Source organism: Buteo buteo, chromosome 23 (assembly GCF_964188355.1).
Source record: "Buteo buteo chromosome 23, bButBut1.hap1.1, whole genome shotgun sequence".
NCBI lineage: Eukaryota > Metazoa > Chordata > Aves > Accipitriformes > Accipitridae > Buteo > Buteo buteo.
Window position 1 is genome coordinate 22,237,133 of NC_134193.1, and position 72,089 is coordinate 22,309,221.

General features: G+C 44.2%; 1 protein-coding gene and 1 long non-coding RNA gene across 2 annotated transcripts; one reads left to right on the forward strand and one right to left on the reverse strand.

Moving 5' to 3' along the window:
* Window positions 1-7,294: 7,294 nt before the first annotated feature.
* On the forward strand, window positions 7,295-27,927 carry LHX2 (LIM homeobox 2). The gene is made up of 5 exons (XM_075054686.1): window positions 7,295-7,429; window positions 10,304-10,506; window positions 11,319-11,701; window positions 20,005-20,210; window positions 27,640-27,927. Exons 1-5 carry the CDS (start codon window positions 7,310-7,312, stop codon window positions 27,925-27,927), a joined length of 1,200 nt encoding a protein of 399 aa, XP_074910787.1. The 5' UTR covers window positions 7,295-7,309.
* Window positions 24,776-41,186, reverse strand: LOC142043475 (uncharacterized). Its single transcript, XR_012654052.1, has 3 exons — window positions 40,939-41,186; window positions 37,617-37,725; window positions 24,776-26,478 (listed from the first exon to the last, which is right to left on the reverse strand). It is a non-coding gene; the product is annotated as an uncharacterized LOC142043475 (long non-coding RNA).
* Between the last annotated feature and the right edge of the window lie 30,903 nt (window positions 41,187-72,089).

Consider the following 72,089-nt stretch of genomic DNA (forward strand, 5'->3'; position numbering starts at 1 on the left):
ATATTAAACGGTCAGGTATCTTGCAAATATAAAATAAAACAGTAATAAGTATCTCATTGAAAACTGCCATTTTAATTTATGAATATCTTAAAGCACTGCTTTAAAATAAATTTAGTGAGCAAGTCTTCTGCCTTCATTAGGCAGGCACATCTCAGTATCTGGAAAACACCAGACTTCTTATTTTCAAACTTTCCATATTGTTTTTCTTATACTGAAGTATAAATAGGATTCTAAATTTAAAATATAAATACAAGGACTTCAGAAATTATTTTCTAAATTGTATTATAAAATACCCTAACCTTTGACATTCTTTTCTTTAATTGGAGCTATGTTATATTGGAGAAAAATTACCCCATGGAAGATTAATCTGTGAAAACTTGTAAATCATTATCAATAGTTTACTAGCAAATGAGGGGCTGTATGCCTCTCATGCATGCACTAAAGATAAAATAAAGTTGCAGAACATTACTGAAAAGAGCAACAAAACTGTAGCTAAAAAAGTAAAGCCCTTGAGAATGAAAATCTTCTAATTACACACAAAAAAATAAAAACAAGTATATACTCCTGAAAATAACAAATAAGAAAAAAAGGAGAAATGTTAATTGACTCAAAAAAAAAAAAAAAAAGTATCTGGTAGCTAAGAGGATAGTCCTGTAAGCTACTTAACAAAAGAATGTGAATGTATTAGGCATTTCAGCAACACTTCTGCATCTAAAAATTTCAGCTGTAGACAGATTTTCCACAGACGATTCCCCCCTACTGCTAACCTCTTAAATATACCTATAAAATACAAAATGTTCCCAATCACCTCCAATAAAGGAAGCTTCCTTACATTAAATGCATCTAATATTTGTGTTAGAAATCTGAAGTGCTTTCTGATGTGGTTAAATTCACAAAGAAATGTGGTTGTAGAACAGAAAGGAATGTATTGAGCACATCACTGAATATTTGCAGATGGATATAGAGCTGTGGAAGTTTACTTATAAAATATGGAATTAATCATATTCTTAGCCTCTGATTATTCAAAGGAGGCAATACTATCGGACTCTTTCTCTACAAACCTTATTTTTGTTATGTAGCCATGTTTACCAAATCCATGATATACCCAATCAGGGCAGCCTCCCAAACCTCCAGGATTGGTTGATATTGAACTTGTAAAATGTTTATGAGTGAGTGTTTGCCTGGTAATGTAGCCCTGGGTGCCCTGCTGTCAGCATGGAATTACTGATACTATTACACACAGAAGGGGTTTGGAGGGAAGAGAGAAGGGGAACTGGGTAGCCATAGGGAACTTTCTTATCAAAACTCTTAATGTGCATTTAGACAAAATAGTTTTCACCAAACAAAATACCTTCCCCACTTTGTTTAAAAAAAAAATCTGTCCATTTACACAAAAAGAGTGTTCCTACGAAGAATCTTATTACACTTATTTGAGCTCCAACTGTAGAGCAAAAAGATTAGACTGTAGTAAATAGATTTAAAAAATTAAGAAACAGCTACACTATTGGATGCAAAAAGAGACATTTTTGCAATCTTTGCCATATTCTGTGCATTAAATTTACTGAATTTCTAGTAATTAACACTTTGTATTTTGTAAAAATTATTCTATTTAAATTATTTACTATGGTAGATGCTCAAGTCAGGCAATCAGATCTAAACACACCACCAAAACCCGATATTCCCCAAAATAAAACTCTGAAGCTATCTTAAATATACAGCTACTGACCTTCAGAATCATATTTTCTTTACCAATTCACTGTAATAAAAATGAACATTTTGTCATCACTTTGGGAAACTGTGCCAAACACCTTAAAACACATGTCACATGCCAACTTTACTTCATTTTTCTCCTCAGGGAATAGATACATCTGGAATCATAATCACAGATAAAAACCTTGACAAAATTGCACATGAGCCCAGCCCTTCTCTGCAACACCTACCTTTTCATAACATTTAATACAATATTAATATCGGTTACTAAAAAGGCTTCCAACCTTTACATTTCTGACATAACATGTTCAAACCCATATTTCACACTTCTTGTTCTGTTTTAAGTTCAGTGGATTTAACAGGACTCTGGAGAGAAGATCATGTGGTCAAAGATTTCCCTCCCTCTTTGACACCCGTAGAGGCAGTTTTGGAATTGTTTAAATAGCTGTGGCTATATAAACTGAAATATGTAAGATCACGGCATCTTATTTCTCTCTCACATCTATAGATACATGCTTGTATTTTTATCTGAAATCTATGGCCTGTACCAGTGACAAACAATTTCACCACAACATCTGGGCAAAACATTCTGAGTATTTTCCTTTTAAACTGTCTTATTTATCTTTCCTGCATATTCCTGGTTTACCAGACAAGTACAATTAGCTAATATTATATAATAATATTATTTGGTCTTTTTTATCTATGATTGACAGTTTTTCAAATCAAAATAAAACACATTCTTAGTCGATCATCTTCTTGAAAGTGCGCTACTGTTTTAAGCTTGGTTTGCTTCTGAGACAGCTAGAGATCTTACTCAATCAGGGGTAAATGGTGAAATTATAGATCCAACAGATTCCATACTCTCCCGAAAATGCTTGGCTTAGGTGGTATTTAATAGCTAATTCCTGGACTGATAGTTTTACTGCATGCTTTTATAAAACATTCATCAGCTGGTATTGCAAAGAAATGGAATTTGAGAACTTTGCAAATTTTCATTTATTATTGTGTTTGTAATTAATACCATGCTGGAAGTACCTAAGGCAGCTCACTGTATGGCTTTGTTCATGTCAGAATGGTGATAGCAACCTCTTTTTGTTACATATTTAACAGCTTTGAAAGACATTTTTTTAAACAGCAAACGTACTAGACAGCTTTAAAGCAAAGGACATTAAATAGGTTGCCAATTATTCATTCAGCAGCTCTGTGTGCGTCAAAAAAATGCATACCACCAAATTTTCCTGAGACAAACCACTTAAATTTCCTGTGACTCATACACCATTTTTGCACTAACTGGATAAGGATAGCAATCATTTAGAAAAAGAAACATATACTGAAAAAAATTCTTTAAAAATATGTTCATTTATAGTTAGGGGACAGCATTTGTGACAAGAAATGTCCTATTTTTAAATTGAATAGTGTTTCTTAGTAAGATCGTTTCATAATTTTCTTTCACTTTAAAATGAACCGAAGTGTTTAACTCAGTATATAAGAAGTGCAAAAAGTGATACATGAATGGAGTAATAATTTCCCTGAATCGTTTCAAGTCGGTCCATAGAGCAACTGAATCTGAAGCATGCTAGTCTGTCTCCGGCAACTCAGGGAGATGAAGAGCTGAGCTGAGCTCCACTTGCTGACAAGAAGCAAACTGTCTCACATTTTAGGAGAACAACATCATTGCCTATAAAAATGAAGAAGAGACAAAATAAATAAAACCAGTTAATGTTGTAGTTAACTTGCAAATCAAGTAAATCTGTTGGTACAGTATTTTAGAAATAAACGATAACAGCATCACACCAAACACACATTTCTGAACATATAAGCGTTCTGATTTTGATTTAATGGTATATCAGCGTCAACTATTGCTTCCTTTGCTGGTACACACTTCCTGATGCCTACTGTGAAGGGTGCCCATATTTACAACTGAGTAAGATGATTAATTACACCTTGTCAATCACGGTGCATGAAGACATAACACCACAGCAGACAATGAAGAAGATGCCTGAAGCTACAATTACATTTTAATTCATAGTTTATTGTATGTTCCCATATATTGCAGTCTAATAACCATAGGGGCATCGAAAACATATGAGATATCAATCACTCTGCCCCCTGGTCTTTCATGTTTATATTATTCCACAGCCTTTACATTACCATAAGTAGTTACTTATTTTCTAAGCTTTCTTCTCTTCTCTCTTACCTTTTGCTTCCATTTATCTTTTATTCTTAGTACCTTTATCCAACAGCTATAAGTATTTGATGGAAGTTTGTAGCTCACTTAAAATCTGTAACAGACAACCTGAAACCCAGCAATTAGCAAAGACAGCTTAGACTTGTGTTCCTTTGTTGAAGGAGGCGTTGAATCTTTTGTTCTGATTTAGTCACGGTAGCTGGGTGGAAGCTGGTACCTCATTATGTGGTTGGTCTGTTTGTCTGGTAGGTAGCAGATGGTACTGGAGATGACGTTACCAAGAGAGGCAGGGTAGAGAAACTCAAGACCTGTGATTTGTTCACCTGTCACCTATAACAAAATACAGGTTAAAAGACTTTATTATTAGCTGCACCATTTTTTTAATGAAAAACCTCTCATTTCAAATGAGTCCGCGTTTGATTCTAAAGATTATTTTGCTATAGCAATTTTTCCATTGCTCATTATTCCAGAATATCCTGGATTTTATTCTGAACAATGTAAATGTCATTCATGTGTCAGTGTGTACATTAGCAGCTTTGTGTTTACATTCTGTTACTCTCCTTGTGTTTTGGTAGTAAGGGTTGGATGTCTTCTTGTGTTTGTATATCCATTAAGAAGATAATCAGAGATAGCCTGTGAACCAGAGGTCATGCCATACCTTTTTAACGTGCTATTGATATTATTGGTTCCAACCACTTAGGCAATACTAGTACATAAAATATTGTATTTTAATTCCGTTAAATATCTAAAATCTTCTTGATAATTATCAATGTCAGACAGAGCGTAAGCATCCGTGACCTTTCTTAACTGCAAAATGTATGTAATCAATTATGTGATAGGGAATTAAACTGGTATTAAAACATCTAAGGACAGTACAGTATGCAGCGGTAGGTAAGGATATATACAGCAAATTGCTTAAGTACAACGCAATGGTGTTCCACAATGATGTACGTGGAGTCCAGTGAGCGATATTCTACATCTCTGTTATTGCAGGCAAATTCCCCAGCACAGACGGTATTTGAAATGTCTTGCAAGTTAGGGGAGGAAGGGAAAGATTATTTTACAAGAGAAATACGATACAGCTCCACTAATTCTGTTGCAGAATTCTAATCTGAATTAAAACGTGAACTTCCATTGTTTCCAAGATCTGATTTTAGGACAGTCTTTGGATAGTTCTCACTGATGCCAAATGAGCTTGTGTTCCGTATGGTTTCTTGAGGGGTCTTGTGGCTATTTCATATGCATTTCTACAAGAGACACTTTGTTCTCCTCCGTGACATGCAAATGTACTTAACTACTCAGAGCAATCCCAACAGAAAGATGATGATAAGCCTAGATTATTGTAAGAACGGAAGACACAAAACCAGCAAAGTTTGACTGTAAACGGAGTAATTCTGATTTTGGCAAAGATAGCCTTAACTGCACTCCACCTGTAAGAGGCAAATCACTATGTCAGAAAACAACACCTAAGGGTAAGACGCTAAGTGATGTAATAGTTTGCAGTCACGGATTAAGCAGCGAGTCTCATGATCTTGGACGTGCATTCAGATTTACTTTCCATTGTGCTACCTTTTCTAATATAATTAGAAGCGTGGTATTTGACATCTTCAATACTAATGACTCCTTCCTTACCACCCGCCTTCTGGATAAGTATTCAGACATCACAAGCAGCTTCCCTGTGTACTCTTTGCTTTTCTGGAGACTTCCTGAAGCTTCTCCTCAAGTTCAGAGACCTTCCTGGCCTGGCTTTCTTACAGTCCCCTTGGAAGTAAGAGAAGCGAGAGGCCTCGGTCAATGGAAGGCTTCACCAGCTTGAACGGCACGAATTGCTGAATTTTAAGGGTGAATATTTTTCACCAGGAGCGTTGCTGGGTGCCTTCGATTAAGTAATACACGTTTGGGGTATCATGATCTCGGAGCGTAAACAAACTTTTGACCCCCCCTGCTCCTCTCCCGCGCTGGAGGCATCCTCCCCCGACAGCCTCCTCGTTGCTCCAAGGCGAGACACGTCGCTGGCTGGCTGTCGGCGGGCGGGCGAGCCCAAACCTTCGTCCGACCGGCTGCTCGGTGCCGGTGCCGGTCCGCCCTTCGGCGGCCGCCTCGGGCGCTCCCGAAGCCACGCAGCGCCCGGGGCCGGGGCGCAGAAGCCGGGGCCGGGGCGCGGGGTCGGGCGCTCCCGAGGCCACGCAGCGCCCGGGGCCGGGGCCGGGGCCGGGGCGCGGGGCCGGGCGGGCAGCGCGGTCGGTCGGTCGGCCGGCCGGCCGGCCGCCCCCGCGGCCCCTCCGCGCCTCCCAGCCCCCGAGCACATGCCGGCGGGCCCGGGAGCGGCGGCAGCCAATGGCGGCGGGGCAGGACATGATGTCAGAGGGGCTGTAGAAAAGGCGCGGAGCCTCGCGCGCGGCGCCCGGGCTGCAGACGCGCCGCTCGCAGGCACCGCGGCGGGCGGCGGCTCCGGCTCCGCCGCTGCGCTCCCGCCCGCCGCCGCCCCCCCCCTTCCCTCCCCTCCCCCGGCCCCGGTCCTCCCCCCCCCCCCGCGGCGCGGCCGCCTTGCCAGCAGCCGCCCCGGGCCCCGCGGGCCGCGCCGCTTTAAGGAGAGAGGGGGGCCGCCGCGTGCCCGTCCCATCTGGTGCCCATCCAAGTCTTCCTCCTTCCCCCGGCTTTTTTTTTTTTTTTTTCTTCTTTCTTTTTTCCCAATGAGCTCCGGCGGGCTGGGGGAGGAGCGGGGGAAGGAGCAAACTTTGCCCCTGAGCTGCCGCCGCTGCCAGCCCTCCGGACCGTGAGTGCGTACGGTGGGCACCCGCCCCGTCCTCCCCGCAGCACCAGCCCGCTCCCCGCCTGCCGCAGCCTCCCGCTCCCCAGCTTTCCTCCTCTCAGTTCCGCACAGAACGATGTAGGGGGCTTGTCGTTATTGCCTTTTCTATTTTTTTTTTAATATTTATTTCTCACCGAAGATGGTTTAATTTTTTTATACTTCTATTATTTATTAATCCCTCCCAACCGTAAACCTGCCCAGCCTTCCGCCAGCTGGGCCAGAGCATAAAGCCTGGGACTGCACCTGGGGCAATGAGCCCTGCACTGAAGAAGCCTCCTAGAGGGATGTGCCGGGGCCGCGCAACAGACTAGATCCAAGCCCCGAAGCTCACACCACCAGTTCTCCCCTCTCCCTCGCCCCCTCCGCCCGCCTTTTCTGCCCCCCATCCATCCCCTCGAAACCTCGGATCAGTGCCTGCGCTGCGCTCCGGAGACCTTTGCCGGGGTGAAAAGCCCGGAGCCCGAGGAGAGACGGGGCGGCCGTGCTAGATGCATGGGGGAGGGCTCCGGTTAATGCAAGTTCTGGGCTCCTGCAGGGACCCCGACAACTGTCAGCAGCAGCAGCAGCAACTCGGGGCCTCCTCCTCCGCTTCCTCAGAGATGCTTTTCCACAGCCTGTCCGGCTCGGAGATGCACGGGGTCATCGACGAGATGGATCGGAGAACCAAAAGCGAAGCACCGGCCATCAGCTCGGCTATAGACAGGGGAGAGACCGAAACGGTAGGAGGCGAAGGAATGGGAGAGTCGTTCAACCCCCTAAACATAATAAACCCCTCAAAGATACAGCTTTCCCCTTAAAATAACAGATCGGGGGGAAACGTACGCAAAATGCTAAATCAGAAGAAAATTAAGCATAAAGGCACCCCGAAAGATTAAATAAAACCGTGGGGAAAGGCATGAAACTGTTAATTATTAATAATATGCATAGTAATAGTAACGCTTGGGTGAAACGAACGGTACTGCTCTTGCGAGAAAACAGAAAGAGAGACCAGCCTTTTGGTAGCGTCCAAGAACTCCTTCCCTTCCCCCAGCCTGTCCGGCCTTCCAAAGTTTTTAGGAAGAGGCAAAGTATGCTTTTATACAGATAACATTTTGGCACAGCGAATTTTTTGTCTGCAGAATGGAAATGCAAACATCAAAGAATCCAGTTCTGTGTTATTTTTCAGGTAGGATGTCTACGCTGAGGTAGCCTTTATAGCATTTATTTAAAAAAGAAAAAAAAAAAAAAAAAAAAACCAAAAACCAAACACAACCAAATTCGAGTGCCTTTAAATTATGATTTTAAAAAATAATTTTAATATATATGAACACTGGGTTTGCGAACTTGGCAAACAGATCTAGAAGATATGTTTCAGGGAGACGGATGGGTGCGATTTTTTATAACTTTACCACTTTTTTATCTTATGTCTGCTGATGCGTAGTACTTGTATATTAATACATTTAGATAATAAAAAGATGCATCCTTCTAATCGGCGTTAAGCTAGCAAAGTGGATGAGATTTGTGAAGTATGTTAACTGATTCAACGTTTCATGTATACCACTTTTTTGTTAAGAAATGATAATTCTGAAGTGAAATGATCCCGTACTTTGGTTAAATGCTGTCTCATAAGTTGATACGGGCATATGCAAGAAAGATATCTGTTCTCGGTTTTTTAAACTTCATCAGTATGTGTTATTTCTTTTAATGTTATGTAGAAATTTGCTTAAAGGTGACAATGAGAGTATTTAATACTGAAATACTGGCTGAAAAACAGCCTTTATACTATAAGGGTGGAACGTGATTTCTAATCTAAGCGGTTTTTGTTTTCTTTAGAAAAGTTACTATTTCTCCATACAGTTAAAAAATATCAAATGATTTCTCCTGGAATAAATATTGTGGCATGATACATTTATATATCTATATATAACGTATATGCATACACACGTGTATGTAGCAAATAGTGGGATAGGATACTGGATCCTTAAATACCATTTCTGGGTCTCAGAATATTTTTGTCACCGGAAAAGCAAACCAGAAAAATCATATTTCATTTAAAGTGAATTTACAAGAAACTACTTTGGTTATAAATCGATCCCTGATCGGAGTTCAGTTAATGCCTTAAAGAAATAAGCTATCAGTGGACTTGTGTGGCTAACATACCAATGTAGTGCCATAATTTTATTTATATGCAGTTCTGATAGTGGGAATGGTGTAGTGCAAACAGTAGTGCTCATAGCAATGGGGTTTTGTGAGCTCTGCAAGTACTGGATGAAAGTAATCAGTCTAGCATACGTTGGGGAAAAAAGCTTCAATTTTTTTTCAATTCTTCCCTATTAGTTGTCTTTTCTTTTTGCTTTGCGCAAGGACTTAAGGCTCTAGAGGAGGTAAAAGTAAACAAACAACTTCTCCCCCCCCCCCCCCGCCCCCGCCCCGAATCAAAACAAGCTTCGTGTTTGTCACATCTGTAAAAAAATGTCTCGGGTTCTCTTGCACAAGAACAAATATGCGGTGTGCTTTTGTGCAAAGCGGATAATAGTAAGTTTGGAACGAAATGGACAGCAGCGCATTGCAAGGTCTGCCATAAACACTGCTCCACTCTGAGCCTCCTCTCTTGAATACTGTTTTAAGGTGCCGGCTAAAATAAATAAGCATGCTTAAACGGTTTCCGATATTTTTCTCTCTTTCTTTTTTGGTAGAGGTTGACAGAATATGTATGTATTTGTTTTTTGCGGGGTTTCGATTGGATTGCGATTTGACACTAAACTATTAAATTATATAGGGGTTACATTTAGTTTTATTGCTTCCAAGTTTATCCCGGCATAATCTAAAGTGTTCTGTTGTTTTTTCCCCCGCTTTCTTTCCTACAACGTTTCCCACTATTTCGTTTTCCTGATAAAACATTCTGCACCTCGGATTTAGTAACGCTCCTCTCCTCCACAGTTTTATTTACTGATCCCTTTAGTGCTTTGGGTCACAGCAGATTTGGATACGTGTTGTTTGGAACCAGCTTGCAGAGCGCACTGTGTCTGTAGCACTGTGACTACTAGGGGGTTTGATCGTAATTCACTCGGAATTTTATAGCTAGGAAAATACACACACAGACACGCTCCGCATACACGCACTCACAGAGCATTAAGTATGCAGACACTCTCAGTATATCCATAATAATAAATTTTAAAATTAACTATCTGCGATTTGCCCTGCTCTGTGATTATTGCGCCTGTTTATCGAACAGCATCTTTTCTTGTTCTGGGACTGGAAAATCCACACGGGGGAAAAAAAAAAATAAAAAAATTCTGGGTCTCATCCGGACGCCTTCCCTGAAACCCAGGGTGTTTTTCTTCTTGCCTCTCCCTCCTCCCCGCCTGCTCCCGGGAAGGTGGGATGCTGCGGGACCCTGGGGACCCACGTTCCCGGGCGCAGGAGGCAGGTCGGGGCGGCCGGGCTCGGAGCCCCCCCCTCCGCTCTCCTTCTCCTCCGCTCCGCGTCTGCCAAGCCCCTGTGAGGAAGAGGAGAAGCCCGGCCCCGGCCGGGCGGCGGGGGGGGGGGGAGCCCAGCAGCGCCCAAGAGTTTCTCCCTCTCGCTAACGGTCTGTAATTGTTTTCCCCCAGCAGACCATGCCTTCCATCAGCAGTGACAGGGCTGCCCTGTGCGCCGGCTGCGGGGGGAAAATCTCCGACCGTTATTACCTCCTGGCTGTGGATAAACAGTGGCACATGCGCTGCCTGAAGTGCTGCGAATGTAAACTCAACCTGGAGTCCGAGCTCACCTGCTTCAGCAAGGACGGCAGCATTTACTGCAAGGAGGATTACTACAGGTACAGCCTGCCCCCAGCCTGGGAAGGGGGGGGGGAACCTCCTCGCTGCCCCCCACGCCGTCCCGAAGAGACTGCGGAGGGGATCCGTGGGCACGCCGTCCCCGTGGGGCAGCCTGTGGGCTCCTAAAACCTCCCACCGCAGAGGGACGCTCGTAGTGGGGATGGCCCCGTGTTCACGGGAGGGGGGCACAGCCCGGGCACCGCTTCCCCCTCCCCCCCACCCCCCAGCCTCTTTCAGGGTCCGGGGGGGCTTCAAGCAGGCGTCCCCTGCCCGGCCTCCTCGGGCTGCGAAGGGGAAACGAGCTGGCCAAGGCGAGCGGAGCGCCTCTCCAGCCCTGGACGGGCAGGGCACGGAGCGGCACCCTCACCCGTGGGAAGGGCTTGCCTCACCCCCACTCTGTCCCTCGCAGGGCCCGAGGGGATGGGGCCGAGCCCCGGGCACGCTGTAAGCCCAGCCGTCAGCGGGGCTGCCCCTGGCCCGGCGGCGGTGCCTGCTGCCCGGGGCCCGGAGCCTTCCCCCCGGCCCCGGGGAAGCGTGCGGGGCTGGGGTCGGTGCGTTTTGCCGGCGGGAGGTGGGAAGCGGGACGGAACCCCCTCCGGGGGTCGGAACCCGGTGGGGCGGCTCCCGGAGAGCGAAGCCGTCCCGCAAACGTCCCGGCTTTGTGCCGCTGCCCCGGCCGAGGCGGCCGGCCCGGGCCCCGCAGCCCCTCTCCCTCTGCTGCCCTCCGGGCGGACCCGGCGAAGGGGGCGGGGGGGGGGGTGGTGGGGGGGATGCGCCTCTCACCGTCTCCTCTGGCCATTCTGTTTTGCAGGAGGTTTTCGGTGCAGAGATGCGCGAGGTGTCACCTGGGGATTTCTGCCTCCGAGATGGTCATGAGAGCCAGGGATTTGGTATATCACTTAAATTGCTTCACTTGCACCACTTGCAACAAGATGCTGACCACCGGCGATCACTTTGGCATGAAGGACAATCTGGTGTACTGCCGCCTCCATTTCGAGACTCTCATCCAGGGGGAGTACCAGGTGCATTTCAATCACTCGGATGTAGCCGCTGGGAAGGGCCCGGCATTGGGAGCGGGCTCTGCCAATACTTTGGGACTGCCTTATTACAACGGCGTAGGGACTGTCCAGAAGGGGAGACCCAGGAAAAGGAAGAGCCCAGGGCCTGGGGCAGATCTGGCAGCCTACAACGCAGGTAAGAGAACCCCACCTTCCCCCAGAACAATTCAGAGGGTTTGTTTCTGTTCGCTTCCAAAGGGGGATTGCCGTTTATTTTAGCTTAAACCGTTAATAATAGTTTAGCTGCAGCATAATTATTGAGATCAAGTGCTGTCAAACTGCAATTACAGAAGCTAATATGTTAGCATTTTTCACTTCAGCTGGAAATAAAATGTTTTGAAGCGAGGTCATCTGGTTAAGGAGGGGGAGAAGGGGGAGTGTAGCCTGAAATAAAATCTGGAAACCAGAGACTGTAAGTTAGCACTTCAGAGAGCTGTGAATTTTCTTTAGTACCTACGCTCGAAGGCTGCCGATGGGTGAATTATTCTGCCCTTGTCCTGAGCTCTTGCACCTCAGACTTTTGGAAGGGAAGAGGGAGGAAGTAAGAAAGTGGTTATTTCCCAAGGACCCGCTGCGGGGGGCGGATGGGGGGGCGCAGGGCTGGGGGGGGCGCAGACCGCGGGCGGGGGCTGCAGGCAGCAGGTGTCTGCGGGCGGCCTCCAGTCTGCTCCTACCGGGACGAGTTCGGCTGGAGTTTTGTTTGTCAGATGTGATGCGAAGAGCGGGGAAACTCACAGCATCCCCTTTCGAAATAAACCCTGGCTGCCCCCAGTCGCAGCCCCTGCCTCTTCACTGAGGTGGGCAGCGAGGGGAAAGGGCGCAAACCTGGCAGCAGCCACAAGCCTGCGGTCCCGGCAGAAACTCTGTCCCTCGGGCTCTCTGCGCCCAGCTGCTAACTTTCTGATGTGTTTCCTCGTTTAACCTCCCCACCACCGCGGCACTGTCATTTTGCAGGCAAAGGAATTCGAGCGGTCTCCTGCTTCCCCCCATCCCTGCTTCCCCCCATCCCCTCACTCTTCTTCCTCCCTGTAACTGCCCACCAGAGCAGCTGTGATCACTGGGTCTGCCAGCACCGCTCCTTGTGTGCAACTGGAAAAAGTGCACAAAAGAAAATTCTAAGATCTTGATTTTATTAGAAGAATTCAAGGCGGAGGTGGGGTTTCCTTCAGACCCGAGTTTCCCGAAGCTGTGCGCTCAGCTGTCCCGTTAGACCCTGGAGATGAAACTCGTTTGCCTCTTTCTTTGCGCTGCTTCAGCGTTGTCTGCGCTTCTCCGCTGCTTCGAGCATCTTTTCTTTTTTAATCCGCGAAGTTCAGACGTGTCCCATAGGGCGTAGGTTTACCTTTAGCAGTTATTTATTTATTTATTTATCTATCTATTTTCTCCCCGGAGAGGGCGTTAGGTGAAGGCCAAGTTGGCTGCGGTTCGGTTGGAGCTGCACCTCTGCGCGCCCCCGCTGCCCCGGGCTGGCAGCTCCCGGCTGCGGCTCTGCTCCGGGGGGGGGGGACGGAGACCGAGGGGAAGGGCCGGGCCGTGGGGTGCTCGGGCTGGACTGCTGCTCCGCCAGCACCGAGGGCTTCGGGGGCGAGGGGAGGCGGCCGCGGCGGGAGGATGAGGCTGCGGGTGTTTTGCGCCTAAAGACAGAGCAATAGCAGCGACGAAATTGAGCGGTTTGCACTGAAAATGGCAGGAGGAGAAGGCGCATCTCTAAGTGGCAAACGCACCTCGGGAGCAAAACTGCCAGCTATTATTGGTTTAACTAATTGCTGAATAATTTGGAAATAGTGCAGAAATCAGTAGCAGTCCCAGTGGTGAAGGCTGATGAAAGGTGTATGTAGTGTTCTCGCGAGTAACAGTTGAGCTTTAAAACATACATAAAAATATGCGTCTTGCCCGTTTAAAAAGTCTCCTTTTCGGAGGGATTAGATTTTAATTGTCCTTCCGCTGTCTCCCTGTGCAGGGCAGATGTTCAGATTCAAAGGACCTCTAAACCGAACCAGCGGCATCTGTCCTGGATGGGAGCACAGCCTGAGAAAGTCTTACTGCTCCCTGACTTTCTAAATAAACCGTCTTTAACTGTGTTTTCTAAAATTCGTTTTCAAAATAATTGACCTCCTATTTTTTGGTCTTTTAATTTTTGTTTAGAGACTGCAACTGAAGCTTAAGGGATCTTCCTCGAGGAATCTTTGGCTTCTTTGCTTAAACTATTTATCTACTTAACTATTTACTAAACCAATAATCGACTAATTTATACGATAAGTGCCATTGATCTTGGAAATCAGACCAGGTTGCCCGTTGATGTAAAATTTCACAAAGTAGCAAATTATTGCAAAGCCTGCGACTTTGTGCCTTTTAAAGGGAAAGCGTTTAAAAGCGTGATAATTTTTCTTTTATTTTTAATGGAACTTCTCATTTCCTTCTCAGAAATGCACTAGAAATGCACAATATTGTCCTCTGAGGGGATCTGTTGCTGGCAATTTGTGTAGAATACTTTGTGTAAATAAATCTACACCCAGAGGTGGTGGGAAAAGAGGGACCCGTAAACTTAGGCAGAGTCGAGACTGGAATTATTTTGTAAATTGCAGCAAATATTCATCTGCAACACGATTTGGACTGACTCTTTCTTTTTTTTTTTTTTTTCTCTACTTAAACAAGCCTCCGTTTGCACGGGGATGATGGGTTTTAGATGTGGATAGAGCCTGACAAGTGGAAAATAGCTTAGAAGGATGCTGGAACTTCAAAAAGATTTCTTTTTCTTTCTTTCTTCTTCCTTTTCTTTCTTTCTTTTTTTTTTTTAAGTGTGTTCCTGTGATCATAATTTCTTCTTTCACTTGTTGGAATGGAGTTTGATGGGGTTTTTTTTAGGTCAGTAAATCAATGGCTGAAAGCTTGCTGAACACAGAAGCACCTGTAAAGAATTCTGAATACTCCCTTTGTGAATTAGACCCCAAACCTCCCACAGCCTGCTATATTTTATTCATTTGTATCTAGCCTGTCTTTAATGTGAAGACACTAAAATATCCTCGAAAATGACAGATGTATTGCGCAAACCTGGGGCGCGACGAGTGTGCAAACGGCGAAGGTACTAACACATCCTTCCTTCCTTCACTAGCAGGAAGATCCAGAGCGGTTCAGTAAGAAGGTGACTGACTGTCTAGGCTAGATACACCCCCCGGGGGCTGGGGGCGGCTCTTGGCCCGGGGACGGGAGCCTGCGGAGCGGCTGGTCCCGCTCCCCGGGCCCGGCGGCCGGTCCCGCAGCACCGGGGCTCCGGCCGGTCCCTCCCCTCCCCGCACCCCCGGGGCCGACCAGAGCTGACCCTCCGAACAGGCTTCGTCAAAAGCCTGGGGTTGGGTTTTGTTGTGGTTCGTTTTTTTGGTTTTTTGTTTTGTTTTGTTTTGTTTTTTTCCCCCTGACAAAAACGGGAAAAGCCTGGAAAGTTTTGAAGAGCGAATTTCTCTTTCTCTCCTCCTTTCCCCTGGGACCAAAAGCTCAGCCCCAGCTTTCCTGCGAGTGCGGTGGCAGAGCGAGCGGACGGGAGTCGCAGCTTAAAAACGGATGTCTAGCAGCGATTTCCTAAGAAAAATCAGAGTTCCCTTCTTTCCCCCCTCCTCCTGCTTCTCTTCCCCCCCCCCCCCCCCCCCCCCGCCGCGGTCACCTTTCGGGCTCCCGCGGGCGCGGAGCATCTGGCCCCTCCCCGGGGGGCTGGGGCTGGGGTCGGGGCAGGGGCAGGCGGAGGGGCTGGGGTCGGGGCAGGGGCAGGCAGCCGGCCCTGCTCGCCCCCCCAAAGGGCGAGCGGGACCTCGGGAGCGCTTCCCACCCCTCTCTCCCCAGGGAGGCTGCCGTGGCGAAGGGCCGGGGGGGGGTCCCTGGGGAAGAGCACGGCGGGGCGACACAAACCCCCCCCCGGGGAGGGGAGCGGAGCCCGCTCCGGCCCCGCCAGCCCCTTCCCCCGGCCCGGCGGGCAGCGAGAGGAGCCCGGCTCGGCCGGGGCTGCCCGGGTTAATCGCGGCGCTCAGGGAATTACCGCGCACTCGCACCGGCTATTCAGCGCCATTCAATTGGCTTAATTGAGGGGAAAAAAAAAAAAAAAAAAAAAAATCTCCCCCTCCACCGCTGGCTCCTCCCGCAGAGCCCGGGGCCCGGCGCGGCCCTTCTCCGGACCCTTTGTTCTCCGGCCCGGGCCAATCTCTCCCCCTAGAGGCACCGCGGCCCCGGGGGGGAGGGCGGCCCGGACCCCCGGGAGGCAGCGGGACACGCAGCCCCTTTTGTCCGAGGAGGCTGAGGAAGGCCGGTTCGGGAAGGAGGGTTCCTAATCCCAGCTCTCCTCCTCTGTCGGCGCCTTGTGATGCTCAGCCCGGAATACGGCCGCTCCCTGAGAGGGGCCGCCTCCCCCTCTTCCAAAAACGCCTCTTGAAATGTCAAGGTTGAGGCAGCGCTTTCTGCGCCTGTTGCCCCGAGGGCTGGGCAGAGGGACCCTCCTTCCGATGCTGCCTTTCGGAAGCAGGGAGGGGACCTTGCCTGCTCCAAGTGCCGCAGCTTCACCCCTTTCAATCCCAGTTGTGGTGAGTTCAGGCGTCCGCCTTCTCCAAGTGTCTTCTCCTTCCACCAGGGAGAAAGACTCTGCCTCTGTTCCTGTCCCAAGTACCGTTCAGGGGGCTCTGTCGCACTTTTGTCCCCTTCAAGGATGCGGGTCCCACAAAGTCCTTTACACACTCCTGCCAAACAACAATTAAGGCTGCACCCCTGCCCAGCCTGGTTAATCACAAGTTCCCTCTCCAGGCAGCAGAAGGTTAAAACACCCCCTTGACTCTCTTATTACAGAAGGAAAGGGGAGTATGTTCCTGAGCCACTGAATATGGAGAGCTGATGCATGCACCAAATGTGTCTCTTGTTTCATCGTTCTTTCGGAATCAGGATTAGTTTGCCTTCTTTTTGGGTAATTTAACATGTCAAACACAAGCTACTAAGAACAAAAGTTCCCCCAAAGGAAATTCCTCTTTCCCATCTTTGTCATGTGCCATGTACTTAGCGACCTACTAACTACTAAGCCCGTGCTTTGCCCCAATCCCGACATGTTTGGGGGATGATCTGGCGATCTGACTGCAAAACAGTGCTCTCAAGTTTTCTTCTTCAAATAGCATTTGTTACAAAGATAACAACAGCACGTCCTGCTTTACACTCATGTTGCTGTTTTTAGAGATGGTATTATGCATTATCCTGCTGAGGATATTTTGGTCACCAATACCAAAATACAATGTTGTAATCTTAGGTTCTGGTGATGCCCTCCGTGGACATCACCATCTTGTGGCCAAGTGGACATTTGGATCGTGGTGCTAATGGAGGAGGCTGTAAGAGCTGGCCACTGGTGAGACCAGCCGAAGGACAGGAGGGCAATGGCCTGGACGTGGGGACTGGGGAAAGGCGCAAGGGCCTTAGAAATGTTCTAGGGTCAAAAAAAGAGAGTTGGCACCACTTCGGAATTTGTTTTATCACAAAATAGGAATGAAACATTAGTTAACTTAAGACTCCTCTATTCGACCAGAATTTTACCAATTGTATTTCTGAACTCCCAGCAGGAGCTCTAGATGCTGGAATGGAAACTGAATGGAAATCTTACATACGGATAGTTCAACAATTCCTTTGGGAGATACATGGGGACACCACAAAGGAACAGGGAAGAAGTGCCTGAAAAACTGAGGGTTGCGTGAGGAGCACCTACAGTGTTGGTCTTACACCATGATGCCTTTTGCAGAAACTCCTCAGCACTTAAAACCTCCACATGCTTACACCTTTGGCCCGTTCTGTATCTCTGTGTCTGCAATGTCCATAGACGTTTCAGATTCTGAGAGAGATGCATACAGTATTAGACCTAATATAGCAGGCTTTTGAAGATGGTGCCAGGCACCAAAACCAAATACAAGAGGGGAGTTGGCACTAAGCAGGAGTATTTATGTCATATCAGGTGATGCCTGGGGGTACTGAAAGCACTTGCACAAGACAATGAACAGCAGACACCCTCATGCACTTTCAAAAATCTTTACTATAACTTTCTTCATAGGAAAGAACAGTATTTTGCCAGTCACAAATGGTACATATTTACTGTCATTTTAATACTATTTTTATTTAGTAGATGAGGAGGTAAAAATATGAGAAATTCAAAGAGTAAATTGTTCATTGTCTTATCAGTGCTTGATGAAAAGCTGATACCCTCATTCCATTCTGGGATGGTTTAGAATCACTTTTACTTCCTTGGATTCTGAACGTATCTCATTCTCTATGGAACAAGTTAAAATCCAACCACTTGCAGCCCTAGGGTTTGTTTTGTTGCATATTAACATGAACAGATCTCAGTCCTTCAGACAGAGATTTTGATGCATTTCCTCCTATGTCTCTGCCTTGTTATTTCTGGGAGGGTTTGAAAGCATTTAAGATAACACACAGAGGTCTTTTCCATTACTAACATCCAAAATTCTGTGAGTACATTTTAAAACCAAGCACTGCTTGGTTTGACATTTCCATAATAGAATTTGCTATCAGCAATATAGTTTCAGTATTCTTTACATCAGGAATTGTAGCTACGAAGGAGACTGGAGCACGTGGGATGACCCCAATTTGGCAACCAGATCTCAGTTCTTCAACCAGAAAAGGTTTTGCTACTTTCCATTCAGCTCCACTAATACTGCATTTTTGCTATCTCCTTTAAAGCCTTTTAAATTCAGGTGCTTCCAGTCTTTCCACACCACAGGAAAACAAGCAGAAATGCTTCTTATTGCTAGAATTTGGCACAAGATACTTAGGTCTGGAAAGGATTTATACAAATGTACGCACATGCATGCACACACGCATACATACACACACATTTATATATACAGTACAATTTTTTTAAGCTGTTTTTTAAATTATAGGAGTACAGAAACACACAGAAATGTTTAGGGCTTCAGACACTTTCTACGTATCTATTAAACAAACATGCTTTTGGTCTTAAAGCTAAATTTTTGCAGGCCTTGCTCTATATTATGCCATTATCTTTTTAGAAGGTTTTGAAAAGCTAAAGTTTGCAAAGCAGCTACTGTACATGCTGCAAAACTGCTCTTTATAGAATCTGTATGCATTTTGACTTATGAGTACATGCATTTTATGTATATTTTTTAAAACTGTTTTTAATGTACGCCTTTCAGGATTTGTATGTTTTCAATAGGGCTGAAAACCTCTGATGGATAGCATGAATTTAGAGTAAAACTATAAAGACATGTCTATGAGATGTACTCAGTTGTAATGAACCATCAGTAATGGACAATTGAAAACAAATCTGTTTATGTGTTTAAGAAATTCACCAATAATTCACTTTTTAAAATATTTTTTTTTCTAATTTTTTGCAGGTAACATAGAACAGAGATAGTAGTCATTTTTCATTACTTTTAACATAAAACTTAAAGGAAATTAAAAGGGAGCTGTAGATATTGGAACAGAAAAGAGCAAATTAATGACAGTTTCTCAGAGCTAATTTTCAGTTATATCCCTGATTTAGTGGATTTAAGCTCGGTCCTTAATGTTATTTTAAGAGTTTTTCTATGGTTTACTGTATGCACAAATAAATGAAAAACTACTTTTGGTCTATGAGATTATTTTGCTTGGCATTCAACATTTAATACTACTTGACAATTATTATAATGTTCCTTGCTCATAGACTTCCTTTACAGGCTTTACGGTTGATTTATGCAAATGTATCAATCAGTGTCATTCAGTGATTTCAAAAGGATAGAACAGAATTGATCATTCAAACTAGTATTTGCAAATACTTTTTTAAAAAAAGGACATATAAACATTTAAATAATTAAAAAGATATTTTTAATTTGGCATGCCAGTGATGCATTGTATTAACAGCTTTATTTCTTTAGCTAGTCAAATTATAGTCATAATTTGCTGTCTGGTACCCACAAACTTTATTTCTTTTATGGTGTTTCATTTAATGGTCTCTCTTGTACTCTACAGGGTTTAGTTTGATGGCGGAAATAATTATAATTTTAACTGGTCTGTTCCATCGAGATTTAAGTGGACTGTATTGTACAGCTTGCTTTGTATGTTACAATGCAATTTATAGTGATACAAAGTACATTAAAACACTTTACAGAGTTGAGGACAGCTACTGTCCTACAAGCAGAAAGTGGAGGAAAGGCTGTGTGGAGATGGAGGGAAGAAAAAAGGAAACAGACCTGACATTTTAAAAGCCATAAAGAGGCAGGTGAGGGTCCTTGCAGGCTGGTTATTGTAAGGGAAAAATAGAAGATGCAGAAATGGAGGGGAAGGCAAGTAGGATTTGTACCAGTACAATACATGCCATGGTATGTTATTTTAATTGCTGCACTCAGATGAACTGCAAACAATGTTGGTCACAGAGCAATAGATTTACACGCCTTTCCCTCTTGTTGCCTTAAGCTTTAAGTTGCAATGAAAACGATGGTGACCACCTGGATAGAGACCAGCAATACCCCAGCAATCAAAAAACAAAGCGCATGAGGACATCATTCAAACACCACCAGTTGCGGACAATGAAGTCATACTTTGCTATTAACCACAATCCTGATGCCAAGGACTTGAAACAGCTAGCTCAGAAAACTGGCCTGACCAAAAGAGTTCTTCAGGTAAGAAGACCAGTCTTTTGTCTTGAAAAGTAAATAAAATATCAATTTTATATTTAAAATGCCATGGGTTTTGCTGATTTTCAAGCTTTTCTTAATCATTCATATGTTCTGTGAGACTTCAGTTAAATCCTAGAAAGTATGGGAAAAGTTATTTCTTTTCAGTTTCTCAAAAGCACATCACTTGGGTTCTAATTTTTAATGAAAGTTATGATGCTTTGGGGCCCTGCTTGTTTTCCTATAGTTAGTTAATTCTGGTGCATGTTTTAGCTTCCAATCTGCTGCAAGAAAAGGTGAATTATTTTAGTTAGTGTGTTCACTGTAAATAGAGAGCTCTTAATTTAGAAATTACTGTGAATGTTTACCTTTATAAGAAATTAATCAGCAGTTTTAATTTATTTTATCAGGACAATATCTTTTCTTTCATAAGTGAAGTGGACATAAATCTAATTTTTCAAAGATGAATTTTTAATTCATAGTTTAGTAACTTAGCACGAAAGGAGACTGCATTTTAAAAGTACTTTTTCTCTGAAAGCTGGATTTTTCTTGCTTCACGGATATACTCTCCATTTGAACTTTTATGGGAAGCAAAGGTGAGAATATTAGTTGATTCAGCTCCATTTTAATTTATAGTTCTGATTCAAGAAGTCAGTTTTAATGGGCACTTATCCAAATAACTGTACCTAAATTTGGGCATATAGGAGTCACGGCATCCTGAAATTTTTAAATGGGTCTTAATTGTAAAAAATGGTTTGTGAACTTCATAGAGACAGGTAGGGCTCAGAGACAGTCTCCTGGGAAAGCATCGTGGACAGCTCTCGCAAATTCATAGGAAAGTGGAGGGCAGTAGACAAAAAATATTGAGAAAAACTGAATTCACTGGAGAAATTCTGGACCTTACAGTGTTAATACCTAACAGAAGAAAGAATAAAGGTTTTGTAGGCTTCCCAGTAAAAACTACTAATGAAAAACCATATGTAATTACTTCTCTTGGCTACATCCTCCATAGCTGGATTTTTTTTGGTTTTTATGAGGTTGATTTGTGGTGGTGGAACAGATTCCTCTGATATAACTAGCACACATCCTAACATTTGACGTAGTGTCTCTCATAGCAGCTCTCCTTTATCCATGCACATGGGCGAAATAATTTACTGCACTTGTCTATCCTTATTTTGATAATTCTCCTTTATTTTACCCTCAGAGTTTAGACACTTCAGTAATATCTATTCTGCCCATTACAGTGCACTCACACCTGAATTATCTGAGAAATTTCACACAGTGCATTAAGAAATGAGATCAGTGTCTAGAAAGTGTCTTTCTCTTGATCATCTTTCTGTTCTCTCTCCTCACTCCACACCAACTTTGACTTCCATCTCTCTCTTCCCTTTTCACCTAATGGGTCTTTCCTTCCATCTTTTTTCCAAGTTATTATCTCTGTTTCTTCCTTCCTTTTCAGAATGTATTTCCCTGTCTCCAAAACTGGACTCCACGTCTTCATTACACTTCAGTTCCTCTTTCAGTTTCTTCATTGCTTTTGTTTCCATCTTAAACATATCACATCTTGCAGTTTCAAGGTGCACAGTGGTTCCTCTTTTTTTGTAGCAGACCCTTACAATTCCACTAAACTTTTTTTATCATTTTGGTAATTGGTGTTTCACTTCTTTTACTTTCACCATTAAATACTCCTTTGTGCCTGGTCTCCTTTAGCTGAAGAGTGGTGGAAGATAATAGTTGGTGGTGAGGATTGCACCCGGAGGATGATGCTGTTAGCGGCAATTCAAGAAAATGACTCAGAGTGACACTTTGTCCAGTATCACTTGAGTTTTCCTGTCTGTTACGAGCACACTCTACTCCATGGTCCTGGACTTTTTGTTTGGAAATTAATTTGGGCCATGAAAAAACAAACTTTTTTTTTTTTCAATTTTAGAATTTTTGTGCTCAATTGGTTTGTCTCTAACCTGTGAGAGGCAATTTTTCAAACACTGAAGTTCACCTACATGAGTTTCAGGGATGCTCTTTGCTGGGGAAAACTCTTCGTGATGTTGGTTACTGAGATAGTGTCACTTGTTAATTCTTTTGAGCCAGAAAGGTTGGCATTCTGTCTGTGTCATTATTGAACACGAAGTAATCACTGACACTATTGATCTAAACAAGCATCATTAGTATTAGTCTGTCTTACATACCAAAGGCGCATGGACTCCCAGGTGTACGTGCATGCTTGCCAGTAGTAAATCCTCCGCATTCCCTATGTTGTTATTAGGGGTCTTTGTAAGCTGTTGTATTTTCTGTATGTTCAGATCTCAGTTCAGCTGATGAAGGATTGTGGCTCTTTGTATATAATTAATAGAATACATTTTAATAGAAAATGCAAGGCAGCAGATCAGGAGAAACAGATTATCTCGTTCTGAAACCAGTGTACTTCCCTAACACATGTAGTAGAGTTCCCAGTGATTTAGGAAACAGCCATAGTGCCCTTGCTATATAGACAGTCCCACATAACATGTAATGAGGGTACTTCGTTTGTAGATGAGCAGAGAATTTGACCGTATTCTTAATGATCTGTGATATCAGATTTGGAAGACCTGACTTCTGTCTTTGCTTTATATACTATTAGTCATCAGGTACACATGTCCAGAAGTGGAATGGCATGGAAATGTAACATACCGCTTCATGAATTACATTTCCTTCAGTGGCTTTGTAATGCAGACTATTTTCTGTAAGTAGCCACATTCGAATCACAGTAAGCCTATTTATATTTTTAACCCCTATTTTGGTTTATTTTCATTCCAGTTTAGCTTTATATTTGCAAATTAATTCATACACCTCTTGTACTGCAGCTGGGGAACACAAACCCATTATTGTAAGCTATCATTCATAGCTAAAGTGACCAGCGAATTGTGAGCTAACTAACTGGCATAAATGTTCCTTTTCTGAGAATTGATCTTCCTTTTTGTGAGTTTAGAAAAGGAAGGTGGAAATAGATAGCCCTAAGAAGATACGGTTTGCTAGCTATAGGCATGCACCTCTTCCTTCCGAAGGAGTCTGGAATATGATTATTCATGGCAAAAGCAGTTTAGGAACATAAAGCATTACTTTTCAGTGGGTTTTGTACACTGCTTATTCTTTCTTGAATCACTCCCCACTAAAGTTGCTGCGAAAACCCTGTGAGGATTACTGCATGCATTTGGACTTTGCTAATTCAGTTTCCAGTAGTCAACAAACATGAAAATTTTCACAATCGTGCGTGGGTACCTTGCGCTACCTTTCAGTGAAGATTTGCTTTAGGCTAGCATACTGCAGACTCTTTACCAAGCCCTCATTCATGAAATATCCCATAATTCCCCTTTAACTGTGTGTTTACTGATTACAACAGAGTAATCAGAATGTGTGTGCAATGAGTGAATGTAGTTTGCTTTATGGCGCAACATCTTTTATATTTTTGTTTCTCCGCTTACTAGTTAGTAAAATCCAGTAAACCTAAATGTCTCCAGGTAGCTGTGTGAATGAGGAAAATTGTGTTTAAAAATTTGTTTCTAGCAGAAGCTATTCATACAACTAATATGTAACAGTTGCAACAATGGAGGTGTTTGTTACAAACAAGAAAATAAAGTTATCAAAAGTGATTAGATGATCTCATTCACCGCAGCATCCAGATCCTTTACCATACTGAGCATATATATTTTCAATACTTCCCTATCATACAGAGATGTTATTTTATTCCTGTTTTACTTGATGGAGACAATGAGTTAGCTGCACAGATCACTGAAGAGATAGTATAGTGTTTTAACCGCAGTAAATATTATTCTGCCTAACTGCTGAGTTGCCCAGCTACAGGCATCCGGCCCCGCTAATCAGAATGTGGTAGCATCAGTGGTGGGTCTCGCAGCTGCTTTTATTTTTCAGTGGGAGTTTTGGTCCATATTTTCCCCTTTGATTTGAAATAGCTCAGCCTTATAATGATACAGTTGGACAGGAAAACACTAAATAGTTCCCAATGATTTTGTTTGTTCCTCAGTACTGAAGACCAGATTCCTGATTGTGTAATTGATGTGAGATAAGTCCTTCTGGAACAATTCTTTCAGTTATGTATGTCAGGGTTATTATTTCTTTACTTTACTGTAATACCGTTACAGGTGCAGGGCCTGAATTGCCAATGTGAGCATACAGCACTACTGCCATTCTGCATGGGCAGCCCTGGATTGCCCGCTCTTACACGCTACTTTGTGCAGCTATAAGTAATGACACGGGGCAGTAGAGAAGCAGGCCTACAGTCCTACAACTCAGAAAACAATAGTTTTAATTCTTTCACTACTCTTCAACGTGAAGTCTTTGCTGAACACTGTCATATCTTAAGTGCATACCAGAATATCACTATTGCGATAATTATGTTATCCCTTTCTATCATAAGACAAGGTATTTTCAGAATTTCAATTAACAAATATTTAGATGTCTTTTCAGTAATAATATGAATATTTATTACTGGACAATTTTAAAGAGCTTTATAACCATTAGCTGATTAACCTTGACAATATCTCAGTGAGGAAGGAAGTGAAAGTAGTCATAGAAGCTCTATTTTTTAATAATACTTAGAAGGTTATGTAATATTTTCTGTGCCTAACATGAATTACCACTATTAAAGAGAGAATGAACCATGTTATATGTGCAGCTCCTGAAGGCAGCATGAATGGTCGTTGGTAAGGGCATCTGAGCACAGGTTTTCATATTTAATGGAGGATAGAGGGGAATACATAAACACCAATAATCCTGCTCACTTTTCTTTACATACTACATGTTTCAAATCACAAACAGAAAAAATACCGTAGAGTCTCTCGCCTTGTTAAGGTTAAGGAGCAGTTGGACGTTTAGAAACAATGTAACTAAACAAAATAGTTATGGTGCCTTCTACAGTTTTACACAATTGAACAAGGAAATTGTTTTGTGAGTAGGAATGGGAATGTTACTTATATTTGGGACTACTGCATATATAAGTATGTATATTTTTAATGAACATAATTGTGAAATTACACAGAAGTATGTGTATATGCAACTGGACTAGTGTTTTTTTCTGTTCTATTACTTAACTATGGCACACATACATATCAACAGTGGCAGTCTGTAAGCTTCCATTTCACCTTCATATGTATTATCCTTTTTATAATTGCTAGAAGGTATATTAAAAAAACCCAAACCCAAATTACTTTGTGGGATGAATACAAATTATCTCTTACTGAAAGGTAAAAAAATCCCATAAATGTTCACATGGTTGTTTTTTACCATTCCTAACTAGTTGGCGCTTGAGACTTTGTGGCTCGAATGACCAGAACAAACTGGTTTGCTTCACTTGCATCCCCTGCACACAAGGCTCCTCACCTTGCTCAGAACCCCACGCACACAGTTCCACACCTCCCTTCTTGTGTGGCTCTGAGTGAACAGTCATAGGAGAGGACACTGGTTGTGAAAGTGTAAGGCAAAAAGACCACATTTGGGTTTGCCTCATTTTGACCACATCGCTGGCCTTTAATGGGTTTACCGCTATAATGGGCTATGTTATAAAATCATCAGTATATTTTTATCTGTGCTAGTTTAGGAGAAGATTTTTGTTTTCTTGTCATATATGAAACAGACAAATAGCCTTTAAAGCAAGTGTTTTAACAAAGGGAATGCCAACATAAACTGTTTTAAAACACTGAGCTTTCAGAAACAGGGACCTGTAGGGATGTGATTTATGCACAGCCCATGAATGCAGATCCTATGGCCACTGCTAGAATTTGTGCCTGAGGATTACTTCCTCATGGCATCCCCCGGAGAGAGTGTGAGAGAGAGGGTGTGCACCTTAAAGGCCCTTGGCTGGGAGAGAAAGCTTTCCAGAGAAAAAGTAAGAGTGCTCAATAGGTGGATTTGGGGCTGAGCATCCACAGATGAGAAGAAAACCAGTCAGAGGAAAAACAGCTGAGACGTTCATCAGTTCTAACTGCGGCTGGCGAGCTGAGAGTGCAAGGAGAACGCCTTACAGGACTGCTCGTATTTACGTATCGCTCCTCCGTTAGTGGTCTGGCTTAAAGCGGATCCTGTGGCAGGTGCCGTGCTGTTTCAGAGGTAGAGGTCAGAATTTCTGTACAGGTTGGTGTTGCCTCATGAGTTCCACGCACTCAGTTTCCCTGTACAGGCCACAGAGGAGAAATCTGATGGAGGTACTGTATGGCTATGAGGATCCTTTCACACGCTCAGTTCCTTTCTCCGACAGATACAAAGATGATGAGGCTCATTGCATCTGGAAAGGAAAGACTTGGTCCTATTCCTTGTAGCAGGTCAACGTGAGGACAAGACTGAGTCCATTGTAAAGAATGTAACAGTGACAAAGGCCTTCTGATAAATAAGCACAGTGAAATTTCAGCTGGTTGTAGCAGTAAAATCACTTGGTATCAACATATGTCAGGTTGAACACGGGGTATTTAACGACATTTTCAAATTTAGTCAAAGTAATATGGTGTACCTAGGTTTCACGCAAGTTTCACAAATGCATTTTATTTATCTATTTTCAAATAGGTCAGACAAATATTTTATCTTTAAACAAATCCAGCAGACAGTGGAAAGCATTATTAACTTGAACCTAAACACTGAAATTTAACTGAGAAAGATGAAGTCATAGCTTTTGTCCTTCACTCATAGATAATAATCAGATAACGCAAGAAGTAGCAATCTTGGAAAAATTTCTGTATGTGGATAAAATTTCTACTGAAATGACAGTTTTTAATGCAATGTGGGTCTTTAACACCATTCAAGCCTCTTTTCCCGACATCATTCCAGTACTGAAAACATTTGAAAAAGGAGACTGTCATAGGCGAAGGGAGCTGAAGCATTTGAGAAAGAAGAGTAAGAGAAGAGTAAGGAAGAGGGACAGTCCTTTTAGAAAAGTGAGAGCATTGCAGACACCAAGACATGAGAAAGTTCCTGGGAGAGCTCTCAGGGCCCGCAGAGAGGCAGGGTGCTGTGGTCTGTGTCACCTGCTGCTTACGATGGGAGATGGACTTGAGATACGAGGGTGCCGAAACTCGTTATTTTATATTCATCAGATGCTTGATGTCTGCCTCATCCAGACAAATACTTCTGGGATTGAGGGCAATCAAGGATTCATGCAGGCTGCCAAATTTCTAAGCATCTTTATACATAGCCTGCACAGAAAGACTCCCGTCCTCCGTCCTTAGTCCACTCCTGTCCCAGGCAGACTGTTTATACAGGATTGCAGGAGAGGGAAAGAGGAATGCTTTACAGGCATGCAGAGGACACTTCTCATCACTGGGGCTACTTTTCTAACATGTTACCAGTAAAAACATCTTCCCAATTCAAGTGTTGGTGAATTTGTGAATATGCTTTTGCTTTTTTAAACACTGCAGCTCTTTAAATGCTACCCTGTTATATTAAACTATTTCAGGTTTGGTTTCAAAATGCTCGAGCCAAATTCAGACGGAACCTCTTACGTCAAGAAAACACAGGGGTGGATAAGACTTCAGACTCAACACTCCAAGCAGGGACCCCATCAGGTCCTGCCTCAGAAATATCCAATGCCTCCATGAGTCCATCCAGCACTCCCACTACTTTAACGGACTTGACTAATCCTACTATGCCTACTGTGACATCTGTCTTGACATCAGTGCCCGGAAGTCTTGAGGTTCATGAATCTCGAAGTCCTTCACAGACAACTCTTACAAACCTTTTCTGATGACTCTTTCTTAATAATTTCTTTAAAAAAGAAATTATTCTTAGCTGAAATTCCAAGTGTATTTTAATAGAGGCTTTGAGCAACTGACTAACCACGATTAGGATCTCTCCTAAAAAACAGAAGGAAATGTAGTGTTCTGGTATTACGGAGTATGGACTGAAGAATAACTTGGAAGATCTATTGCAACACAACATTTGTGTAACTGTACAGTTTTGTGGACTGAGCAAGGGAAACAGCAATTAATTTAAGTTGGCTAAAGCTTCTGTATTTTCAAAGACTGCCATGTGCCTTATACACTGTTTTATCTACATTCTTTGGATTCCATGTCCACTTCTCTCTTTTTCTCTCTGTATATTTATGACCAGGGCAAAAATGTTAAAGAGTTTGTTACTTTGAATAGTCCTAAGCCTTTCATTGGTTGCTTTGTTGTTTTAGAATTTTAAGGTCGAAGTCTGTTCGAATACCAGAATTTGTAAAATCTAACCAGTAATAAAACCACTTATGGAAACTACTTGGTAATGGCTGCAGTTACATTTAACACTAGTGTCACAATCAAGATAGGCTGGTTGTATTTAAAAGGATTAGAAAACTGCACTTCAAACACAGTATCTGCCTAGGATAAACTCTAAATATGATGTATACATTCCTCCTGTTCCTGAAGTATATATGGGTGAGAAATCCAGCTTGTACAACAGTCTAGCTATCTTCACTGTAGAGAAATAAATAACTGTTAGGTGCAGGTAGAAGTTATCAGATAATGTTAAAATTCAAACAGAAAAACTATACTTAATTTTGCTGCGTGAAAGAAACTTGCCTTCAGCTAGCATTTATGAAAACAATCTTGCTTTTGTGCAAGAGATGGCTTGTCCCATTTCATGGAGGAGGCAAGCGGGGTATCCAACACAATCAGTCCATTACAGAGGTGGACACTGGGTAAGGTTTTCCCCAGGAAAAAGGCAGAAGTATTTTAGGTTATTTTACAACACTGGTGGGCAAAGTCGAGGCAAAATTATGTTTTATAAAGTCACAGCCTTACATTTTTTGTAATGCTTGGAAGGAATAAAAAGCCAAGGAAGAATATGATATTATCGATACTAATAAGAGTGGTTATTCCTTTAACAATTATGGACCTTTCAATACAATTGAATTCCTTCTCCCTAAAAAATCTGTGCAGAATATAACTCATATTTTGAGTTTTTTCCTGTTGTTTTTAAAGATGCTTTTCTGTAATTAAAGAAATACCTCAGCAAAGTTTAAATATGTATAAGAACGAGTATACACTATGCTGTTTGCCCAGTAGTTTTATAGATTTTGAGTGGTACATAAGATGCATATGGTTGTTCCTTTTCAAACCTGTTACAATCTGTTTATTCCAGTCAAACGTTAAGTTGTATGTGGCTAGCTCTCTAAAACTAATCCGTCGTTCCCATTGGATCAAAATTGCTAATAGATTATTCCAAATAAACAGCAAGATAGGTGCCGAGATTCGTGTTCTTTGCCCTTTTCAGTGCATTGAAGATGATTTAGTAGGCCAGAGTCTTTGGTAACAATGTTTTGGTTTTAAAAGCCCTACATTTATTCAGCTTCTCAGCTGAAAATTTGCCATTCTTGTGCAAGCCAAATTCCTATCGAGATCAGTGAGAGATCTCAGAGCATGAGGGCTGTGGGATAGAAATGCTGACATAATTAGGTCATTTATTAACCTTTTTTTACACTTCAGCTTAAAAAAACCCACAGGTGAGTTACCTGAAAAGCAAGATAGTCCTAAAAAAATTATAACTAGCTAAGATCTGTGAAAGCAATTACGTTCTGGTCACTAAGACCAATAAGCTAGTGTACTTCATTAAGTTTATGCACAATGATGAAACATTAAAAAATATAATTTGGTTTGAATTAATAACTGTTACAGGTTTGTCCAAGGCATTTTTCCTCATAATATAAATGTCTAATAAGGAAATTGTGCTGGTTAGTGGACTGTAAAAGAGTACATATCTGCCTTTCAAAGATATTCAGACACAGAGATTCTGCTGTATGTAATGTTTTGTTCATTGTCAATTACCTTGGAGTTTTTTTTTTGACATGCTTAGCTAGATCTTTTCTTGATTTAAAAGGCAATGTTGGTCCACTGTTACATGGATACAGCCCATAATTAAAAACCCTGTGTATTAACCTGTAAACAGTTTTAAAAAACTGAATCCTGAATTCTTAAGTGTTACGGAAAATGTAGCGGATAACAATTCAAATGGTTCTTTAAAGTTGCAGTGCTATTATTTGTGATCTTGTATTTTAACTACCTGAATCCACATGGATGGAAATACCTTTCAAATCGATTTTCAATATTGCCTTTCCAAATAACTGACATTTATGAAGGGGAATACTCTCGTGTTAATCTTATCTAAAACCTATAAGAGACAATTAGAGAAATTGTCTGGTTTAATCGAATCAGGGATTTTGCATATAAATAAGAGACAATATTCTATGTAGGGTCTTTATGTAGGTGCATTAGGATTCACTCACTGGCTCCAATGACCTATGTTGTCCCCATGATTGTTTCAATCCTGTGGTATTGTTTGGTTGTTTAGAGCTTGTTGGTTTTGAATGCTGTACATTTTTTTTACTACTGCAATCCTAATGTTTCTTCACATACTTGTACAGTTCCACATTTGATGTATTAGTCTGAAATTCTGTTAAAAACATGAACAAAAATGGAAATGATATTTCTTTGGAAGTGTATTTTTACTGTATATCTAATTTGAACTAGTTGAACATACTTCTTTACATTTTGCATGATAGGTGTGTAGTTCATTTTTTAAATATGAAAGAGAGTTAAGAATAACTTAGAATGAGAATATAATGAAACCTATACAAATATGGAAAATACATACAATGATTTGCTACTTTTTGACTCAAGAAACTTTTTGAAATACATTTTACCTAGTTTATTTAAGATAATGCAGATATTTTGTCTTTGAGTTCATACATAATACAGACTATAAAAGGGGATTACACATTAGAAAAACTTTCAAGTCACCTTGGTACTCAACAGCACGCTGGATTGTTCTGTCAAGCAAAGATAAAAGATATTTGATTTTAAGAATACTGAATAAATATATTTTGATCTACAGTAGAGAGGGATAGCATTACTGGAAGTAATATATAATCACAACTTAGAATTTATTGACAGTATTAATAGCTACATTTCATAAAACTTATTCTGCATTCAAATTATCTAAGTTTGGGAAGAGAAGACTAAGGATCATTATAATAATGAAGAAGCTGAATGCCTGCCCTGGAAGCAAAAGTCAATTTATCAAATATACTATGGATGGAGAAAGTGCCTCCAGGATGTTTTGGTTTCCAAACTATCTTTTCTTCCTAGCTGTTAAAAAAACCCCCATATTTAGAGCACTTTCCTATAACTGTTTGTTATTTTTTTTCTGTTGGAAGGTAAAGAGTAAAGCTTAGGCACTTGTAATAATAATCTTCATCTAAAGGAAAAGGAGAAAAAAAACCACAAGTCAAAATAAGAATCAGGCTTCATACTTGGGCATGATGATAGCAAAGACATCCAGGTGACTAAAACAAGTTCCATGTGTACATGCTTATGGTCTTCACAGTGACTTAATAATGCTTGGAAGGAAAGATTTTAATTGAAAGTAGGTGAATTATGGGTTTAGTGGTTTGGTTTTTTTTTACTTCAGAAGGCCAGGACTAATTACATAACTCTGCTGCCATTTTTTTAAATGAAATTTGATGTGAGTTACCATTAGGAAGGGTCATAACATCAAATATAGTGTGAAGAGATAAACCCAGACATTTTAAGGATTTTTTTTTTTCCATTTTCTGTTCTTTCCATCATTTTAACCCTGGTTCTTCTCCAGGACACATCATGAACTGCTGGCAATAGGCTCAGTTTACTTTAATGAAGGGTAGATCATCTTCCTGCCACACAGTTTATATCCTCCTGCTTACGTGCATTCTTCATACTGACACTGGCAAACACTTCTCATTTACCTTACACCGTTTGACTGTCCACAGCTTCTACAGTGTGAATCCTTCAACCAGCTGAATGCTTCAGGGGAGTTTTTTCCTACCTCTGCAGGAATTTATCCCTTCTGAATAAGGAGGATTTAAACCATTCCTGGCAGCAATTCATTTATCCATAGCTAAAATAATGATCTGTAAAATGAATGGCCTATGCATTTCTGAGATCGCTTTGACCTGCATTTGAAAAGGCTACAGGTGAAATATATGTGCAACATGTCCAATTCACATCAGCAGCCAGGGTTTGGATGGGTGTGAAATGCTTGTGCATCCACTGTTCGGTGCATACAGTTACACAGTCGCCAGCCATCTGCATTTCTGCTTTCCAAGGTTATAATACTACACCTCACCTTCCAGACTTTCAAGTCCTTTCTGTCTTGTCCTGCGAGTGAGTTGACTGGAGCTCTGCTTAATCCCATACTTCAAATAATTTTGCCTGAGTCTGCAGTATCTTTGCTTAAAAAACTAAATATAGCAAACCACAAACATCATTCGCACCCTCCCATACATTGCCTTTAAGGCTGCTCAGAGTCTCTGGTATGATACATCACTACCCCTGTAGGCAGAAGGGGCTACATGGATCGTGGTCTGTTCTCATTCTAATTAAAGAGAAGCAAAGGAATAAATATTAGATTCTTGATCCACAGTGAATAAAAATGTGTTCTAAGAGTATCTTAGGACTGGCAAATCACTATAAAGAGGGAATAAAGAGGGCATATTTTTGACACGCAGGAAGCTGCCGTGGTTATGAAGACAGCAGCAAAGCAGCTGGACTCTGAGCGCTCATGTTTTCACTTCCATAAGTGGAGAGACGGTCTTTAGTTCATTACAGGCTTTAGCTAGGATGCTTAAAGTGATGTGGAAAGTGAAGAATCAAGTTTGACTCTGTCATAACATTAGGTGAGTTATCAGTAATTTGTCTGAAAAGTCACCGGGCGAAAGATGGCTGTGCCGAATAGCAGAGTGATGCTTTTGACAGTAAATACGCTGCTAATGAAGCATTTATCCCCTCGTTCTGCTGCTAGGAAGGCATCTTCACAGGCTCCACGTGCTTGGTGTGGTAAACTTTCCTGCAAATGTTCAGTAAGAAAGCTGACCTTCTGGGGAGCAGCAGAGAAACTAACAATGTATATTTGCAATTAACTGTAATAATTTATAATTTTAATCAATATCCATGTCTCATTTTGCTAACATTTCTTATTTTGTAAGCTACGTCCAAAGTTAGTCTTTTAGCATTTGGGGTGTTACAGAGTAATTTTTAGGTTCTTTTACTGAAGGTAGCTTTGGCTTTGGGCCATGAATGGCAGTAAGTATTGAGTTGCATCAGTCATCGTATATTACTATCTGTAGTTAAAAAAGCATCAGATGTGAAATGGCAGTTATAGAAAAGGCTGAATCTTCAGCTGCGTTTGGTTGCCTTTTTGACTCTTTTATAGGGAGCTTTCACTCTTTACGTGGAATGACATGCAGTCAAGATAAGACTCTCACTGTTACAGAGTTGTGCCCAGGTTTTGTCACAGGAATCGTCTCCGGCCACACATGGCAGTGAGCGGACATGCCAAATGAATTACTTCCATGCAAGTTTTCCATGTTGAGGGAGAGAGAACCCAGCCTCAAATATTACTTCCACTGAAGCAGCAAATACTGACAGGCCTCATAGAAATTTGTGTTACTACCCCTTCTGCTACGATTGTACTCTCCCTCCTAACCTTTTATAATAATTAAACAGGTGTTTCTTCTCACCATTCAGCCTGGTAAAAATAGAGTTGTGCTGGATCAGGGCCATGAATGGCATTTATCAATTTGACATTTTTTCTTTTCAAGGACTAGATAAAAAGATGTACTGGGCATTTAATGGATTTCTGATCAGATTAATATGATGTTAGCAGTTCTTTCTGGCCTAACAACTGGATTTTTGTAGCAACAAAGGTCAGTAAATATTTTGGGGGTTTTGTTTTGAGCAAAGCATAGTACTTAAAATATGCAACCTGCTGATAGTAAATTCAGACCTTGCAATATCATCTAGCATGCTAATGCATAACACTGTGCAAATTATAATTATTTCCTGAAAATACCACTTCTGTGGAAGTTCTTCTTTTGTTAAGAAAATCCCTGTAAAAGGCATGGCTCTGCATATGTATTTACACAGCTTGTTTACATGCCACTATATCAATTTATTAGATTGTAAAATCCAGTACTTAACAGGAAGTTAAATTTTGCAACAACCGCTAGAAAAAAAAAGACATAATTAAGCTTTTCATTAAAGAGAGAAACTTATTCTATCCACTGCATAGTTTAGCCCAGTGCCTATTGAAAAAAAAAATGCAACAGCTAAAACAAGACACAAATATTTGGAAAGTGTTATGCAATTCTATGGTGACCTGGTTTAATTGATAAATATCAGCAATTACTTTTTCCTGGTGCATACAGATTACTGGGCAATTAGTATTAGGAAGCCACAATGAATTTGCAGCACTGCAAACACAGAAATAACTACGCATTTTTCTTGCACTGACACAAAACTACTGTCCATCCACTGCACAGTAATTACTGTGTAATTTATGTTCCTTGGTTACTATTCAAAACCAGTGAGAAGACACTCACGCTTTGGTACTTTAAAGTGTTCCTAGGAAAGGGGTTTGGTTTTCCATGAGCATGTTGGTCCAGTAAAGAGTAACAATGATAAGCTCTGATCCATGTATTATTTGTGTTGGCTGAAACCTTTACTAGACAGCTAATTTCTTCCCTACACAGAGCTAAAAACGCAAATTCTCCCAGTGGCTCTCCATGTATAGATCTGATAGATCTCACTGGCTCTCCTTAACGCCTAAGGGAAGAAATGAATCCAGGAGGCATATTTATGTTCTTGTCAGCTCTGCTCTTGGTGAATTTACAGGATAAATCTGGCAGCTGTGGTATACCCTGTTTGGCCGAATGCCTCTGGCCCAGACCGTCATTGTGCCTCTGGAGCTACCCAACAGCTCTGGTAGCTCCACCTTAGCATGTCACACCTTCAAAATAGTGTTCAAACCAGGTTTTTGCCTAGCAAACATCACATACAGTGATGTGGTCCATCTGCTTAACCCTGGCAGGTGGGAAGTGCAGATGTGAGATCAACGTGGACAGGTTTCAACTGGTTTTTTCTGATTACAGCCTCCAGCCTACAGAAATTGCTTGGCCACCAATTATTTCATTTGCCTTCTCACATAATTTCCACATGTTTGATCACTCATTTTTTGCTGTCTGTCTTCTGGAAATGAAGACTAACAAAAGAGATACTCTGTAATATGGCTTTGCAGGCTGTGATTGAGCAAGCAGCTGATGCCAAGCTAGTCTGGGTAAGGATTCTGGGAATGTAGGGAAAAACAATTTCTGAAAGGCCAGGTCTGTCACCCACAGACAGACAAGAGGGTAAACAGATGGCATTGCCCAGACCAAGTCCCCAGAGACTTCTCATCTCTTGCACCCACAGGTTCCGAAAATTTGTTCATGTCTGTATGAAACTTTTTGAGGCAGAAGAACATTTCATTTATCAATGCTTTCGTAATTATTCTAGACAGGCAGTTTCAGCCTTTTCAATCTGTAGATCCCCTAAACGCTTTCTACTGGAGTTGCGGACTGTTGTCTAGTGGATTTAACCCTGCTGACCATAGACTTGCCTTTATTAGTTCACATGCACAGATCCCTTAGAAGTAGCTCAAAAGCTTTTATATCCATTTTTGTTACTGTATGATCTGACTGTTTCTGGAGAAGCCGGCAGACAAGCGTGAGCTACCCATGGACTCAGGAGATAAGATGTTTCACACCCATGAGCTTGCACTGCTCTTTGAAAGGAGGCTCTTCCCCTCCAGCGCTGTCTGCAGTGCTCACTTTCATCTGGGCAGGGTTCGTAAGAGGATTCTTGGAACGGGCTGCTGCCCTGGCCAGCTGCTGATGCCTTTTGGAGCTGATATTATGCTTAAAGAAATCAATCATGGATGTTCCTACCATCTCTTTCAGTCAACTCTAATTAATACAGACCCAGACTTTCTCCATTTTATATACATTGGCACTGACTCCTAACATTTCACCCAAAATGCTAAATGACAGCGCAAGTTACACTGCAGCCAGTGTCATTCATGTTACAGAAATAAGCCTAACCACACACACTCTGAAAGGGTTTTTTAACGTAATGAAGGCCATTTGTGGCCTTCATTTATCTTTATGTCTTTTCCAGTTCTACCCCTATTGTGCCTACAGAATTCAGGAATCCATTTTAGATTAATATAAAAGCTATACAATGCTCTTTTCTGTGATTCTTTACTCTTTAGCTCCCCAAGTGCAGGCAGTTCCTAGTCATGTTTTGTGTTCATACTCTCTTTTTCTGTCTTTCTGTTTTGTCCCAGAGGTTATAGCTTGTGCACACCAACACCCACTGGCACTGACAGGATTCTCCAGAGTCCCTTCTGGCTATTCTGGCACAAAAGAAGAGTCTCAGAAAAGACACTGGCAGCTACTTGTAGAAGTACTTTCTCCCCACAAAACAGCTCCAGTTCCTGGGGATCTGTGCTGGGACCGTAAGGTGTGTTTCTACCACTTACATGCAGGTACCATCATTATCAGCTGGCTTAGAAAAGCCCGAAAGCTAGGCTGCTTTTACAAGATCTGCATAAAAATATAATCAATTTTAATTCCACAATTATATTGGAGGTGATGCCAGGTGTTAAAAGGAAGAATGTGTTTCTGGCAGGACTCCAGGTATTTCTGTTCTTTTTCTGCCTATTGGCTGGAGCAGAGACCAAGGCAGGACTCCTGCCTCCCGTTTCCACCATGGACATTAGTTTATTCTAATGCACAGGGAGGCTGCCCAGAGGTTACTTAATGTTATTTTGAGAAAGTGCTTTGAATTTCTTGAGTGAACAGTGCTAAGCTAGAGTAAAACGCGTGTAATCGCAAAGTGGAAGTCATTACGTTTTACACGGGAAGCCATGAGAAAATGAAACTGCAGCAGATGAACGTGACCATGTGTGCATACCTCTAGTTTCACCTTCTGAGTCCTAACTGCTGCTCGACCAAGGCGTGCTGAAGACAGGAGTCCCTGATTTATGTTGTTTTGGAAGTGGAAACCAGAAACTATTGCCTGTCCATTTAGGGATTTGCAAGATACTTGAGAATGCACAAATCAATCACATGCAACAAACTCAGAGGAATTTGTACTGGATGGTACTGAAGGGAATCTTCCTTTTCCAGGAAGGAGACACTTGATCATATTATTTGGTAACTGCAGGTAAGAAAGCACAGGCTTGTGAAGCAGGGATGTGGAAAACTAAACACAGTCGAAACAGGTGAGGCTGAGAGCATGAGAAGTCTATCCTTTCTCCTTCCCTGAGAGACAGTAAAACTCCTAGGAGCTTTACAACTGAAAGAAAGTAAAGATACATTTCTATATAAAAATCACTGTAAGAGTGTTTGGGAAGAACATTGGGCCCAGAGGTCAGGAGTGCAGGATTGCTGGGATAAGGAGAAGTTACTGCGCTAGTGGTGACGCCATCCCCGGTTACTGGTAAGGCTTTTGGTTTGAGGAATGATTTCAGATTCATGCTGCACAGGTCAGGGAGAAAACAACCTATAGTGTGTGCAACGATACTTAAACTTTCAATACTTACCAACTGCTCAGCATCCCAGCCCTTGTTGTTATTAGAAGGTAAAAGATGGCAAGAGCATGTCGGAGGGCTTAGTGTTTTCTTTCACGCTTCCAAGCTGTCTGTCAGAAATCTGAAGGAGACAAACCCAGCCTATTACACATGCTGCCTTTGTACCCCAAACTGCTCTTTGCTACTGTAAGCTGGCTCTCTTCGTTAAATGTATTTACTTAGCAGTAGATCTGTTATTACATATGAATAATTAACAAGGAAAGATGTCACTTACTGCACTAGCGCCGCATGTTTCTGGCTGCCTGAGTTTCCAGTCCTACAAAGCCTGTAACGGGAAACTGTAAGCCCAATCTCTTGCATCTTTACCGAGTTTAATTTTGGGTATGTTTCTTATCTTGGTGCCTTACCTAACTGTTGAAAGTGACAAAAACAGATGCCATAAAATGCAGGAAAAATGCAGCTGGACTGAACCTCAAGTATTAACAAAGCATACTCCCTTGATATACACTAATCTTATACCTTGAAAACCAGGAAAGATTCAGTTAAACTCACAGTCATTTTATAGTCTCTGTAGAACCATAGAAGCTTAGGGATCCTTTGTTATTCCTCCATAAAGAGGAAAGTTATAGTGAATGTGCCCTTCTTAAGTTGGGTGTTTTTAAATACTAACGTTTATTGCTCTGCAGTTTCTCTTTAATGTGTGCATAGAGAACAAGAAAACACCTAGCTGCACAGGCATATTTTTAGAAACAATAAAAGAGTCCTCTGTTAATAACTGGTTACCTCTTTTGCCGTTTGCATAGCTGATCATTGTTAATGATCCAGTTAACAGGATTCATTAGGGAGGTTGAAAGACTTGCAGTTATACCGTATGTGATCTGCGGTGCTCAGGAATGCAGCGTGTGTGTATGTCACATCTCTGGGAAAGCTCTCTTGGTTGGACACACACAAAACGGCCCCATTTGGGTCCCACGTGCCAAACCTCTCTGTCCCTACGTTTCTATTAATTTGCAAAAATGGACTGATGTGGCCCAGCTGCAGCAATTTCTTTCGATTAACACTAAATCTCCAGCTTCTCCCACTACTGAACATAGCCTTCCCCAAAGCTCCAATTTTGGGCTTACAGTCCTCCTTTCCACAGAGGCACAGTACCTGGAAGCAAGCCGATGATCAGATTTCATAACGGTTTCCGAGAACATTTGGATATACTAAGAACAAGAAGTAAATACCTAAATAACATCAGAGCCCCCCTGCTTTATTCTCCTCACTGCTTTTGGACACAGATCAAGACTAAAGGCACTGGTCTCCAGCACATAATTCTAGGGTTTTTATTAGGTGACTCCCTGATCAGCTTTGTCGAGTAGCCAAAGTGCATTACCAGGTGATCGCTGACCGAGCAGCCCCCAGCCCAGCGCCTGAGCAGCCAGGCAGGCAGGGCTCAGCTTTGTGCAGAGGCAGGTGAGGCCGGCTGGGTAATCCCCGTGCCATCTCGCACTGTGCAGTGCAGGCATATCCAAAAAGCCTCAATAGTTTCCTCACGAAACTAAACCAGATGGGACGGTCAGTCCCAGATTCCAGCCTGTAGTAAACTCAGTTGCACACAATATCTTTAAAAAATAAGCAGCTTTGCCTGTGTTTTCCACAAGGCCATCTCTGCTGTTTATGAGGGGGCACTAACAAAAAATGAGTCTAACTTGTATGTGTTCTTGACGTGGCGTCTGGATTGTCAAAGCATTACATTAAGTTGGCCCCAAGTAAAGGTTTTCTGAATAATAAAAACAAGAAAAAATAAAAGCTTTACCAATATATTAGTTGTGGTTTTGCAGGCCATACATCCGTGTATAGGAAACAGGATACTTTGCTTGCAAGCTCAGCCCTGTGCATCTCACAGGACATTAATGCAGAAGTGGGAGAAATCTAATCTTAATCTTCTAGAGACTGAAACACTGATAGAACATGTCATGCCCTGTCACCACCTGTTGCTAAGGGTTGAGACACTCCCAGTGTCGGAAGGAGGCTGTGAATGAGGAGTGCATTTTGATGACTGCAGAGGAGGGCAGATTCTCAGGAACTGTTGAAGATGCTGCTATTTTATAGTGTAAAAAATACACCTGACCTGAGGCAGCAGATCAGCAGAGGCAGCCTGAGGTGCATGCACTGAAAACATCTCCTTTTGAGCTACTGACACATTTAGCAGCTGTCAGTCAAGGAGGAGAGCTGATCCTCTCTTAAGCAGACCTCCTCACAACCTATTGTTGCAAAGGCCTAAAACATGGCTCCTTCTTCAGCATTCCCTTGTCCCAGCTCAAGCATCTCTTTCAGCTTCATATTCTCCTTATGTTCCTCTTCTCATCTTTTGTACGCTGCTGTCTTGCTTCCACCTGCCGCCTCCCCAGTGCCACCTGCTTGCCTCTCTCCACTTAGTCTCCTTTGTTTCTTTTCCTTGTCTCTGCTCCCTGGAGGAAGGCAGCACCACGAGCATATTGTCCCAGGTTGCTCCCCCTCGGGCTTACTTACTCGGTTTATTATTGCAATCGCAGCCTTCCCTTGCATCACCAGGACCACTGGCACCGTACCGTATGCTTCACGGACAAAAACAAAGCCAGAAACTAAGGGGAGGCCTGAGAAGCAAGGAGCCCCAGAGGGCAGGGTGCCAACACAGCAGCAGCAGCAAAGAAAGAGAGACACAAGCCGAGAAGGAGACAGTGGGCTTCAAGGACAACCAGGGCCAGAAAGCTGGAGGAGCGCAAGCCTGGAAGCAATGGCAGGTCTCTACACCTACAGAGGGAAACATACAGCAAAGCAGGAGTCAGGGGAAGAGTCACAACATTGTTTTTCACAAGCAAACATCCATCTTGCCATTAAATTCCACTAGCAGCTCAGTCTTCAACTGTAAAAGTGGGGCTGCAGTGCTTCTTTCACCTACACTTTGTTGCGTGTCTTTTGATTGTGAAGTCTTGTGGGTCTTGTATGTGCTTTGGCAGCCGGCACAACTGGAGCCCCCTGTGAGGCAGAGACTTTTGGCACCGCTACCGTGCAAATTGTTAGTATTTACATTATTAGTACTTCTATTACTGCTGTTAATAATAGTAGCAACCTAATACACCGCTTTCTGTGCTGTCTGGGAAACAGGGACTCCATTCCCATGGATTTTATGCCAGGGATTGGGCGTTACAGTTCCCATGTGCACAGGATTGCTGTTCAAGCTGTAATAAACTGCATCAAATCAGGCATTTCGGACAAGAGCACCCAAATGGGTGCTTTCCTTGGGCTTGGCCTGGGTCGGCACGGCGTATCTTCAGCTATGAAAGTCAGGATCGGACACCAAACTCACCCAAGTTCCTCCCGAGCACTCCTGCGCTCAGTGCACAGAGTCCTGGCATCGCCGCTCCGGCCTCTTGTCTCCGTCCCTCGTCCCCCAAGGGGGTTTTGCGCAGGATTTCCCCAGGCACCGCCTGCCCCTCTGCCGTACCGGCAAGTTCTGCCCCTCCCGGCGGCCCGGGAGGAGGGAGCACCTCCTCACCTGGGGAACACGCACCGCTGCCAAAGAACCTGCCGGCCGCTGCTGGGAGGGGAGGGCAGCCCCTTCCTCGGCGCTCGCTCCCCGGGGCGTGAGGCCGGGCTGGCTTTTCTCAGCCCCCCCCGCCCGCCCTCGGAGCCGCGGGCTCCGGCGGTGGCCGGGACGGGCGAGGCGGCGGCGGTTCACCCGGGCCTGGGCTCCGGGGGGGGGCGCTGCGAGCCCGGCCGGGGCCGGGAGCCGGGGGGGGCGAGCTTTGCGGAGGAGGAAGAGTGTCGGAGCAGGGAGGTGGAGGGAAGGGCCGCGGGTCTTTCACCCAGGATAAAGAGCAGGGCGCAAGCCCCTCTCTGCTTTGCAGGGAGCCTCCCGGAGCTGGAAAGGCTCCGTTCCGCAATAAACGGCTGGGCTGGGGTTTGCCTCTCTCCAGATGACGGCTGCTTTTGTACGAGGCTGCGAGAGAGGAAAAAACACGAAGGGAGGTTCTGAGGGCGTCAAGGCAATAGAGAGGCTGCGGGGGCGGGGGGGGCAAGGCTGCCCGCCTCGGGCCCCTGTAACGCGTCTGTGTGCTCTGCCAGAGCTTGCAAGGTCTGCTGCAAAACTTCTGGGAGCGGGCTCTGAACTCACCACAGTATTAGGCCACGTAAAGGCTCCAAAGACTCTCAAGCCTCCTGATGCGTGAAACGTCGTTAGCAAACGTGACGTGCTGCAAAGCGGCGTCACATGTGCTGTCCCACTAACGGTGACCAGTTCAGGGAGTTTCACCCATCAGGGCAAACAGAGCGGCACAACGCAGCATGGGTTCACGCTCAGAGAGGACAGGACAGAAAGGGCTCCCAGCGCGTCTGGTGGAGAAGTTGGTGACATTATCTGGTAGCAGAAACTATGAACACAATTAGAAAAATTAAATTGCAATGCACCACACTGTCTAGTTGTCTCTGGTGAATAGGATAGAAGCCCTTCTGCTTGAGGTATTAAAAATGGACCTGACAAATCAGAAGATACATTTCTAGCAGGCAACTCTGCTCTGGAGCTGCAGCATGAAGTTCAGGTCTGAGGATTTCCTGACCTAGAGGAAGGCAAGAGGCACACCCCTTCCCTGCGGCATGCTTTCTCTTGCACAAAGCGCATCAAATCTGTACACAAGTAATACATCCCGGTGTTTCTGGGTAGTGAGCGCAGCCCAGCAGAAAAACTGAAAGGCTCTGAGAAGTGGGGGCTCAGCGAGTCTCATTTAATTACAAGTGTAGTGCTTGCTCTGCTCAGCCCCACCCACATGCCATTTCACGCCTGATTTCTTCTCTGATTTCTTTGGGGAAAGAGGGGGAATTCGAGTGCATGTAATTTGGGTTAACAAGACGCATTATATGCAGCCTCTTTCTTGTAAAAACTTTCACAGGGAAATCACCCAGCCCATGGAGAGAAAAAGTTCTCTCCTTATTGTAATTTTTCCAAGGCTAATCAAACTCTCACCGTTATCCTATTGATCACAGGGAAGGTTTGATTTTCTACCGGTTGCCTAGTTAAGGTACAGTAGCTGTTGCTTGGCTTACTACATGCTGTGAGTACAACAGAGATCAACCCTCCATTTCTATGCTCGTTTTTGTCGCTTTCCTAGATCCCTTTTCCTTCAAAGCTCACCTGCCTTTTGCTTTTGTGGTGCTCTACCTGCATTTCGCCTTCTCCTGTATCCATTGAGCAACAAAAGGTGAAAAGCTGGGTTTATACAATTAAAATTGTCAGAAGAATGGAAAAAAGCAAAAATCCTGAACAGGTTTGAAAACAGGAGGCAAAGGAAAAGTTAGATGTGAATGTGGCATCCCCCAACAATATGGACAAAAAGGCTCTGTGTCCAGTACCTGTGGGTGTTATTAGCATAAACTCCCTCCAGCCTGGACCAGTAATTATAAGGTATGAGCCCTTCGTGGTGGTGTGTGCCCAGAACTGTCACTGAATGCATGAGATCTGATCCTGCCATTATTGCCATATGCTTTATAGTCGCCAAAGCTTGTCTTCCTGTGTGAGGAAAAGCATCAGTCTCCATTTCAAGGTGCAGTTCCCGTCCCTCTGGGGGACAGCTGCTGTGTGTCAGTGCACAGCAAGGAGGCAGGGAACAGCTACACAAGAGCAGCATGTTGGAGAAAGGTGCAGGCTTTGCTTTGCCTTCCTGTGCAAGGGTTTCTTTGGATGTGTTTTTTGTGTCCCTTCAAGTCACTTGGGAGTTTAGGAGAGCCAGAGAGAATAGCTTTTTCTGTCATTATTTGATAACCAATACAGTTCCCTTTGACCCTTTCCCCTCTTCCCAAAAAAGAAAGACCAGCTCAGCATTGTGTTATTTTTCAAAGGCTTTACAAATTAAGACAGTAACATGGAAATCCTCGTTGGGTTTCAGTTCATACTTCCTCCCATGCTGGGCTGAAACGGGGATTCTTTTGTGATGGCTGTGCTGCTTATTTTTTTTAAACCTCCTGAATTTGGCACACTGCCCTACTTTATTTTCTTTCCATTCTCTAGTGCTGCTCCCATTGGGAGGCTCATTCGCTTCTAATGCATGGTGTTATCTTTTGCAAGTTGAACTCTAAATCCCCATGTTGTTTTTCCTTGCTTGTTATTCAGGTGCAGGGAATGTTAATGATGTCTCTTTGGCTGGTGGATGCTCTGGCTATGTGGCTTTAATTATTTTTATTAATGTGTCTTATAAAGTAAATTACAGATAAATGTAGATTTTAACTACAGCTTAGAGATGGCACATCTGTGAGACTTTACATCTTTCATTTGTGGGTGAAATGCACAATGACATCTTCCATAGCAAGAGGATGTTCACAGGTGTGACTGGGAGAAGCTCTACTGAAGCAAAAACTCCAAAACTCAAAACTGACACCTGATATGTGGAGGGACAGGGAAGGGGAGAGGCAAAGGAGCAGGAGATCTGCAAAATAACTTGTGTTCAGGGTCAAGTGAGCACTGCTCCTGCTCAGGGACAGCTGCCCATGCCAAGGAGGAAGCTTCCATGTGCAGCACTCAACAGTCCCCACCCGTAGTCATCAGACAATCTTCAAATTAGAGATCCAGAGACCTTATAAAGAAAAGATCCAAGTTCTCTACTTGCCACTGGTTCAAAATTCCCTGAAAACCTGCTAAAAACTTCTCAGCAACTCAGGAAAACCAGGGTGTGGGGTTTTTTTCACAGAAGGGCTTGCTCGCAGAGATGTCTGACTGTCCTCCTCGCCCAGCTGCCACTCACAAGCCTGTGGCCTAAGTCTGCAGGCGCCGGAGGACCTTGTTTTGGCTGCGGCAGTAGCTGTTTATGTTTTGCTCAGCCAATTCTGTCTCTTGTTCCAGCGCTCAGGCGTCCGGGGGGACCTGGTGCGTTGGGTAGCGATGGGAAGGTGGTGCAGCCTGCAAGAGCCATTAGATGAGGAAACGCAGGACTAGCGCTGTGCAAACGTAGGGTCAGCAGGGGGTAAGGGTCATCAGGGGTCCTCTGTGGATGCACGGTCCCTCCCCACGTGAGCGAGGCAGCCAGCTGCCGTCCTGGTCTCCCTGGCCCGGGACTCGGGAAGGAACCGAATGTGGCCATATGGGGAGAGGGTGCCTGGCCCTGGCTGGAGGAACCACACGTTTCCCACAGCCCCCAGGCTCTCCGTGCTCCCCCTGGCTGGCGGTACTGGGTAATCCCAGCTGGGCAGTGGAGGCAGCTGCCTCTCCACAGGCACACGGCAGAGCTGGAGCAAGCGGCTCTGTGGAGGGCTCTGCACTTGCAGTAGGTCTTTCCAAAGACCCCGTGGGCTCCGGCCATCACCCAGCTTCGGTGCCGAGGCAGATGGGAGGAGGAGAAAGGGACCTGCTGCAGCTGGTGCCAGTGCAGCCCTGTGGCTCCGTGGTCCCCGGTGGTAAATCCTTGCCTGGAGTGGTGCGCATGGGCTCCGGGAGCACTGGGCTTGCTGCGAGGACAGGTCTGCCTTCCCCAGAGAGAGGTCTGGGCTGAGGAGGGAGAAGGAGAAACATGTATTGGCACGGAGACAGGCTGAATTTCTCCGAGTACTCTGGACTGAACTAGGATTAGAGGATTTAGTAGAGGAAAATATGTACTAGTGTCTGTAGTTTGTCTGTTTTTTATTGAACCAAGAGTCCCATGTGAGCCATGCAGTAAGTAAGCAGTAAAATCATCCAACAATGCCTTGAAAACAGTTCTGGCTCTAAACACTGCACCTCTCGGGCACTGATTGTGTTCAGAATGACTTTCTTCATCCCAGGAGACCGTGTTACCTTGGACAACACACAGCCATTGCCAAAAATAAATAATTAAAGCTGGGTGGCGCTTGAGTCGTCGATGCAGTGAGAGGATGCAAGCCTGGAAGACAAGCTGATGGGTTTTACGTTGGCAAAATCTCCAGGCCATTCTCTCCTTCCTGAGCGCTTGCCCTTCATTTCTATGCAAGAGACATTGTCAGTTTGGGGGATTCTTACCAGGAGCTTGTGAGAGAAATGTTGAAAAGGGATTTTTCCAGGTTGCCTTTTCCGTCTTCCTGCTGCATTAGCTGCAGGTGGTGAAGCTGCTGTTTCGGCATTTCTTCTTCAAAAGCTACATCACGTAATATCACTGAGATCACAAGGAGATGAGGAGAAAAATGGCCCTATAGGATTTTTGTTAAAAAAGGATCCATCCATAAAAGATGAAAGGTTAAATTGCTTTTAGAAACACAGCAGCGTTTAAACAGGTGAAGATCCTCGGAAACGGAGTTTGGATTCAATAAAGTGGCCATGCAGAAGGGCAGAAGAAGGCCTTTCTTTGGAGGGAAATGTCACACTTTAGTGTTAACAAAATGTCTAGTGGTATAATAATAATGATAGCAATCAGGAGCCTTTATTTTTTACCTGGCAGGTCTGGTTCATGTGTGTTTTTTCAAAGCTACCTGCAATTCAGGAAAGAACAAAAAAAGAATCAGGCATGCATTGACTGAAAAATATCACAGTGGAAGAGAAGAGAGCCAGACCGGCCCAAGACACCTGAATGTTACTGGGGAGATAAAGAGTGCTGCTCCCAGGTGGCAGGACATTTTCTTCCTCAGCCTTTTAGATATTGCCTCTTCGCAGCTGTGTTGTAAAGACATCGCAGAAGATTTACAATCCTAAAAGAACATACAATGAAAATGTCAAAAGGAAAAGGCAATTGCAAACAATAGTTTTGCTCTGGGCTGGCCCCCTCTACACTCTCCTTAGTAGTGATGTATCACAAAGGCAATGAGCACACAGCATTAGCTACTCTTGCATCTCTTGTATTTTTGTTAGGTTTAATGTGCCAGAACTTGGTGGAACAAAATTTGTTCTCCACCTGTGTAGATGTCACTTAAAACTTTCTGTGGAAAGAGAGGAAGAGTGGGAAACATTGGTCTTTTAGGGGCAGACAGTGACACCAGAGAGACTAATATATAACACACCAAGAGATCTAATTATATATTATCTGTACACACACAGATGTAAAAAAAAAAAATCACTTCTTCTTGCTCAACCTTTTTTCCCCACTAGTACTTCCAGTGCATTACTCACTATGCCTCTGTCGCATCCTGGCTAATTTGTCTGTCTGCATCATTAGTCTTACTGTCTCTCTTTCATGGAAATACAGTTCACCCCAAAATCAAAACTCACAAACCTCTCTATCAGGATACAGCTTTGTTTTGGGTTGTGACACGTGTCTATGATAGTGCCAGTGGTTGCTAATATTTCAGCTCTCTAATTCCCCAGAGGAGCTTATTTGTTTGAGTTACCACGGAGGGAAGGCAGCAGCCACACCTTTAGGCGGGAACGCAGCAATCACCGCTCTCTGGATCGCCTTTCTTCCTTCAAAAATTACTCCTATTCAGGATATGAAAATGTGCAGCTTTGGCAAGCCCATTACTTCTGTGTGGATGAGAATTAAATGCAGCCTCCACCAAAGTTGTAACTTCTTGTTAAATATACAGTGAAAACGGTTTCATTTTTTTGGCTGTACCCTTCAACTAAGCAACATTTTCTTTATTGAAACTTACTAGCTTGTATAAAGGTTTTGATATCTGTCCTGCTAATCCCCTATATGACAGAGAGAAAAACACCTACGGTTAGTGGCATATGCATAGGCTGACACATACCTTTGAACCAGGGAGACGAGAGAATCCGTAAGCCCAGCCCAGCAAAGCAGGTTCCCAGTTTGGGCCTGTACCCAGGCTGCACCCAGACCCACGGCTCCGCAAAACCCCGGTGCCCGGCAGTGTGCTGCAGCCCTCGCTCGCGGCGAGGAAACCAGGGAAAGCAGCGCAGAGGGGAGCCGGGTCCCCCCCCCCCATCCCTGCCTGGATGACAGGAGGTGGAGCGCTCTGCGGCCAGGACCCCCTGCTCAGTCTCAGCACAGCCTTCATCACCAGCCTGTGCTTTCGCAAGGGGTCTGTGGCGGAGCGGGGACCGAGCACTGGCAGTCTGGCTTCAAAATGTCATTCCCGACAGCGAGAACCCTGGTGTGCGACACTGCTGTTTGCGGTCGTGTCGGGAGCAGCACGGGACAGCGTGGGATGGGTAGCAAGAGCAGACGCTCCTCAGAAATGTTTCTGACACATGTTTGGCATGTGTAGAGCTTGCCATCTCTACACCGCTCAGATGCTCCGGAGCTGAATGCCAGAGCACACATCTGGAAGGACAAGACTGCTGTCTTGCAGAGAACTAATAGGCTGCAGGGACTTTTCTGCTATAAACTCTCCTCTTTGCCTTGTGCAGCAGCTGGCTGGGTTAGCTGTAGCATTAATATTTGTAGCATTAATATTAACTTCAGCGAGGCTCACACTGGAGACTATATACTCCAGCCCCAGGAGCCAAGTCTTTTGAACAGTGCTTGCAAGATACAGCCACAAGCACTCACTCCAGCGTTTACTTTAAGAGATTCCTCGACTGTAGATTTGCTGCTCATGCTGGCCCAGAGTGTGTGTTGATGGGGAAGGTGCCAGCTCTTGTCAGTCACTAGTGTTGTCATGAATTAGCAGGGGCCGCACAGGGTACAGCCATACGTGTCAGCCTTGTGAATGAGCACTGGAGCAAGATGCAAAAATGCGAGGTCCTGCTAAGACAAAGTATCAGAGAGAGAAGGAGCTCCCTAGGCACTGGAGCTCGTGCGTCCTGTTTGTCCAGCATGTCCAAAGCGTGAGCAGCCTTCCCCCACATCCCTGATCCAGTTGCTGCGCTGAGCCCGGATGACAGCATTGCTCCTGCAGGAGCTATGAACATGGAAATGTCAATAACTGGTGGAGAAAGGACTGACTTAATCCAAGGCCCTGTAGTATTTCAAGCTGCGGGCCTTAGCAGCAACAGGCAGCTAGGCCAGGTCACGGAGGGGATGAGAACTGGTGCGATTTTGCACAGGTTTCCCCAGGATTCGAAACCCGCTCTGCCATCCTGTCCTTGCACAGGAGCTGAATGAGTTTAGTGCCAGTGAAAAGCACCAGCTCAAATGCTTTGGAAAGTTGCTATTTGTGATTCTGTGGGGTCTGCTGGAATGGCACCACTTGCTGTTTTACACAGGCAGCAGTCCTGTGGCACTGGTAACCACTTTTCTAGATACCCAGGGCAGTTGTGATTTTGCCCTAGACTTTATGACCACAGATGGTTTCCATACAGGCAAATGCCCATTTTTTTTATTGCACAGTTTATCCAAAATTCTTAATATCATGTATTTCCTTATTTACATATAAGGAAAATATCCCAAACTGGACATTGCTGGTTTAGGAGATCACCATGGGCTTGAAGCAGGGTCTGTGAGGGTCAGAGTGTTATTTCTACCCATTATAGAGGAGTTGAATGAGCTCTTCGGTGTCAACAAACAAAAGAATTTGTTCCATGGACCTAATTCAAAACCATTTTCCTCATGCCTTTGAAACAGAGTTATCACTTCTCTGCAGATAATTGCATGATGGTTATCAGGGTGATGTGGGGCATTTTTGGTGTCAGCAAGGCTTTCTTCTTTGCCTTTGTGAAAACCAGGGGTTTTGTGTATACTGGGACAAATAAAAGTAAAATAACTCTGGCCAAAGAGGGTACCAGGTGCTAGCAATGAAATTGTCCTTCAGAGAAATGACACCAGCCATGGCAGCCCATGCTGTACAAAACCTGACCTGTGCAATACACTCAAAACCCCTGTTTTGGCACTTTCTTCAGAGCTTCCAGTGTTAGCACCCTGCAAAAGCTTAATTATTTAGCTCCAGTGAATTTGTCAAAATTTATATTAAAATATCGCCACAGCTTAGTGCCAGAGTCTCATGGAAACACCCAGAACATCAAAAATAACAATTAAACCCCTTAGCTAATCAGCTCCCCTTTTAAAGGTAGCCAGGGAAAGCTTTCATTTGGTGAGCTGTTTGGGGGAATTTCTGTCAGCACCAACCAAATGGTCCAAAATTAAGTATTAATGGCAGTCTCCAAAGGCAGCTGCAGAATCACTTCAGCTGGCAAAAACTGTTTGTAAAACCCACTGTTAAGTCCCGTCTGTGCGTGCTGATGACTCCCATCAGCCGTGGAGCCCAGCCAGGCCTTGCCTGCGGCAGCAGCCGTGTCTCCCAAGACCGGCCACGTTTGCCCTTATGTGGCAGCTCTGCGTGTTTCTGTACGTCAGTAAAACTCCTTCTGGGCTGGGCTTGCCCCATGACGCCGTTTCTTTCTGGCCCGCACCCTTGCTTTACGTCTCAGAAGTTTCACTGTTTGTTTTCATTCTGTAAGATGGTTTTTTATGATCAGAAAAGAAACTAGCCAGAGGCTGAGGCAGACAGAGGAGGGTATGGTGGGACCAGTGTCTGCAGCAACTGACTGATGGGACAGTGCCTCTCTCGGGTTGGGTGACTGGCCTGGGGCCATCCCTGCTGACGATGTTTCTCTTCAAGCATGACACCTGCCACGGGGTCTGCTGCGTGGGTCTGGTACGACTGGGTACCTGCTAGTGTCTGCATGAGAGGCAGAAAACTGGCCATTAATATTATGTTTTCTCTTGGAGGAATGACTGGTGCATGTGTAGAGGGCACAGGAGGTGCAGGGGTACAGGGCTGGACGGGTCGTGGGTGCGAGTGTGTGGCCAGTTGGTGAGTGAGCAACACAATCCCCTGTTCCCCAAGTGCACGGTGCTTTGGGAACTGCTCCCCGGTCCTTTAGGGAAGGGGAAATGTCAGGGAGGAAAATGGTCTCTGTCAGAAGGATCCAGATTGCGGCAGCACAAAGCCATTTGTGGTCAAAGGCTCACAAAGACCTGTTTGCTCTCTCAACTAAAATCCTTTGCTCAGAAAAGTGTTTGTTTGCATGATAGAGCTACTTCTGTCATATGGAGCTGGAGGCTCTTGGGCATATTTTGGCCCAGTGCCCCAGAACACATAGCCCTTATTGAGTTTTACAGCCAGTTAAGCTCTAAATATGTTTCTGTGACGAGCTGACTCACCAGTTTCTTCCACCCCTCCGGCTCTGCTTTTACCAACTTGCATGATTTTGTCACATGCCTTTGGACAATTACTGTTTTTTCTTAAAGCCCAGCTGCTGGAGTCGAGGCACTATGTGAGGAATCATAGTTTGAACTTGAGATACGAGGGGAAAAAAGAGATCCCCGCGCTTATTCTCACTTTTAAATTGTTGATGTTTAGTGCCCTCAGTTACACTTTTGGATGCTAGTGATTGAAGTGCCTGCAAATGCATTGGCTTTAAAAGCACTTATTTATAATAGTAAAAAGCTCTTAAAGGTGGTTTGAAGAAGAGCATAGGTAGCACCATCTCTACAGTAAGTTCACCAACTTTTTAGAGAGAACGTGCAGCTGCAGAACACAGTTCATTTACAGCTTGTGCCCAGTGCAGCTGCTGGCTTGGAAGAAGAAAGGGCAAATTGTCATCTTACCTTTGGACACTCCTGTGAATTAAGGCTGAGACTAGCAATGTTAATTTGCTGTAGTTTGTTATTTTTGCCAAAATATTATAATTGCTTTCTGAACATTTGTAGCCATCAGTCTGGGTGCAGGTTGCTTCTACAGAAAATGTAGCCCTGATGACACCTGTGGTTCAATGTACTCCAGCTGAGGTCTGTAGTTCCTGGGCAGATCTTGGGCAGCACTGTGTCTTTGCAGAGCCCATGTGGGTCCAGCTGGAAGCATAACCTTGAATTTGTTTCTTCTCTCTCAGGTAACTGAGTAGGCAAAACTTGTGGTCTTTCATCAGGTCCTGAAACCTTTTGGTTGAGCAGGACTTTGGTAGAAGTTGGAAACATCAGGGAAAGTCTAATGAGCAAAGAAGCACTCTGTAGCAGTACAGTGAACTGGTGTGCTAATCCTCTTTCACGGCCTATCTTCGCTGCTGCAATTTGTGTAGCAAAAGTACATCATTTATTGCTGTATATCTAGCCCAACACTGAGCTGGCTGAGTGCTCTAGCTGTTGATTCATCAGCAATACACTTGGGAGAGCTCTGGACTTATCTTTTGCCAGGGTAACCTGTCTTTTTGACTAATTCTGATCCACAATTTCTTGGGAAAGAAAAATAACCCTGTGTCTGCCCAGATCTGTATCATGCTGCACATAGAGGTAGTTGTGTATGTGGGTCACAAATTCCTTTGCTTCCTAGTGTCCTCTGCTAGGCACATAGTGAAGTATGTGGAATAAATTGACACCTCAAAATCAGAGGCTAGATTGCTTTTTTGAAGAACATCAGACAATAAAACTTACGTAGTACTGAAATAAAAAGGAGAAGCAAGTACAAAAGTATTTATGGTTTCTTAGCAAAACATGGTATTGTTCTGGAAATTTCACTGTTGCGCCGAGATATTTGCAACTGAATATCATGACTTTGTTCCACCAGAGCCCGGGACAGCAGACTTCAGCTCATGCTGCAAGGCTGTTTTAAGGCTTTTGACTGTTTCCCCTTCATCCTTTTTGGAGCAATGTTGTGCCCATGCTATAGGTGGGGTGTTATAGGCTGGCTACTCGAAAATTCCTCAGTGCTCAGTTATAGCAGTGTTTAGGTACGGCTGTAAAAATATAGGTGCACTGTAATATAATGAAAAAACGCGTGAGAATGGAAAGTGAAACTGCCTAGGTACAACACTGCCTGCAAAAGTGAAACACACTCACCTGCTCACCTGCTGATTGAAGAGGCAGAAAGAAACAGCGGACATTCTGCAATTTCAGAGATGCCTCCAGATTGAAGAATGTCACACAGACTTAATATATAAAAGGAGCCAATATTTGGTATTTTTTAAACCATGGACTTTTGTGGGTCTAGAATAATTGCTTTTGAAAACTAAAGATTTACAATGCTAACAAAGAATATTTTGACTGCTTTCCTATCTTCTTACCTATTCTCTGTTTGTTGGCTATTTATGGCATCTCTCACCAGAATGCCTGACTGGCATGGGCCCAGGGGCTGTGAGCAGGCCCTGGCAGAGGAAGGACCCTTTCTTCCACCACGGATGAGCCTCAGGTGTTGGTGCAGTTCTGTGACCCGCACGAGGTCACACAGCCAGGCAGTGTCTGAGCTGGGAGGAGAGACACGGCCCTCCCGGCTCCTGGAGCTGTTGTCCAGAAAGCCCGCTCCTCGCTTCTGAACACAACCAACACATCGCGGAGGTGGTCTTTCACAGACGGTGAGGGCATCCTTCCACACCCAGTGACATGTCTAACTAGGGGTTAACTAACTTCCAGTACTTGTTAGCCTTTATAGCCACTGGCAAACCTCCATTCTGATTTTGGTCTGAAGCTGCACTGCCTCTTCTCTTCTTCACTCTCACCAGCAGTTTCTCTGGGAACTGGAGAAGCTGAAGCAAATAATAGATACAAATCATGACCAAAGAAGAAATGACTGTCATTGCAAAAATGTATTTATTAATGATCTTCACATAATTCTCTGGGAGTGATATTCTGCAAGACAGAATTTTGATAGATTTTCACCAAATGGGAATATTTCCCTCCAGAAGTATGTAGCATTAAAGGGAGTGAAGAAGCTGAATGTGTTTCCTCCAGTCAGAAAAATGACGGATCAGGGACAAGAGACAATACATTAGTAAACAATATAAAAAATGTACATTTTGTCATTTTGTATTCCTGAGTTATTCTAAATCTGTGAATAAATCGAGAGCTTAAAGTCTCTGGAGCTGTTTTGAAGTCTCTTGCTTTCTATAAATATTGCATTTGCCTCAAGTAAGAATTTCTGACATGTATTAAAAAAATATACATTAGTAAAGCTTATAAAATAGAGATTTGGAATGCTGTTATTGTTATTTTTTATTAAAAATACAGTTTAATGGAACAATTGAGTTCTACTTCAAAGTGTCAAAATTATTTTTCATGCTTTTTCCCCATGTTCTTTGAACTTTATGGTTGAAGCTCTAATTTTCTGCTTTCTGATTTTGTCCTTGTTTGAAGCAGTCATTCCCATGCACAGATAATGCTCTCTGCTTCCTATTAATGCTCCAGTGAGATGCTCGTATTAGGGTCTCTTGGCAGCTGGCCATGATTAACTGAGCTTGGAAGGCCAAGCCCAGTGTCGTCTATTGGGCTGGACAGGTAGGCAGTATCACCTCTCTGGAGTAGACCTGAGGCAATATCTTACAGCTGCTTTTAGTGTTCTCACGGGGGATTTCGGAGGAGAATCAATGCTGAACATGAGTACACGCTGGTACCCATGCTTAACCTAACCAAATGGTGCAAGGAGATCTCTTATTGTAACAAACTGGCAAATAACCTGTTTGCAAAGAGAGAGTCCTGGAATTTGATGGTACGTGAGGAAACAGCTCCAGGTTTTCACATTTGTGACATGCTTTGTTTTATTGTGTGCTTTCCCATGCAGTCTGTGGAGAAATTGATGGTTATCATGTGTTTGCAACATTTAGTCCAACTGAAGACCAGAATTCTTTTTTTTTGTGATGCCAACCATGTACTGAGCTGCCCCTCCAGCAGAAAGCTGTGCTGCCAGCTCAGGCCACTGACACCATGTTCTAATTCAACATCCCATATGGGCTTGGCATTAGCAAACAATGCTGGATGGATGACCTGGCACTGAGCAGTGAGAGGAAGCATTAGAGTGTGAACTGCTATCACCTTCCCACCATTTTTGCAATAGCTGAGCTAGCAGGTGACCGCATATTTCAGCACTTGGCGCGTGACTCAGTGAGCCCTCGAGCAGAGGCAGTCTCTGGAAGTACAGACTGTTTCTGAGCTTTGCAGCCACTTTCCTTGTGGGCATACATCACCACCTATCTACTCACAAAACTCAACTCTGTGCTGAGACAGCCAGGAGCTGTGAGAGCCTCTGATGAACCTCGGCGCAAGAGGGAGCACATGCTACAACCGTGGCTTTACACCTATTTGCATGCTGTGTATTTCCACCTGTGGACTTGCTTGTTTAGGAGAAAAATACAGGGACCTTTTATAGGAAAAAAAAATCTGTGAAATTTCCCTGTCACCATTACAGGGCTAGGCTCACATGTTGCAATTTTGAGAATTTCCTGGAGAAAGCAGTCACAGCTTTAGTTCCAGAGGTGCACAGACTGTCACTAAAGCTTGCAAGCAACGTACATGAACAAAACAAGGGAGGGGAGAGGCTGCAGCCGACACACCGGTGGTTTTATGTGGGTGTTGTCTGCGCTATGTGGCAACAGCATGAACCACAGCAGTCATAGCAAAGAGCTCCTCAACTTATTCACAATTAGCAGTGGGAACGCTCGGGCTTAGTCTTGTGCTCACAAAGGACCAGGGTCTGCGTCGGAGGGAACTGGAACTCTTTAATTAACTCCTTTCTAGAGCTTTTCTTTGTTGAGGTTTGCAGGCTCTGTCGTGCTTGATTGATGGAGGAAATCCTGTCCGTTCCTCGGGACTTATTGCCGGCGTGCTGGGATGGCCGTTTTGGCTGTCCCTCGGGGAGGTTCGTTCTGCCACACAGCCCTGTGCTAACGTTTGCCCAGCTTTGGCGGGAACTCCTCGTCCCTCCTCTGCCTCCCGCAGCATCCCCACAAACTTTCGTACTCCATTACAAACAGCCAGCCGTGCTCCCTGACTGGCGATGCCCCCTTCTTTGGAAAACCCCACCAGGCCTCGTGAGGGCTGCGGTTCCTCCATGGCCGCTGCCGCCTTCCCCCGGCACAGCCCGGCTGGGCCCCCGCTGCGGCCGCCTCTCCCTGAGGGAAGGCGACGGAAGGTTCCGGAGCTGCACGGGCGGGTTCCTGCTCTGAGAAGAGGTGGCCTCAGTCAGCAGCCGCCCTCCCGCCACAGACCTGGTCGCAGCGCACTGGAGCAGGCAGGTGTCTTTAGGAGCTGTTTTTGAGGCAAACGCTGGGTTTTTTCTGAGGTGGCCATGTTCTGAGAAATGATGTTTCACAGAACTGTGGTGTTTCGGTACCTCAGTGGCTGCTGGGAGGAAGCTGGGGCACTCCTCAGGTGCAAGGTGCTTTTAGTGAGGCGATGGCCTCTGTGAAGGGAGCGTTTTATCCTGAAAAGTGGAGGAAATCCCGGAATTCGCTTGAGCACAGTGACCCCTCACCCAGCTGGAGACCCACTGCCAGGGATGGCGGGAAACTCTCTGAGGAACCGGCCCTTCGCTGCTGGTGTCCCCTGACGTGAATGCCCATTCCCCATGAAGGGAAGGGCAGACGGTGCTGGCGGAGGACTCTGCGGAGCAGGCGGTCTCCTGTGGGTGCCATGTGAGGAAACATCACCAGAAGACGGCACCAGGTAAGGCTAGAGAGGGAACAGGCTGGAGGTTTGGGGTGTTTGGGGCCTGGAGCATGTCGAGCCGCCGGTTCTCCTCCTCAGGAGATGTTTGCAGCAGGATCACAACAGTTGAATGATGCCACGCACTACACTAAGCGTGGGACCTGCTTCCCTCTGTCGTATCCCCTCTGTTATAAACGATGTGTGGTGCCTGCATCGGTGGCTGGCCAGCGTGGGGGCCATGTCCCTGCGTGGAGCACGCTGAGGCCATGGAGGCCGGGATGCTGCCGAGGGCTGTCGGTGGGGAGTGCGTGGTCCCCTGAAAATATGGCAGGGGCACAGTCCTTTACAAAAAGTGAGGTTGGGGCTTTGGAGTATGTGGCATCTGGGCACTGTGGACATCTATGGCTGCCAGTGAGACAAACAGCAGTGGAGAACACAGCTGTGAGATGGGAGGGCTTTCACGTGGAGAAAAGTTTAGCTTTACTTCTGTTAGTGCCGACTTAAAGTTTTGTGAAAATCTTGTATAGGTGACTGCTCTGCGCTTTGGCTTTCTTCTTTAATGTTGAGGTGCTGGAGATCCCTTCTTCTTCTGCCTCACAGCATGAGGGGCTGATAGTGCTGGAAGGTGCACGGTGTTTCAGCTGCCTGAGATGTGTGGGTGCTCACCTGTTGTGCAGGCCACAATGGAAACCTGAGAAAGGAATAAGGTTGCACAAACAGGCTAGCAGGAAGAAATGGTGAAGAAGCAGAGGACCTCTGTGTCAAAATGGCCAGGCAAAGACAACATACATAAAAAATCTGCACGGAGGTTTTCTTTCTCTCTTTCAAATGCTAAAGCAACCTGGTACAGGACACGCCTGGAGGGCAGTCCTAGCAGAGTGTGAGGGGGTGGTTAGGTGTTGGGAGGAGAGCAGGTTAAAGAAAGAACCGGTAACTTGCCAGTCCCCTGAAATCAGGAGAACTGGACAGCTTGTGAGGAGACTTGATAAACATCATTTTGATCAGGGGACTCCAGCATGCTGGATATCCACTTATTTTCTGACACAACAGACCTGCACCAGCACATTGGCAAGCATGAGGTTAGGCGCAGAGATGCTCTCTTCACACATTTATGTGAATTGCATCATTAGATTTCACTTAGTTTTTATCCACTGCCCACTTGAGTTAGTGACAAAGGATTTCAATACTGGGCATGCAAATTAAAGCAAGAGCTGCTATTGTTTTCCAGATACCTGACAGGTCCTCTTACTCAACCTAACACGGACTGAATTTGAAAGCAGAGGAGCCAGGGCTGGGGTATTCCTAGCAGAATGATAGCTGACAGGCTCCTCACAGGCTCCAGAATCAGAGTAATGTCTGACACGGAGGAACATGTGTTGGCAACCTTGCTTGAGCCACGTTTCCAGAGCTGTAAAGAAACTGGAGCACTTCCAGGGGATGACAGAAAAGCTACTGTTTCAGGGGAGAGCCAGAGGCCATGTCATTGTCATTCTTCTCCTCTGTTTGGCAGTCTGCACAGACTCCTTGGAAGAGCACCTGAGAGCATTTATGGGACAGGAGAAGTAATAAAAGTTAAAGTGACGGCCAGTACTAGCAAGAAACCTACTAATGCAACATTTATGGCTACAAAGGAGCTCGTGCCTAGCACGGGCTTCTTGCCATTCGACAGCGGGCATTCCCAGAGCAGTGCTGCTGGGGCATAGTCTGTATGATGAAACACCACAGTGTGCAAGGGAAGATAACTTACTTATTTGTTCTTTGAGAATCTGGCTCTGGTGAATACTGGTGTCCCCTCCATGAGGTGCTTGCTATCCTGGGTATACTGTGAGTACACACTGAGTGCTGCCTGTGGTACTGTGGCAGATTGAAAGATCCTGCTTAGTACCAGTGATTCACAATGCTTTGCCTTGCTCAAGATGCATCTGGAAAGCTTCCCAGATTATACATCTGCCCCTTTGACACTGAAGCAGCAGTGCAAGTTGGAGGCCAGAAGGAACAGAAAACAGATTTAGTCTGGGCTGTTCTTTAGGGCAAGGGTTGTCTGTCTCCATGCTTGGAAAGCAACTGCAGAGCTACACCAGCCCAGAACAATTCCTAGAGCTATTGCAGGAGATCTGGGTGCCAATAAATTGCAAATGTAATGTGGTACAGGAAAAAGCAATGCTTTTTTATAAATCTGCGTGTTGTACTATCCCTGCATGGCAGGTAAATTGAAAGTTGCCCAACTATGTTCCCAGTGACAGTGCTTGCTATTTGCCTTCTTATCACCTCCTGTCAGAGCTGGAAAATACCACATATTTTCTAAATAAAATTGATCAGTTGGCTCCACATGCTATCAGAAATTGTAGACAGTTCTCTTCCACAAGGTGTGCTTTCTCTTTCCTTGCATGAGGGGGTGGAGTTGAGGATACTTTGCATGTTCTTTGGGACACAGACCACTTTTCAGCTGTGGTCTTTCTACAGCATTTACTGCAATGGGGAGTGGTCTGGGGCACCCTGATACAAAATGTGGTTGCAATGGGAAAGGTCTCATCAGAAGCACCTGCAGAATTCACAACAGGGGAAGCAGTCATGTAAGGGCTGAGGTGAATTGCTTTTGACATATGACTGGGAAATATCTGCATTTCCGTCACAGTTAATATGTGAGGCTCCAAAACAAGGGGACCTAGCTGATTGTTTCATTAGTTTTGTTGTGATATGATTTATATGAAAAGAGGCAACTTTATATTTCTGGGCAGGATTCTGCCCATGGATCAGAAGTGCACATCATGCGTTCACAGAATGGGGCAAAATGAGTTAGTGCAAGGGTCGCAATTAGAACTGCTTCAAAGCAATTTCCATCAATGAATATCAAGCATTTATGGTATTTAAATTCTTCATTTTCCTCCCTACTGGTCGTGGAGGAAACTCAAGGATTAGGTTTTGGGTTTCTTTGAGCCCTAGGACCTTAATAAAAACTGACATCAAAAGTAAAAATATTCTTTCTTCTGGCCTGATTAGTCATTTACCTGTGTCCTTCTGAACTCTTCTGGAGCCTTCTGAGTGTGGTTGCAAAGTATTGCATGTGCCTGTCCTTTGTAGAACGGACTGCAGCTTCACTGGTGTGCTGGTGCTTTTCCTTTGGAATCTGACTGGAGCCCTTGACCCGAACAGTCTCCTCTAAATGTGGCTGGGTGTGGAGGGTCAGGTTTGCCCCCTGATGGTTACCTGCTTTATCAAGTTTCAAGTTCTTACCGGGGTGCACTCTCAGTAAGTTTGCAGATGACACCAAACTGGAAGTGTCACCTCTAGGGCATTTTCTGGGACACAGAAGCTGTAAAGTCACGGTGAGCATCCATACTGGGTTTGCTCATGCACTGCTTTGTCCCCCTGTGAGTCATACGCTCCAAAAGACTTCCCAGGTCTAGATTAAAATAAGGAAAAGTAAAGCAACCAACGCATACTTGTACTTAACCAGTACTTACTTTGTTTTTAAAGCAAATACAGTGCAGGAGTGAGGGCCTTGTCTAAGCCTTGCTTCTTAGGAAGGTGAGACCAGAAATGTTCCTTATTCTTCATTGTCCAGACTTTTGACACAGAGAAACCTGCCCCGTATTAACTTTTGCATTTCTCATCAAGATGCAACATACTTTAAATAGCATCTGCATGACTGGCTTTTTTTTTTTTTTTTCTTTCCTATGGAGGCTGATATACAAAGTACCTCAAGTGGCAGCTGTCACCAGTGAGGTGGCATTTTTCTTCACTGAGGCTGACAGCAGCTGTCCAGGAGAAGTATGAATGGAATGAGAATGACATCATGTTTATTCAGGGATGACATTCCCAGCCATGGATCAGTGTCAGCAATATTTTGATAAGTTTTAGAATGAGAAAACATTTCTTGAAATGTTCCCTGATTTATCCTTTGTAAAATACACAACACAAAAAATAATTGAAGAGATTGCAGCAGGACAAAGCAGGGCTTGCCTACCGTATGTTTCAACGCACACTGTTTTATCTGTACTGGAGACAGTCTATAGGCACTGGGACGCACAGCATCTTTAACTCTTGCAAGCCCAACAAGTTCGCTCAGCATGCTTTTCCCTCTCTTCCTCTCCTTCTCCTTGCCCTGGCCCAGTTTCTAACTAAATGTAGTGGATTTCATAGCTGTCAAAGACAACAAATAGCCATAAAGGAAGTCAGCCAGCCAGAGCAAAGTAGATCTGGACTAGCTTTTAGGATTAGCTTTTGGAATATGGGGACAGAAATAGGAATAAATTGTCTTGGTTCCTTACAATGCAACTAATGGGACTGGTTTCTTAAATATATGTGGATGGTTCAGTCAAGGTTGTTATGTGATGACTGATGAGGCTTTTTGTGGCTGACTGACCTGGATGAAATCTGTTCTGCTGCTAGAAGCTGTTCATCCTGAAGCCTAATGAAAAGTTTTAGGGTACTAAGCACACAGCTCAGTGCATTTGAACACCTGAGTCCCACAGGCCTGAAGATGTGTTTTTAAACTTTATTGTATTACTTCTTGTGAACCATCTTATTACAATGGTACAACCTTCCTCCCTCACTGCAATGGTCACACTTTCTGGTCTGTTTTTTTGCACCTGGGCTCCTTAATTACATTTTTGTTAATATGCACACATTCAGCTCTGGTCCTTCCTCAGATCCAGCCAGGCCACTCTCCCCAACCAGATTTTAAGCACTGCTTCAAAAATGGCTGACAGGGCAACCCGCATCAGGAGACAGCCCAGAATGAGTCCTTGGCCTGAATTGCAACACGAGCTGCTGCAGGCTTTGTTGTTGCACTGTGACATTAACTAAGAACTGGTTGTTATTGTTGTCAGTAGAGTCCAAAATTAGTCTTGAGATACCTGCCTTTTCAGAGGTTCTGACTTCTCCTCTTGTGCCTCTGTCAGTCAGGTGCTGCTGTAAGTGCTGACAGGTCAGGGAGACAAATGTTTGTCTGAATTTTCATTCTGTCTGTAAAATTTGAAGATTTGTGTGTGTCTGTCTAGTAAGAGACATAAAGCAGAAGGACATGCGAGGATGACCTCACTGCAACTAATACTATAGCTGAGCTGAAAAGAAACAAACCCAGTGTGTACCGGAGTCAGATGTGCAGCCTCGTGTTAACTTCGCAGCTTTAAATGTATTTGTTCAGTTGCGATCTCCTCCTCGTTCTCTCTCTTGCCTCCAGCCTTGGTTCTCTCATGGTATCAGATTCAACCAAGCTATATTTAATTTGAGTTCAACAGAAGGGCTTATTTAAATATAAACTTTGTGAGTGACAGCACATTGGCTCAATATGCAAGAAGATGAATGTGTGGAAGCGGCTGGTGTCTGGAGAAGGGTGGGAGGAGGTCACAGCATGCCCCGGGAGCAACTGGTGCAAACAGCAGATGGGCACCTTACCCTCACCACAGCCTGGTCTCTGAGCCAGTGGGTAGCTGCAAACATGTGAGCAGAGAGAGTGGAGTCTGTCTAGTCAAGAGACATCAACTGCCTTTCTCTACCCCATACCCAGAGCCTTGTCCTCATGGGCAACCAGTTCTGGTAGTCTACTTGCAGTTTTGTGCTGTTTTGGAGCATAGGTGTAATTTTTCCCTTTGCAGAGCACTGCAGGAGACCAGCACTGATTGCAGGGAGGGTATTTTCACATGATACCCAGTGACCTATCTCCCTTCCACCTCTGGTCTCTGCGGAAGGGCTCTGCTGAAGCAAGGCTGCTGCAACTTCCACTGAGAGGTGCTACTGTTGGGTAGTTTTACCCAGCTGAGGTGGGAATATGTGTCCCTATTCATGCTGCTCAGGCTCTGTACTCACTGATGCTCCCTTGCACTGCTCTCTTGTGTAGTTGCAGCAGAGAATTTTCAGAGATCACAATGAGAGGGCGACCATGCTACAGAGACAGACCCATTTGTCTCCATAGGGCAGAATAATGCTGCTGCAATCTCTTGCTGGTCTTTGTAGCAGCAAAACAGGGCCAGCTTAATTCACTGAATGGAGCGTGCCTCGTGGTTGCATCTCACATCAGTTCAGCAGGCTCAGGGATAACAGGAAAAGCTGATGTAGAAGAAAGAAGGAAGGGCTTGGCAGCTACTGTGCTTTAGTGGGAGGGGGCTATTACTAGGGCAGCAGGTTATACTTAGCCCTTGCTCTAGATGATGGAAAATGTTACAGTTCAGCAAAGCTTTCACTCAGGTGAGAACTCGTACAGTGCTGCAGACCTCAGTAGTTCTCCAGAGCAGATCACCTGAACATTGGTGTTGAGCTGAACTGGTCCACCCTGCAAGCTCCTCCCTGCAGTTTGAGTACCTGGACGTTCTGTGTTCAGCAATGCAGTGTGACTGTGGATCCGGTCACAAGCACTACAACAGTAAGTTGCTCCTGTTGTAGTGAGTTGTGGTGATGGCTTGATAAGAGATGTATCTGCTTTGGAACCAGAAGGTTAGAGTATCTCAGAGGGAGCTGGCACTAGCTGCTTTCCCTTATTCTGATTCTTTGCAGGGTGTCAGTTGCTGCAGTCAGGCTAGAAAGCAAATCATAAATAACCTAGCACAGGAGAAAACATTTCAGGGAAATGTTCCACTGCAGCCTGAATAGGATTATCAACAAACTGAACTGATTTTTGTCTTATATTTTGTAGGTGGTTTCACACTATTTTTTAAATCTCAGATTTTTTTTTCTGAAAGAAAAAACATTGTAATGCATCTTCATTTGCATTCACATATGAAATGCATTTTTCTGACCTGAGCTACACCATTATCATGAACTTGCTTTTAGGTTTGACTAAACGAGGAGTTGAAATGCAGAATACCTTTGTATCCGTGAATTGATGCATAGTATGTCAGAAATTCCTGTATTACACACACACCTGTTCTTTTTCACATAGCAGAAAAAAGAACTATAAAGAAATATACAGTGTTTATCTAATTTACATTTATAGATTCAAATTTTTGATTCTGATCTGAGTTTATCTAGGACTTGTGGGATTGATAAGATATGCTGAGGGATGACCCAGCCTGGAGTACTGGAGGAATGTTCAGTCTAGAACTAGAATAGGAAGACCTGTTAGAAACCAGTTCTGTGATTTCAGCAGACAGTATGGTACCCATAAGTGTTTGCCTTGCTGTAGGCAGAACAGGCAACCTGATGTCCTTAGAATGTGTGGATAAATGAATCTGGAAAGGCATCTCAGTGTAGCTAGGTTCCTGGGTATCTCCAAAACTGTCCTCCCCAAGAAGTAATAAAAATATGTTTATTTCTCTACACATCTGTAACCTCAGAAATTCACAGCAAAAGTAACCATATCCCAAAATAACAATACAAAAGTGTAGGTCTACACTGACCAGTATGTCGCAGGAGAGGTCTAGTCTGGTCATCGGCGGACCTTTTCCAGCCACAATACATTGTGCATGCAGGCCTGATACTGCAGCAGCAGCTTGGGGAGGTGTTGGAAAAGAACAAAAGCAGTGGCTAAAAGCTGTGGCTTTATGATCACCAAGTTTGCACAGAGGAAGAAGATGTTTCTCTGAATGTTGAACGAGTCTTAAATTAAATACAGAGGAAGCTACTGTTTATCTGTGTGAGCTGTCCTACTCTGGAAAACAGATTACTTGGTTGATCGCTTTACAACCACATGCTAAACATTCTAAACAATTTATGCATTTAAACTGTATGTTTTTCTCTCTCAAAACTTGCTACTCTGCAATGTTCCACAGATCTTGTTTATAACACATTCATCTAAAATTATCTCAGTGCACACAGCACCCTCCTATAGAACAGATGCTATGTAACCTGCAGTTCTGTTTTGATCTCAAATCGACGTGTTTAAGCTACTTGTGTGAATTATAAATTGAAACTAAACTAAGAAAATGAAATTGTTGTGTTTTTTGCCATGATGCTTCCACAGTTTAATAGCTCTATTCATTTTAGAGTGCCTTTCTGGTGTGACACTTGCAGTTGCTATTTAAGGTTTAACTATTTTTGTATTTAAGGATCTTCTGGGTTATCTTAAAAAAATCTCTAAAAATTAACCTTACCCAGCAACATTATTGAGCTTTTCCTGGGTATCTTCTCAATTTGTTTTTGCATCACCTCTGAATTTAGATGAGATTTATGTACAAGAGACATTTTTCTTTGTAATTAGCCTACTTATATGTCTTGATGCATCTTGAAAGGATGGCTAAGTATCTCAGGAGATTAACACTTGCATCTTGGGGCCTTTTCATATCTAAATCATTGGTTATCATCCTCAGATAATTATTCATATTTATTTACTATTTATATTACAGTAATTCCTAAAGGAATCTCCCAGGTTGGGGCCCAGGGAGCTAGGTGCTGTGGGTGCATGAATAAGATAAGTAGCTGTGAAGACCTCCATACTGTTTATCGTGGTTTAACCCCAGCCAGCAACTAAGCACCATGCAGCCGCTCACTCACTCTCCCCCCACCCAGTGGGATGGGGGAGAAAATCGGGAAAAGAAGTAAAACTCATGGGTTGAGATAAGAACAGTTTAATAGAACAGAAAAGAAGAAACTAATAATGATAATGATAACAGTAATAAAATGACAACAGTAATAATAAAAGGATTTCAATATACAAATGATGCACAGTGCAATTGCTTACCACCCACAGATCGATGCCCAGTTAGTACCCGAGCAGCGATCCCCCCACCCCCACTCCCCCCAGTTTATATACTAGACATGACATCACATGGTATGGAATACCCATTTGGCCAGTTTGGGTCAGCTGCCCTGGCTGTGTCCTGTGCCAACTTCTCGTGCCCCTCCAGCTTTCTCGCTGGCTGGGCATCAGAAGCTGAAAATTCCTTGACTTTAGACTAAACATTACTCAGCAACAACTGAAACCATCAGTGTTATCAACATTCTTCACATACTGAACTCAAAACATAGCACTGTACCAGCTACTAGGAAGACAGTTAACTCTATCCCAGCTGAAACCAGGACACTGCTCTATGAATCTGCCTTTTGTAGGGAGATTACATTTTGCAATCCCTGTAAGCACAAAGGACCGAGGATGGATGAAGTCTGGAACCCCACATCTTTTTGCTTCTAGAAAGTGATTTAAGAATTTGTATTCTGGGAAAGACAGACTGGGGCCAGGGATTTTACCGCTATTGTCTGTGCTGTGCTTTTACTGCTAATGAAAAAATGGACGTCAGGGTCCAGAGCTCCCCAGTTTGCTCCTGTGCAAATTCCTGGCTTCATAGGCCTGGCAAGATGGTCTTTTCCCTTTTTAGGGACTCTGGAAAAGTCTTCTTTTGCACTGTTTTGGCATTGTAACTTAATTTTTGAAGCCTCAAAATATTTCAGTTTCTTAGGCTCTTGTTTTTTCGTAAGATGGAGAGATACTGATTTCCCCTCCCAGAACCTTCTGACTTAGAACAAAGCAGCATCTTTTCACTGCCCCTCTTAAAAAATCTTTTGGACAAAAAAGTTTCTTTATAAGAACGCTTCACGTTTCCTTAAAAGAATGAAAAGCTGAAGCCAGGATTGCTTCAAAGCAGAAGCTTTGGATCCACTTTGACGTCAGCATCTCACCATGGGAAAGTCAGGAGCTACAAACACATAATCATACCAAGGGCAGTAACAAAGAAGCCTTGGACTGAGTTTCCCCCAAGGTTGAGGTGTTGCATATTCTTTGCCTCTTCAGGGCTCTGTAGAGTCCCCAAAGTATCTGTTCTTCTCCAGCCTGATGCTTCCTTCTCTAGGTTTATGAGAATCCTGTTTCCTGTCTCCTCATCCCTCCTGCAGTGAATAGACACGGCAGCTCCTAGCTGTGATCCTGACATTGCTAGGGGCTCGTGTATGCAGGTCTATGGGAATGAGGGGGATGAAGGTGAGTTAGAAGGAGAGGGAACACCTGCAATCAATGGGAAAACAACAAAAGAAAATAACGATGTTGTGGCCAGAACTGCTAGCAAGGTGTAACAAAACCCAAGAATAAGGAGGCACCTAGCAAGAGCCTGCTGCTGGCACATAGCAAACAGATGGTGCAGACAACCTGAACAGCAAGGGTGTCAGCTTCACCAGGGCTCCCTGGATCAACTAACATGTGCTGCAAAAATAGTGGAGTCATTAGTCACTTCCAGAGGTGTACAGCTCTGCCTCCCCAGCACGCCATGGAGACCAGCCCAGTCTTGACCTCATGGTAGGGAGGGAGTCAAAGAGTTGGAGAGAAATGATAGATGCAGGCCTTTGCTTTGCTGGCGTGAGTTCATTCACAGCTTTGTTCAGAGGAGGCAGAGGGACTTCATGAATGAAAGCGTGGCTGGTGCAATGATGCTGTGCAATGAAAAGGCTGTGCAGAAAACTGCTTTTGCATCCAGCACATAGAACTCAAGAAGGGCTGTGGCTTGGTGAGCAGAATGTGCATTTTCCTGTTGGCTATTGTTTAATTAGGCTTTTGCTGATGCTGACACTGTGTGTATTTTCTTTGCTCTATCTCCTTTCCTTCTTTATTATTTCCTACTTTGGTTTGATGTTGTTGGTATATAAAATTTAAAGAGCTCTAAATTTTTTTAAAGGCCCCTAAAGGGAGCGGTGCTTTTTTGTGTTAAAGTCATTACATGAACACCTGTGAACTGTTGAGTTTAATTGGGCTACAGCTGTTGGAGAGCGAGCGGGGATTTATTGGTTTGATTGGCTGTCTTCAGATTGTGGTGTATTGTCATGCATTGCCCTTCTAACTTATCTATTTAAACCGAAGCACATGTGCATATCAGGTAGTTACAGGGACTAGAATCTGAGGGATGAGGCTGTCAAAGCAGAGTGGATCCTGTGGCCATGTGAGGATGCAAAGGCAGCCAGCAGAGAGCATGGGAAAGCTGTGTCAGCTGGGGGAGCACCAGCTGGCCATGCCCAGCCGGCCAGCCTGCTCTGCAGCTCTCGTGGGGCAAGCTAAGCTCGCAGAGACATTTCTGAGCAGTGACTGATAGTGCCACGGGGTTCCTGGGCCGTGCTGAAGAGGAAAGGATGCTTTATAGCATGAAAGCAAGATCCTATCTGGAACATCACATGTCTGCATGGACAGCAGCGGAGGTCACATAAAAACCATCTCTATTAAGGAAGCAGTCACTGGGAAAGACAACAATAAACCAGGACACCTCTGGGTGAACAAGACCTCTTGCTAAGAAGTTGGATCTCATGTACAGCTAGCTAGTCACTTCAGCTCTGCAGAGTTGTCATGGTTTAACCCCAGTCAGCAACTAAGCACCACGCAGCTGCTCACTCACTTCCCCCCACCCAGTGGGATGGGGGAGAGAATCAGGAAAAAAAAAAGTAAAACTCGTGGGTTGAGATAAGAACAGATTCATAGGACAGAAAGGAAGGAAATAATAATGATAATAGTAGCAATAATAAAATGACAATAATAATAATAAAAGAATTGGAATATACAAAACAAGTGACGCACAATGCAATTGCTCACCGCTCGCTGACTGATGCCCAGTTAGTTCTTGAGCAGTGATCCACACACCCCAGGCCAACTTCCCCCAGTTTGTATACTGGGCATCATGTCACATGGTATGGAATACCCTGTTGGCCAGTTTGGGTCAGCTGTCGTGGCTGTGTCCCCTCCCAACTTCTTGTGCCCCTCCAGCCTTCCTGCTAGCTGGGCATGAGAAGCTGAAAAATCCTTGACTTGATATAAACACTATTTAGCAACAACTGAAAACATCAGTGTGTTATCAACATTATTGTCATACTAAATCCAAAACATAACACTACACCAGCTACTAGAAAGAAAATTAACTCTATCCCAGCCAAAACCAGGACAAGAGTATAAAGGCTCCATATATATAGCAGAGATAGGGAGGAACAGTGAGGAAACCTCCACAGTACCACTGACAGCTCAGTGGTGATTGAGTACCACAGAGGCAGCCTGTGTTTAGTTCGTTCTTCCCTACAGAACTTGGCCTAGTGAAGAGCACCTCTCTCCTCTCCCTGAGGGTGCTTGGGGTGGGGAGGATGACACAGGGCAGCCAGATCCCAGCTGCGCTCTGCTCAGGACCGCAGAGGAGGCAGCTGCTGGCATCTCCATGCTGGAGAAGGCTGGGTGCAATGCTCACCCAGCTGGGTGGCACCATTGGCCGTGGTATTGGAGAACCTTCTCTCCTCTGGGAGAGCCCACCAGGCAGTTAGTGCCTGTGCCCATTCCCTGTATATGGGAGCGCTTCTCAGGTGAACAGTTTAATGAGCTGAGAGGATGCTCCTGCTCTCTCTACAAATCTTCTGTAGCTTGCACTTTTGTGCAAGTGTCCAGACCCTCGTGGGGCTCAGTGGGACCCCAGTTACCAGCGCATGCCTGTGCTCTGTTGTTCTGAGTCATTTTACTGTGTGTGTCTGTGAAGGATATGGACAGAGATGTCTTTTTGCTGTGCCTCAGGGTAGGGGGAAGGGTAAGAAAATTCCTTTTGATTTCTTTTTTTTCTGTTGTTTTCACACCATTAGGAAATAATTAACCTCCTTAGTGAAAGCATGTCTCCTTTTCACCTGAGTAGGAAAACCTTAAAATATACATACAATATTTTTAACACTAAGCTTAAATTATGCAGTTGCTGCATTTTGATGATAAATATGCAGATGAGAAGATTTCTGCCTCTTTTATCTTGTGGTTCTAACTCTGTCTAAAAACAGATTGTCGCAGTCACCCTAATTCTGAGAAAAACAGCCTTTTGTGCATTGAAAAGCCAAAACAAGCAAGTCTGATGATCAGATCTTCTCTTCCTAGCTGGCATATGTCTGCCATGCTAGTGAAGGAATCACTTATTTTTCGTGGTGATGGCAGTTGGTGCCATCAATTCCTGTCAGCTGGGAAAAGAGATGGGAAGCCAAATTCACATACACTGGTGATTAATTCTGGAAGCTCACACGAAGAAAGACACTGTGAATACCACTGGAAAGCTCTGAGATTGCCCATTCTGCTGCAGTGCAGATATATTCTATCCAGATGTGATTAGATAATTCTTGTCTTTCTGCATCCTGGGGACGGCCCTCAGTGGGAATCCACTCAGATGGGCTCTGGACTGTAGGTGTCTAGGACATGCCAACATAAGATGGGTGGATTGCAGGTGTTGAGGAAGTCTGTAGAACTCAATCAGCAGCAGACCTCATTCTGCATCTGTGCTTAACTCTTTCCTTCAGTTTTGAAGGTGACACTTTCATTGGAGGTCATGACTGCTTTGGGCAGTTTGAGGAGGGGGGTGGCCTGCTGCTCTGTCTGGAGAAGGCAGGGCATTAGAGAAATTGCGTGGTGCTTCCACCAGTTCTTCTCCCCCTTGTTTCTCTCTTGCTCTCATATACACATACATACAATCATTTTGTCTCCAAAGCATAACTGCCTATTGCCCTGACTGTTGCAAATAGTCTGCCACACTGACCATTGTGCCCTTTACAGTGTTTGCTGAATACATGAGTTCAGGAAACTACGATCCTATGGGAGTCAGGCTAGCCTCTCAGTCACAAAGAGACAATAAAACCTTGTGCTTGCCTAGCAATCCAGAGCTTGTGTCTGCCAAGCCGCCCTTGAGCTTTGGTTAAAAGTAATGACAGATGATTCCAGAGTTCATCTCTTCAGGCAGAGGTTTTGAACAAGCTGCTACTGCTTCTGAGCATACAGTTGTGCCTGCACTGTCCAAAGTCTGGGTACCTGGGGTCTTCTTGCTCACCCGCTTTCTGAAATAGTCATCATTGAAAGATCTGCTTTTTCTAAATTTTGTCCTTCTTCTGACTGCAGCATTTGAAAGCTCACTGCCTCTGACATGTATGTTCCAAAACTCTGGAATTCTGGATCATTACTGAGCATAGCAGTAAGTACATGGAAGCAGTTTCTGGTCAGACAGATGCTGTGGTTTTATGCTTTTTGGTCTTTCTGGACTTAACAGCATCCTTCCTGGTGCCAGTGATCACAACCAAGAGCAAGTTGCTATGTTTGTCATCATCCATTTGCCTTTTCTTGAGTGAACTCTTGTTGTTACTGGCCGTTCTTGGACTGGCCACTCACACCAGCACTGAGCTGTGAGCTGGAGGCAGCTGCAGGGGGTGATGGTGGCAGGGCTGACAGTTCTACCTTCGCTGCATGATGTTGAGCACAGACCATAGCAGATAATGCCTGGAAGAGCCAAACAATCATGTACATCCTCCTCCCTCCCCATCCAGTAAATTCACTGCATGTCTGACAGATTTTAAATGAGGGTAGGAAATTTGGCAAAGCATAATTAGCAATACTGAACAGATCTGGAGTTTAAGGGTCCTAGCTCCTAATCCTCTCCTTCGACTGCTGTATAGCCTGATGCATTTCTCTGGACACCTGTCAGATTAGTGCTGAAAACACTACTTCAAACCTTACATTTAATCAATCAGTTAGTGGAGAAGCTACAAAGTTTGGACATACCAGACTTTACATAGAAGATGGCCTCTGGTGAAAGCTACTTGGCCTTGAATTACCTCTACAGAAAAAAACCCTGTAAAATAGCAGTCTTCCGAGTGAACAGTATTAAATCAAAGAACTGTAAAACCAAATAACACTGTCTGCAAGGATTGTGAAACTTTGTTCCCAGACAGTGTAACTTCTCATTTGACCTGTATGTATTCCACAGTCAAACATGAAGGGCTTTGGACTCTTAATACCATCTGTGGGAATGTGATCCCTTGGCTAGTTTGCAGCTGTTCAGCACTCTCTCAAGATATACTGGAATTTCTAAGTTCAATTGAACTAGGCAGTGAAAATAAGTGTGAAGGGTTTTAATATCGATCTATGAAGATTATAGTGTTCATAGGCAAATAAACACTCTTGTGCTATGTTTTCTTGCACAAAGGGCACAGCGTAACACGCTTTTATTTTAGGCTGAGGAAAACTGTAGTGAGAAAGAACAGAAGGCAAGTCCCCACGACAGCATGGTGTGTGTGTCTGCGCACGCATGTCTGTCGGTCGTTTGGAAATGGTTGCAGAGCACTCTGAAAACAAAAGTTGTTGTTGAGCTCTGCACACAGAGCAGATTCTTACAATCATACAGATGGAAAACAATGGGCACTTGCAGCTTGGGCTGCATAAGCTGTACAGACTCACACCTTAAGACATCTAAAAATATATTTTCTGATCTCCTCACCCCCCCACCCCCCACCCACCCCCATTTTAGGCTGTTGGGTAATGAGAGTGAGTCAGCCACATTAGGGCTTCTATTCATCCTATTTCATTGTACTTAAGCAGGCAATAGCTACTGGAATTGTACAGCCCATCTCTGCACTAACTCAATAGCACTGCTTATTTCTCCATCTCTTTTTAAAGCCTGTGCAAAAGTAAACCTGCTGGGGTTGTACATTAGTTTTCTTTTCACTCCATAAGCTGTTCCTTTCCCAAGAAGCCCAGCACCTTGCTGCTAATCGGCTCATATATACAGTATAGAGTAGAACTGTAGGAGATCCTGTAGAGAATCTGCCATTAGTTTTTTATGGTTTTCTAGTATTTTCTTGATTAAAGAGTTCTGTCAGAAGACCAATGGTCCTAGAAGCATCTTTTCTCAGGGGCCTGTGAATAGTAATTCCTCTTCTTAGCACCCGGATCTGGTATCTCCTTTTCTGTATCATGAGCCCCGCATGTTTAGCACATTGCAAGTTCTGTTTGAATTGAATTGGTATTTCTGCAGCTGCATCATGTGATCATCAACATTAAAGTGGTTGTTCTAGGATTAATAGTTCTTTCTCTACCTTTTGGACTGTAGCTTCCTTTTCCAGGAGGGGCAGGAAATCACATCCTGTGCTTTACATTCGCAGACTTGGCTCCTTCCCAAAAGAGAGCAGAATTTAGTGCTGCTGATGCTTGCAGCTTGGTAAGATTGTTCAGAGAAATAGAAAATGTGCTGTCCCCCAGTAGGAGGGGGTTTGAGTCCCTGTGATCACAGGAGAAGTGGCATTTTGATTGAGCTCTGCTGACTCCAGTGTAGCAGTGTCTCCTGGAGCAGGGATGGTGTTTCCTAAATTTCAGTTAGTGCAGAGTGCAGCCAGCTGGGTCATGGTCAGGGGTATGGCTCTCATATGGCCCCATCCAGACAGAAATATATGTGCATGTGCTGCACAATGCAGGTGCAGAAAGTGCAGTGCTGCCAATCAAATGCGCTGCGCCTCTGCAGTGAGCTTACTACAGTGACTGCTGGTGCAGGATTTCTAGATGGCAAGAGCCTGTTTGGAGTTGAGAAAATCTGCAGATAGTGGGGCTGCTTGTCAGACTGGGTTATACATACACATTAGCATCCTCCTGACACTAAGCTTGACA

Bases quoted from the DNA above. Each gene is read 5' to 3' on its own strand.
- LHX2 (XM_075054686.1), top strand. From the start codon at position 7,310: ATGCTTTTCCACAGCCTGTCCGGCTCGGAGATGCACGGGGTCATCGAC. The intron at 7,430-10,303 runs GTAGGAGGCGAA...TTCCCCCAGCAG, and splicing joins ACAGGGGAGAGACCGAAACG to ACCATGCCTTCCATCAGCAG. The intron at 10,507-11,318 runs GTACAGCCTGCC...TCTGTTTTGCAG, and splicing joins TGCAAGGAGGATTACTACAG to GAGGTTTTCGGTGCAGAGAT.